At 47.6% G+C, this 56,210-nt stretch overlaps 2 protein-coding genes across 6 annotated transcripts; one reads left to right on the top strand and one right to left on the bottom strand.

Moving 5' to 3' along the window:
* Positions 1 to 10,009: 10,009 nt before the first annotated feature.
* LPO (lactoperoxidase) lies at positions 10,010 to 40,992 on the top strand. Of its 3 annotated transcripts, XM_010372928.2 has the most exons (13): positions 10,010 to 10,316; positions 14,581 to 14,658; positions 15,592 to 15,679; positions 19,636 to 19,796; positions 21,230 to 21,347; positions 21,736 to 21,865; positions 22,574 to 22,780; positions 24,328 to 24,652; positions 26,959 to 27,119; positions 37,172 to 37,424; positions 38,614 to 38,787; positions 39,825 to 40,062; positions 40,267 to 40,935. In XM_010372928.2, exons 2-13 carry the CDS (start codon positions 14,583 to 14,585, stop codon positions 40,472 to 40,474), a joined length of 2,139 nt encoding a protein of 712 aa, XP_010371230.2. In that variant the 5' UTR covers positions 10,010 to 10,316; positions 14,581 to 14,582; the 3' UTR covers positions 40,475 to 40,935. The 3 variants fall into 3 exon arrangements, with proteins under 3 accessions (XP_010371230.2, XP_010371232.2, XP_010371229.2); XM_010372927.2 differs by lacking the exon at positions 15,592 to 15,679 and having other exon boundaries at positions 10,168 to 10,316; positions 40,267 to 40,917; XM_010372930.2 differs by lacking the exons at positions 15,592 to 15,679; positions 19,636 to 19,796 and having other exon boundaries at positions 40,267 to 40,992.
* A 1,320-nt stretch (positions 40,993 to 42,312) lies between these two features.
* Positions 42,313 to 53,485, bottom strand: MPO (myeloperoxidase). 3 transcript variants are annotated; one of them, XM_030924049.1, is made up of 13 exons: positions 53,390 to 53,485; positions 53,071 to 53,195; positions 52,832 to 52,925; positions 52,307 to 52,482; positions 51,991 to 52,114; positions 51,764 to 51,893; positions 51,476 to 51,682; positions 50,292 to 50,610; positions 48,005 to 48,165; positions 45,895 to 46,150; positions 45,228 to 45,398; positions 44,133 to 44,370; positions 42,313 to 43,345 (listed from the first exon to the last, which is right to left on the bottom strand). In XM_030924049.1, exons 2-13 carry the CDS (start codon positions 53,144 to 53,146, stop codon positions 43,138 to 43,140), a joined length of 2,160 nt encoding a protein of 719 aa, XP_030779909.1. In that variant the 5' UTR covers positions 53,147 to 53,195; positions 53,390 to 53,485; the 3' UTR covers positions 42,313 to 43,137. The 3 variants fall into 3 exon arrangements, with proteins under 3 accessions (XP_030779909.1, XP_030779910.1, XP_010371233.2); XM_030924050.1 differs by lacking the exon at positions 53,390 to 53,485 and adding an exon at positions 53,261 to 53,357 and having other exon boundaries at positions 53,071 to 53,148; XM_010372931.2 differs by having other exon boundaries at positions 53,071 to 53,398.
* Between the last annotated feature and the right edge of the window lie 2,725 nt (positions 53,486 to 56,210).

Genomic DNA, 56,210 nt, shown 5'->3' with positions numbered 1-56,210 from the left:
GTAGAATGAATGCATGAATGAGTGAGTGAACTTAATATAAGAAAGAGCTAGATAATTAGAGCCTCCCAGCAGTGAAGCAGGTTGCCATGTAAATACTGAGCTCCCCTGAAGGGGTGGCCTGCCGCTCCACACTTGTGGGTGTTTCTCGTTAGGTGGAAACGAAAGACTTGAGAAAAGGAATAAAACACAGAGACAAAGTGTAGAGAAAGAAAAGCGGGGCCCAGGGGACCGGCGCTCAGCTTACAGAGGACCCACGCCGGCACCGGCCTCTGAGTTCCCTTAGTATTTATTGAGAATTATCTTAGTCATTAAAAGGATAAGGGAGTGGCTGGACAATAGGATTATTGTAGGGAGGAAATCAGCAGTAAGACGTATGAAAAAATCCTTGTAATATGAATAAGTTTAAAGGAAAATGCTGTGCCTTGAGATGTATATGCGACATCTCCATAAACCTTTTAGCAGTATTGCTCCAGCAAGTCCCACCTTATTCCTAAAGGCGGTTTCTCCTCACTCAGTAAACAAGGCACACAATGGGTATTACCCGGAGATGTTCCATTACCCAGGGAGGGGCAGGAGACAAATGTTTTTCTCTTTCTTGAGATTTAAGAGAATGGTGATGACCTTTAACCATAAGCAGCCTTTAGGCACTTGTTTAACAAAGCACATTCTGCACCGCCCAAAATCCTTTTAGCCTTAAGTTACCACAGCACATGTCTCTAGCAAGGACAAGGTTGAAGGTAAGGTCACAGATTAACAGCATCTCAAATACAGAGCTAAATGGAGTCTTTTATGTCTACTTCCTTCTATATAGACACAGTAACAGGCTGATCTCTCTTTCTTTTTCCCACACTCCCCAACCCCGGAAGTGTTCAAGCAGTGACTTGATGACCATCTGTCAGCTTTAATGTAAATAAATATGACCTGGGGATTTTGTGAAAATGCAGATTCTGATTTGGTACATCTGGGTGGGGCCTGAGATTCTGTATTTCTGAGTATGTCCCAGAATATTACAATGCTGTAAGACTTTGGACCATACCTTGAGGAACAAAGATGTAGTGGGGAATCCTACAGAGGGTAGAAAGTTCATCTAGATTAGTAGTTTCCAAATCTGCCTGTATGTCAGACTCACCCAGGAGATTTATTAGAAATAAAGGTTCTCCAACTCCAATGCCAGAGCTGGAATTCTGTAGACCAGGAGCAGAGTCTGGATGCCTGTATTTTTCCCAAGCTTTCCACTGCTTCAGATTAGCCTTTGGGAATCACTGAACCAGAGGCTTCTTAAATGTTGTTCAAACTCTAAGCTTACTTTTTAAAAGAATCAGACAAATATAAATCAGGATGAGGCATAAGCCAGGCTGACTAAAATCCCCTTGCTATATTTACTTGGCAAATATCACCAGGTTCAAAACACTGCCCTGTTATTTATGAGTCCTAGATCTATGCTTAACTCCATTTCTAGAGAATTAACATTTTCTGTATTTTTGCAGATTGGAATTACATTGCCCTCTTACAGTAGCCTAATTAATGATTTCTAGAACTCCATCAACTTGAAGTGAAACAACATAATTATATTTAAAAAAAAAAGGAACTTCCACATTAGATTTCTTGGAGAATGTTTCAAAAGATAAAAATAGCAAGGAAATCTAGGATTGTGTGACACATCGAAAACATCCCACAAACGGGAATCGTCCCAGTTGAGTCTGTTAGGTCATGGTTTCTTGCTCTCATTGCAGCTGTGAGCAGGGAATTGCAGATCCCTAATCTGAGGCTGTAAAGTTTTTATTGCTACAGATTTTATAAGTTCTAGGAGGTCAGAATCTCAGGCAGATTTGATCAGTTTCTGTTTTTCTTGCCCATTCATCATTTTCTCTTTTGACATAGCCACAAATGGGAGGGTTCGTGAAGGCAGGCCGGGGCCAGGTTTTAGAACTTGGGGCTGGAGGGAGAGGCTGGACTTTTACCCTACTGCAGGGGTTAGAAGGGCCAATTGAATTTGTAGGATGTGAAATCCAGTAAGGACCATGATTAAACTGCCAGGAGTGGCAGTGCCTCAGGCACTGGATCCAAATTCAGGGCAAATTTTCAGAGTTTAGACACAGAAAGCTAACAGTGGGGCCGTCACCTCATGTGGGGCCAGGTACTGAGGTCAAAATGGGCCTCCTAAAATCTGTAGCAAGAAGGGAAAAGAGAAAACATGAGTTACTATAAGCAATGCAGGCTGGTTTTCAGCTGTCAGGCTAGAAAATTCTGCTAGGCTTTATTTCAGCAGACAAACATCATCAGCTATGCAGTAGCCGGGTCCACAGGGACTTCAGAGAGGTGAGAGCAACTAGCCTAGGTTGCCGAGTTCAAGAGCAGAAACCCTGCCTGGGCCAGCTGCTGTCCTCAGGCTGAAGATGGACTATTTCAAATCCATGTGACCAAAAGAGGGCAAAACTAGAGCTGGCTCCTTGGGGGACAGGGTGGTGCCATGGCCCCCATCACCTCCTTTTTTCTTCCCATTAGATAGCAAGCAGCTCATTGGAGAGCCACACAGTCACCAGGACAGAGAGAATGTCCAGCAGCAGAAGCCAAAAAAAGAAAATTTCCCTCTCTCCCCTGTCTGTGGCATGCAACCCAGCCATGAGGACGTGGGGTTGAAGCCATTTCCTTTTTCAGTTTCAGCTTCTGACCCTCCTCAGGATTGGAAGTGGAGATTCAGAGGAGGCTGGCATGGTGAAAGCATGACGTCTCAAGAACCAGCTCGTGCTGAAGTCACTGCTCACCTTCCTGTCTCAGGGATGCTCCTGATGCTAATCACTTTGTGTGAATCATGCTCTACGTGTCTGCACGCCTGAGCCCAGCTTATCCTCATGGCACCCTGTGAGGTGGGCTGCTGCTCCTACTCCCACTTGCCAGAAGAGGAAGCTGAGGCTCAGAGACTGAGTGACCCTTGGAGTTACAGCCACCAAGCAGGGTCATCAGGGCCCTATGAGATTTCCTTCCGACTCCGCTCTGAACTCACTCTCGGTGGCCCAAGCTGGACGCCTCCCCCAGGGAACACCATAGTGGCCAAGAAAACACAGAGCACAGGTTACATTTGGCTCACGTTCCTGGAGTGTCCACTGTAGGTTGCTGTGAAGTAAATTTTAAATTTTTATATAAAAGCAAACAGGCTCATGCCTGTAATCCCAGCACTTTGGGAGGCCGAGGCGGGCAAATCACAAGGTCAGGAGATCGAGACCACGGTGAAACCCCGTCTCTACTAAAAATACAAAAAATTAGCCGGGCGCGGTGGCGGCCGCCTATAGTCCCAGCTACTTGGGAGGCTGAGGCTGGAGAATGGCAGGAACCCGGGAGGCGGAGCTTGCAGTGAGCTGAGATCGAGCCACTGCACTCCAGCCAGGGGGACAGAGCGAGACTCCGTCTCAAAAAAAAAAAAAAAAGCAAACAGATAAGTTATTGAGTGGGACATAAAAGCATGAATTTGAAAGTTAAAATGTAAGATATTGACCTTTTACTTAATAATAATGTAACAATATTGCTTTATTAATTGTGACAAACGTACCATTGTAAAATAAGATAATCATAATGGAAATTGGGTGTGGAGTGTACAGAAACTCTGTATTATCTTTGTAATAATATGATAAATCTAAAATTGTTCCAAAATAAAAATCTTTCTCTTAAAAAAGTAAGATATCAAAGAAACTTTAGAATCTCAGTTTCCTTCAGGGGTACCTGGTCACGATTATCTTTTGTTAGAGGCATATCAGAGGCCATGTTGCTCGCTGAGTGGAAGCACATTCCACAGTGCACTCTTATGGTCTCTTGGAAAGCCTGTATTCATTTAAAGAGAGTAGGACAGTGAAGATTCTTTCACTTCCTCTCCCCGGCCTCTGTCCCCTTCTTAGCATTGTGAGAAGAGTGAGAGGCAATAACCACTTCACCCTCCCCAGGTTCCCACCAGAGTGGAAGGAATTCCATCACAGACAGAGACCGTTTGAGCGTTTCACCCCATTCCAGCCTCCACCACAATCCTCCAGAGCATCTATTATCCTCATGTACCCCAAAATCATCAGGGCGGAGCCCCAGGAGGGAAGTAGTGAGAATTCAGCCATTTACAGTAAGTCCTAGGGAGCACACACCCTGCACCCTGCCCCAACCTGTGGGTTAGTCAGCAAGCAGGGCAGGACGCCTTCTCGGGGCACCTACTCAGGACCCCAGCCTCCCTCCAGCATAGACACCTAAGAAGGCAGCTTTGCAAGCCTGGGCGCGAAGCAAGCATGAGTTCTGTTGCTTCTAAAAGATTCTTTCAGCATCTGGGAAATAGGCATTGAATTTCCATCTTAGGTTTGGAAAAGGAGGCTTGAACTGTTATTTTCTTCCAACTGTAAATGAGACAAGATTCAGTCGTTCATTATGATCTCTTGGCTCTCTCTGTGCCTTTCCAGCTTGTGATGGGCAGTAGGGGCTCTAAATCAAGGAAAATAGAAGAGAAAAGAGAAAAATTCAGAAATTATTCCTTCTAGCTACATTTTTTAAAAAATTATTTTTAAGGTTTTTTAAGAGACAGGGTATTGCTCTGTCACCCAGGCTGGAGTACAGCGGCACTATCATGGCCCACTGTAACCTTGAACTCCTGGCCTCAAGGGATCCTCCTGCTTCAGTCTCGGAAAATACTGGGATTATAGGTGTGAGCCACCACACCCAGCCCTAGCTACACCTTAGTGCAGTATTTCATTCAGGCTAGAAAATGGTCTTCAGAGACAGCTTTAGAACTGACAGTCAAGAACTTGGGCTTGAATGACTGAATCAAGCCAAGGTAATTTTTACACCAGTGTCATCATCTTTATCATCAAAGCAAATCTTATTGATTGCACAATGTAATTTACAGCTCTTGAGAAGTTTCTGATTTAATTTGGGCAAGAGGAAAGATGCATAGAGACAATAAATAGGAAAAGCAAAGGGGAGAAAAGGAATTAGTGTGCAATGCTTTCTGGAGCTTGGCAGACAGGGATGGCTTCATGGAGAAGAGAAGGCTTGAGCTAGATATTGGACTTGGACAAGAAGGGAGCGAACGAGTCCAGTATGGAGAATGGCAGACGAACAGACAAAGGGTCAGGAATGTGCATGGCATGTCAGGGAATGAATAGTTTACTTGGCTGCAACAAAAAGCTTGGGTAAAGGTGCAATATGTGATAGGCTGGGATAGATACAGGCTTAGGCAGTATAGGGCCTTGGCTAATACCTAAGACCTGGGTAGTGGGGTGCTGTGTACAGAAAACTTTACCATAAATGGGCATGCGGTTTTGGGGCAGACTCAGGAAGACTAGTGAGAAGGCTATGACATTGGAGCAAAATAATTGTAAATTTTTTGCAATTACAGAAATTGGGGCCGGGCGCAATGGCTCACACCTATAATCCCAGCACTTCGGGAGGCCAAGGTGGGTGGGTCAGTTGAGGTCAGGAATTCAAGACCAGCCTGGCCAACACAGTAAAACGCTGTTTCTACTAAAAACAGAAAAAATTAGCCAGGCATGGTGGCGCAAGTCTGTAGTCTCAGCTACTTGGGAGGCTGAGGCAGAAGAATCACTTGAACTCAGGAGGCAGAGGCTGCAGTGAGCCAAGATATTTCCACTGCACTCCAGCCTGGGCAATAGAGTGACACTCTGTCTCAAAAAAAAAAAAAAATGGAGGTACTTCAGGGCAGGGCAGAACCAGAATGTGGGGAAGTCAAGGAAGCCACAGTTGCAAGAGATTTATGAAGGAAAAATGGACAGGATTCGGTGACCAAGAAGATGGGAGGAAGGAAGAGAAAAAAGGGAAAGAAAAAAAGAGAAGTACCCAGGGTGTCTCCCTGGTTTCCAACTTGAGTGACTGAGAGAATGATCACATTCCCAGCAGAATTTTTCTTCTTTCTCAACAAGATTTTTCCTGTTTTTTTTGTTCCTGGTTGTCCCTCAGAACTAAGGAGAAACAGCCTTTGGGATAGTTGTCCTCCTGCCCCATCCCAGCTGGTCCTAAGAGTAAGAACATAGGATTCTCATCCCCCTTTTATATAAAGAGAACCTGAAGGTGTGTAATGTGTACAAGACTGTACAATGAGGCAGAAGCTGACTGGCACTGGGACCTACAAGATCTACTGATTCACAATTGAATTTTAAACATCACAGCCCAAGGGAACCAACACAATTACTTAGTGGACCCATTTCTCTTTCCAGAGAAGGAAACTGAGGCCTCTGAATAAAGAGTAATTTCCCCAATGTCACATGCTGCTGACTAGCAAGCTAGGACTAGAGCCAGGCTTGCTGAGTTTTAATAATCCAGTGCTCCTTGCATTTTCGCTAGTTGCTTTGTCACATCTGTATGCACGTGCATGTGCAAACACATACACACACACATATACATGCTTGCTTGCTTGAGAAACAGGGCATTTATTGGCATGATATTTTCTTTATGGACTTATCACAAAGCATATCAGACTGCTCACAGAATAACAATAGCAATCAAGATTGTTTTTTGTTTAAAATACTGTGTTTCTTTATTTGTGGCTTAAGTGGGAGCTGGTTTATTGCCCCATCTCTACTCTGAGCAACTTAGGATTTATTCAGGGTCAGATTGTCTTGCTCCATTGAGGTCTGTCCCCTTTCCCAGCCCTATACCTACATTATCCTGCCAAGGCAGGGAACAGATCTGACAGCTTTTTTGGTTAAGCAAACTTATTAAAATTCATAATTTATCAACTAATTAGGAAGAGAGAGGATTAGGAGTAAGAAAAAAATCAGAAGCACATACTATTAGGTGCTCAGTGAATATTTAAGAGGAACAGGGAAAGAGGGAACACTGAGGGGAAATCGGTGAATGGCGTTAACTGAAAAAAAAAAAAAAAATTTCCATTAATGAAGAGAAGGAAGAGACAGCATTCTGCCCACCCACCAGGCTGGTTCCCAGGGAAGCCCTTCAGTCCCAACATGCTGTGGCTAATTGGAAAAATTCATTGATCATAGGTTTGCCAGTTGGAACCCTTATGTTATGCCAATCTCAGAAGCCACCAAGCATCAGATCAATTCTCCCACTAAAAAATACCAGGAGGCCGGGCTCAGTGGCTCATGCTTATAATCCTAGCACTTTGGGAGGCCCAGGCAGGAGGATCACTTGAGCTCAGGAGTTCTAGACTAGTCTGGGCAACATAGGGACTAGTAGAGAACATCTGTCTCTACAAAAAATTAAAAACTAGTAGGGAATGGTGGCACATACCTGTAGTCCCAGCTACTTGGGAGGCTGAGGTGGGAGGATGGCTTGAGCCCTTGCACTGATTGGTGATCACACTACTGCACTCCAGCCTGGGTGACAGAGTGAGACCTTGTCTCAAAAAAAAAAAAAGAAAGAAAGAAAGAAAGAAAAAACTGCTGGGAGAAGGTAACAGAGCCTCCTCCTGTCTGCTAGGGAGACATATAACCCATCCCAAATATTTCTTTTTCTCATCTACAAATCCCTCCTCTCTCCAAAGGGGGCTGCCTGGCAATGTCCCCATCCCTTCCAACAGCTCATGCTGCCCCGGGACACCATTCAGAGAAGCTCTGCCATCTGCACACCCCTCCAGAGGCCAGGGACAGCTTAAGCCAGAGTGCCTGGGTTCCTCCCTTCTCTGGGGTAGAACTAGTGGATGAATTCCAAAAGGGGTAAACATGGGCATATAAAGCCATCCTTGGGACAAGAAGTCTGTTTGTTTGGTGTTCTAGGAAAGCAACAAAAGGAAATGCATTTGAGTCAGGAAAAACAAAACAAAACAAAACAAAAACCCTGCCCAGCTATGAATGACAGCCAAGCCAGCAGACAAGGGTGAAAACAGACAGCTAAGGAAGGGACTAGCTGCGCGTCCATGGGAGACGGCACCTGACATGGGCCCAGTGTGAGAGCTACAATCACCTTACACAAATAGATTGGTCACTGTGTTACTGACCATGAGTATCCTTTGGATCAACCAAAGGTTGTGTATGCAGCATGCAGCATTCTAATTCTAGAAGGTGACAGAGGTGAGCCAGCTATGTCCAAAATCAGTCTCATTTATAAACTGTGTTTCTGGGAAGTGTGTATGCATGTTTGTGTATGTGTGTGGGTGTGTGTACTGCCATGTGCCAGCAATAGACCTTATCTTCATTGGGTACTCCCTGCTGCTGCTGCTATTGCTAAAATATCTTGGACTCTGCACTGTCATATGAGAAGCTATTGGCCTTTTTAGCTTTCTCCTGGACTTTCTGCCTTCCACTCTCCATTTCTCAGGCCAATTTGCCATTCCCACATGGGAAGACATCTACCTGTGCTACAGATTTGACTAGACTGAGATAAACCCATGACAACATGTCATCACATGTCAGCAAAGCTCTAAAATAAAAATTAGCTATAGGACAATAGGCATGTCACTGTCAGATTGACTGCCTCCAGGTGTGCTTCATGCCAATATCAAGGAAGGACCTTACTGGGCTGGAGTTGACACTGCCACATCCTATTTGACCCATTACAGAAAGACCAAATCTAGGACATATCATATCGTGTCATAATATGATAAAACCCAGGAATGATCAGACCTGTATTTTGCTGTTACCCTGACTCCATAACTCACTGTATTTTGTACATAGGAAGCAATGTTATCCCATAGGGTCTTCTAAAAGGAAGTTCCATCTTCAAATTATTCAGAACCAACTAGGTCAAGATCTGCCCAATGACACAACTTCCTGAACACATTAAGCATAAAACTCAGAGGCAAGAACCTTGAGAAGCATGTGCCAAAGTTCAAGGAATGGTCAAAGAAACAATGCTTGGCTAAGGAGATGAAGTGTGTTTCAAAGAAAACAAGAAGAGCCTGATGTCTCACTCACCTCTCCTGGACACCTGCCTTCTTCTGAGATGCCCAGCTCATTTGCCTGGAATCATCACAAGAGAAGCAGTTTTTAGATATATTCCATCATCTAGAGAAAGGAAATATCACTTTTTTGAAGGTGAACCAAGAAGTCTGGTTTAGGGTTGATACATTTTTGACAGTTGCTCCCAGAGTATTTTCAACTCAGAGTATGATTTCGTAAAGAGGCTTATTATATTTTAAATTGTCTGTCCGTAAAATACACTCTCACAAAATTTTGTTTTCTCAGAATCTTCCTATTTCCTTCTTATATGAATCTAATGAGCTTGAATTTCCAAAGTCATTGAGGTAGGAAAGGTATGTAGCATTATACTTGAGCTTTAGGTCAATAATTTATAGGACAGTGGTGGTTTTATTTTGTTTTGTTTTGTTTTGTTTTGTTGAGACAGAGTCTCGTCCTGTCACCCAGGCTGGAGTGCAATGGCATGATCTTGGCTCACTGCAACCCCTGCCTCCCAGGTTCAAGTGATTCTCCCACCTCAGCCTCCCAGGTAGCTATTGCTAAAATATTACAGGCATGCACCACCATGCCTAGCTAATTTTTGTGTTTTAATAGAGACGGGTTTTCACCATGTTGACCAGGCTGGTCTCGAACTCAAGTGATCCACCCACCTCAACCTCCCAGATACTGGAGTTTTTTAATGGGCCACCCAATAGAAGGCATGAAGTCATAGAATCTTAATAATCACCAAAACCAACCATTGATTTCACTACTAGAAAATTTGAGACACCAGAAGATGAAGTGACTTGCCTAGAGCCATACAATGGCAGAGGCAGGGACTGCAACCCACTATCCTAATGACAACCTTAGGGCTCTTCTCACCCTTCGGTGGCCAAAAGTGTTTTGAAATTTTGACCAAAAAAAAATAATGTTTATTATCATTTTAAATCCAAAAGATGAATCCATTGGATTCCACAGTAAACTGGGTGGAAAGTAAGGGAGGGATCAAAGGGCAGCGAATATATGAATGGGGAGGAGAACCATTTAGGTTGGTGCAAAAGTAATTGGGGTTTTTGCAATTACTTTTGCATCTACCTAATAATTGTTCATAATTCTAAGAGCTATTCGGATCCCATTAGGAGTTTAAGAGGGACAAATGTGCTCAGGGCGTGCAGCTTTGCCTTCCAGGACTAGATCAGGATCATGCATTTAAGGTGGAAGATGGAAAGAGGAGCTGCTGCACCCACAGTCAGTGGTATTGCATCAACCAATCCCTGCCATTCTGCAGTTTCCTGGTGCATGTGCCCAGAGTCACATGGTATTTCCTGCTAAGCCTCAGCGTCTCCTCCAAGCCACACCAAAATCTTTCCATCTGGGCCTTTCCCAGAAATACATTCTTGCTGGAAGGTATAAAAGACCACCTCCTCCAAGCAGAGCAACTCCCTGGTTGCTGCAAAAAGACAAGGCACTGGGCAGGTAAGACTCGTCAACTTTCATCTTTCCTGGTTTCTGCAAAGTTGATGATAAAATTTCCTAACGTCTTCTCAGAAAGCTTAGCACTGGATTTGGAGTTGTCTCTATCAGGCATTTTCTGATGCCAGCTTTAGCCACCCCATGGCACACTCCCCTTGTTTGGTATATGAGAGAATGTAATTAAGCCTCCCCCAACCACTGTAGGGGAAAAAGGCTTTTCTGTGTCTGAAAACTATGTCACAGAATCATAGACTCTTCGGGCTGGAAGGTACCATAGACCTCTCTTATCCACCCTGCTTAGGAACTGAGATCTAAGCAATTTAATGTGTCCAAAATCATATGGGAATTTAGGGAAAACCATTGACACAATGGTGCTCCCTGTGCTATTCTTGAGACAGTGTGATGAAATCTGGCCTCTCCACTATAGTGGAAATTTTGCAGTGTTTTAAGGCGTTCTCTAAGCCGGAGCTGTCAGGTCTTCATCTCATGTCCAGCATCTCATGCCTGCCATCTGCAGCAGATCCGACCATCTAGTTTGCCCAGTCCTAGCTGTCTGAAGTGCCCTGTGGACACCTGGCTCTCAAGCAGGTGTGTGACCTGTTTGCAGCAGTACTAGGCAGGCTTCATTTTGGGAGAATGGGATGGTTAAATAATATTTGTTTTTGATGCAATTGTGTGCCTCAAATCTTTTGGTTGAGGTAGATTATTTCAGCTCTAGAGGGCTTGATAAGAGCTATCGCTTCATTCTCATCCTGATCTTGGAGTCACTCAAAAGATCAAGAGAGTGTTCCTGTGGGTGATGGGGCAAGAATTATGGCTTTCCTATTGGCTCACTCCACCACCCTCCACAGGGCTCTTTCCAGTCATGGAAGAGAATTTCACTGACTTCATCCCTTCTCGGGCCTTCCCCCATCTCTTTGGTGACTGCTCAGCAACATTGAGAACCAAAGTCTGGAAGGTCTTGGTACTCAGAGTGTGGTCTGCAGACCAGCAACATCATCATCACCTGGAGCTTACGGGAAGTGCAGACTTTCAGGCCCCTTCTATGACTTTCTGAGTCAGAATCTGCATTTACCCCAATCTCTAGGTGATTAGTAGGCACACTACAGTGTGAGAGGCTTGCCGAGAGACCATCTCTGCCCTCTCCCTCTGCAACCTCCAGATGCCGAACTTCTCTGCTCTAGGAGTTTCATTCATTCAGCATGCACCCAACACCTATTATATTTTGACATACTTAGGTCCTGGAAAACAAATACATAAGATGGAGCCCTTCGGGATTTCATGGTCTGATAGGGGAAACAGATGTGAAGACAGTAATATGAGATATGGATGAAATATTGTGGGAGGACAGAAAAAAGAACGATCTAACTTTTCCTGCAGAAAACTGGTAAACTTCACAGAGAAGGTGGCATTTGGTCTGGGTTTTGAAGGATGAATAGGAGTTTATTAGGCAGAGAGGGTATTGTATAAGGAAGAGCATGAGTGGAGGCATGGGATTGTGGACCAGCCTGGCATTTGAGGGGCAAAGGCTGTGGCTCTGTCTCCAGATAGTGCTTCATGTCCCAGGGAAGGCTCCAGGCTTTGCTGCAAACCAAAGGGCTTGGGAAATGGTTTCTGCACTCACCATGTTGATAAGAATGCAGATAAATATCCACACATCACAGAAGTCTCTTGTTGGTCTTTTACACTCTAAAGCCCCATGCCCTCTTGCCCTGCGTGGTTCTGGCTGCAGACAGTGTTCCTCTAGAATCTTTTTGCGTACCCCCTTTTCAGTGACATGACTTGTATTTACCTGGCTCTGATTTTTGTTCACACCCTTCCTTCACACCCACCAAGAACATTGCCAAAGACATGGGAAAATAATTTATCTCTGGCCTTGAAGTCCCCCCTCCTCCACTTTCCAGTGAGGAGAGCATGAAGGGGGTCCCAAAGAAGAGGAGAGGAGAAATGAGTACTTAAGTATTATTTCCTGTTTAATTTTCTCAACTTTCATGTCTTCTTCTATGATCTTGTCTTCCTCAGGCTGTCTCAGGTGATGCCTTTTCTAAAAATGGACTAATTTTTTACCTTGTGTTTGTCATTTATTATGAAATGCATTAGTCATTCAACATAATGAATGAACAACATAATGAATGCTTGTGCCCACAGCCCTCTTAAAAAAATCAATGATGTGCTGGCTGCCAGGAGCTGGGGGGAAGAGGAAATAGGGAGTTGGTGTTCAATGGGTATAGGGTTTCAGTTTTTACAGGATGAAAATGTTCTAGAGATCCATTGTACAACATGTGAATATACCTGACATTATAGTATTACATAGTTTAAGTGACTAGGATGCTAGATTTTATGCTATGTGGTTTTTTTGGGTTTTTGGTTTTTTTCTTTTCTTTTTTTTTTTTTTTTTTTTTTTTTTTTTGGAGATGGAGTCTCACTCTGTCACCCAGCTGGGATGCAGTGGTTCAATCTTGGCTCACTAGAACCTCCACCTCCCAGGTTCAAGCATTTCTCCTGCCTCAGACTCCCCAGTAGCTGGAATTGCCAGTGTATGCCACTACCCCTGGCTAATTTTTGTATTTTTAGTAGAGACAGGGTTTTACCATGTTGGCCAGGCTGGTCTCCAACCCCGACCTCAAGTGATCTGCTACCTTGGCCTCCCAAAGTGCTGGGATTACAGGCGTGAGCCACCACACTTGGCCATGGTTTTTTTTGTTTTTTTGTTTGTTTGTTTGTTTTTTTACCACAATTTGTTTTTTAAAGTCAATGATACCTTTTCCTCCAAAACCATCATCTCTGTTTGTTTGAAGGGCAGATTTCTGCTAACTCAATGAACCCTGCAATGGGTCCCCTGAAGTTGCAAAATATGGTGACAGAGGGATAGGAGGTCACAGAATCTCTTCCTCCTTGGGGCCATACAACTCTAAGGACAAGAGCCCACTGAGAGGTTAAGCTGTTTGAGAACTCATCTTGGGGAAGGGGGAAGTAACAGAAAGAATCTTGGCCAGAGAGGTATTTATTCATGCCTTGCCTTTTCTCTAGAGTTAGCTTACAGAAAGTACATCCAACAAGATACAAATTATTAGAGGAAAAATTGGAGGCGGACAGGGGTGAAAGAGGCTGAAATGACCTGATCCAGATACAGCGTTCTCCTGGTCTGGCCTATTCCAAGTGGAGAAGATTCGGAGAGGGTCTGCAAGACAGGTGGGGAAATCTGTCAGGCAGAGCTCCAGAATTTCTCTCTGGGAGCTAAGCCTTGGGGAGACGTGGCTGGGGGACAACCTGAGGCTGCTCTCCCTGGTGTGCTTCTGGATTCCACCAGTGAACGCTATGCTGCAGGGAGAGCCCATGCGCTCTTGTGAAAACTGAGGAGCCTCTCAGGACCATGTTCTAAACACACAATCATTCCATCTGCACGCTGTGGCTGCCTCCCCGGGCTGGAGCCAGAATCTCCTCAGAAGATATATGGGGTCTGCTCCACTAAGCCCAATGAAGACCCTCATCAGAAAACAAAGCTGCACAAAATTTAGTCTAAAGACTTTCGTTCAGAGTTAAAGCTCATGGCGAAGGGGTTAATCCATGAGCTGGAATCTTTCCAGGCAGGCTGGGGCACACCTGTGGGCTCAGGGGAGCTCTGAGCTTTGTCATAACTTTCTTTCAGTATTGCCATCAAGTTGGCACTTTGAGGGATGGGGAAGCCCCTGCCAGGTTTCCGAAGGCAGGCGCTGAGTGTCTACCTCTCAGGCACTCTCCCCTGGGGCTGGGCCAGAGGAAACTGGCTTGCAGGGAGCAATGCATCCTGGAGGGAAGGAGGGAGGAGAACTCAAAGGCAGGCTCCAAGCTTGGTAACAGCGTTTCTCACACATGTGACAAGACAGGCACAGTGTCTCAGGACCACAGACTGTCAGGACAGAATTGGACATTCTGGATCACTTGGTCTCACCTCCTCCCATAGCAAGCCAGGACCCCAGAGATGTTAAGTAACCTGCCTAAGGTCACAGAGCTATTTGGAACAAACGCAGAATGATAAATCAGGGCCTTTGATCCTGAAGCCTGAGTTCTTTCCCTTCCACCACGGCTTCTCCTCTTTCCATCGCTCCCAGCACCTAGCACAGCCCTGTGCATAAAGTAGATGTTTCATTCGTTAATGTGGCTTCTCCTTCCCTGTTCCAGTGTTAGGGTGTCTGGTGTTCCTTGGGCTTTCTCTGCTTTCTGTGATTCAAACCCTGCCACTTGGGCTCTAGAGAGGTTCACAGAGTGATCCTGCATCTCGTTTCAGCGATGAGGATCCTTCTCCATCTCCCAGCCCTCCTGGCTTCTCTCATCTTGCTTCAGGCTGCAGCATCTGCCACAAGAGGTGAGTGTCTCCCTTTATGGGTTTCCTGGGGCTACTGTCACAAAGCACACCAACTGGGTGGCCTAAAACAACGGAAATGTATTCTTTCACAGTCCAGGAGATAGAAGTCCAAAATCAAGGTGTTGGCAGGCCTGTGCTCCCTCTGAAGACTCTAGGGAAGAATGCTTCCTTTCTTCTTCCAGCTTCTGGTGGTCCTGGTATCCTTGGTGTTCCCTGGCTTGTAGCTGCAACACTCCAATCTCCACCTCAGTCTTTGCATGGCCTTTTTCTTTGTGTGTCCTCTCCTCTTCTCAAAAAACCACCATTCATTGGATTTAGGGCCCATGCTAAGGCAGTATGACCTCATTTTAATTCATAACATCTACAAAGACCCTACTTCCAAATAAGGTCACATTCTGAGGTTCCATTCATATGTGAATTTTGGGAGGGCCATTATTTAACCCACTATGCTCTCCTTGTTGAGAAAACAGATCCTGTCCTCCATGCTCCAGACACCAATACAAGAGGGAACAGGGAATCCCATTACTATTATGCCATCCCCTTCTCTACGTCAGGGTCCTGGTGATCAGTGGGTCCTCTTTAATGAACTTGTGATAGTCCATAAGACCATCTCACCAGGAACCAGAAAAATCCCCACAGCCCAGCAGCCCAAGCACCCTGAGTGGCCACACTCCCTCTTCATCCCATCTCTGGGCATTCTAGTGAGATCTCGAAGAGCAATTTTGACATCTTATTGAAGATCCAAGAGTATTCTTCCCATTCTGTGCTTTTTCCCCTTAAGGACTCTTATGAAACTTTCGTAATCTTGATCTCCTGCCTGCCCAGATTTGCGGGGTGGGGGTAATGGCTGAGAAAGAGGGAGACAAAAGCAGAAGACATTGCAAAGGAGTCGTGTCTGACAACCTACTTCCTGCTCCCCACTCCAACCCCAAGCACAGACCACCAGAACCTCTGCCATCTCCGATGCTGTGAGTCAGGCCAAGGTCCAAGTCAACAAGGCCTTCCTGGACTCCCGAACCAGGTACGTGAGACACACACACACATACACATACACACACACACACACATACACACACACACACACACTTCCCTTCACAGGCTTCCTTTTCATGACAAGCACATCTAGGCCAGTGAGGCGAACAATGATAAAACTTGCCTTTCCATCCTCCCAGCCTTCCAAGTACATGACAAGTAGGAGCAATAGCCCACATTCCTAAAGTCCCCAGCCTGTACATCACCTGGAAGAGGACAGCTAGTCTAACCCTAGAAGGACCTTTTTTTTTTTTTTTGAGACAGAGTCTCGCTCTGTCGCCCAGGCTGGGGTACAGTGGTACGATCTCGGCTCACTGCAAGCTCCACCTCCCAGGTTCACGCCATTCTCCTGCCTCAGCCTCCCGAGTAGCTGGGACTACAGGTGCCCGCCACCATGCCCGGCTCATTTTTTTGTATTTTTAGTAGAGATGGGGTTTCACCATGTTAGCCAGGATGGTCTCGATCTCCTGACCTCGTGATCCGCCCGCCTCGACCTCCCAAAGTGCTGGCATTACAGGCGTGAGCCACCACACCCGGCCTAGAAGGACTTTCTTCCACGTGGCCCAATGTTTCTTTGGGCCGTGCATTCCAGAGTCCTAGAAAGCCTCTCAGTAAAAGTTCTTCATTCATCCAACTGATATTGACTAATTGAGGCCAGGTCCACCAGAAGCTAAATCCCAGCCCTGCATTCAGATGCAGGTGACATATTACACAAATGCTCACAGGGAAGCTGTGACAGGGTGAAGAAGCAGGAGAAGCAAAGGGGGAGGTTAGACAAATAAAGTGACTTCAGGTCTAGCCTCAGCCTGACCCTACAGGGAAACCTGGAGCCGAAGTTGCTCCTCAGAGCCTGTCCCATCTTGGAGCGAGGGAGCCCTCATCTGCCCACATCAGTCAGACGTGGCTGCAGGCTTGCAGGTGGCTGAGAGGTGTTGCGGCACACCTGTGGAATTCCCCGGCACCCCCAGCCAGGCCACTCCAGTGGCTCAGAAGCAGGCGCCCAACAAGATTACTGGAGTGAGCTTGCAGCAGATGCACCCGTGGCAGCAAGGGGAAGAGCCCAGGGCCCACAGGGCACCAATAGTCAACCACCCTCCAATCCTCTGCAGGAGCAACGTGGGCGCCTTCCCTCAGGAAACACACACTCTAGGGAAAGGGCAGACATTGAGAAAAAAAGTAACCTTATTCTTTCCTCTCGCTGTCCCTTTACACTGGACCTGGGCCACCACTCACTCCTCCTTGGCCCTTGAATGAACTCTCAAGCCGTCAGATAACTTTTTTGGTGACTTAGATGATAAAACATGCTCTGGATGCCTCTAGTCCCCAGACCAGGATTATCTCAGGAATTAAAGTGTCAGCATAAGAAGATAAAGCCCAGACCTGTTCTCTTCCTTCAGCTCAGAACTGCTTGAGGGCTCTGGCGGGAGAAGAGAGTGCAGTCTCCTTCTCCCTCTTTCTGGGGCTCCTCCTTCCCAGCCTGGGATTCTGCTCCTTGAGGGAGGGAGGAAGGAAAGCTGAGGGAGGGAGGAAAAAGGGGTGGTGAGTCTACATCCCCTGAACAGCTCAGTCCTCAAGGGGCCAGAAGCTCTCTCTCTGTCTCCTCTTGGGTACTTTCCTGGTTTCAGAGAGAGATTCTGCTGCCAACTCTGTGATAGGGAAAATTCTCTGGCCAGTGACTCCCAGCTCTAACCCTCTCTGCCTGGGAGCATCAGGCCCACTCCTTCATCCCTCCCCACCCTGTCTTGGGGCAGGTCCCTTCTAAGCAGCCTCCAGAATACTAGCAGCTTCGCCCTGCTGTTGAGGCCGTGCAGATTCTGGATTCTGCAACGGGGCTGCCCTGCCCCTCTCTCTGTGCTGTCAGGACACTGCTCTTCAGGCAGGTGTCAAACCCCAGCCAGGACTCCAGGACACACAGTCAAGCCCTCTTCCTAAGACCTTTCTTTCTAGAATTAAACTGGCAAAGGAGGAGCCTCATGGTGGTGGGAGGGAAGTGACCAGTATTTCTGCAAATGTCTCCAAAGGAAAATTCTCTCTCCCTCCTCAAATTCATTCCCTTTATAGCCGCACGATGGGGGACAGCATAAAAGCCACAAAACTGGTGTTCATACACCTCCTTTGCAAGTCCTGCACAGGCCAACCAGTGCCCTGCTTTGAAATGTGGAGGAGCCCTTCCCCGCTTGTTAGTCCTTGGACTCAGGGGCCTCACAGAGACAGAACAAGTCATATGGGAGGCCGAGACGGGCGGATCACGAGGTCAGGAGATCGAGATCATCCTGGCAAACACAGTGAAACCCCGTCACTACTAAAAAATACAAAAAACTAGCCGGGTGAGGTGGCGGGCGCCTGTAGTCCCAGCCACTCGGGAGGCTGAGGCAGGAGAATGGCGTGAACCTGGCAGGCGGAGCTTGCAGTGAGCTGAGATCTGGCCATGCACTCCAGCCTGGGTGACAGAGCGAGACTCCGTCTCAAAAAAAAAAAAAAAAAGAAAAGAAACATTCTGTTACCCAAGTACACACACAGTGCAGTGACTCACAATTTATAAGAAAAATGAAGGAAATAAACAGGACAAGGGATGCCACTCTAGGCACAGGGATCAGGGAAGCCTGTTGGAGAATGGTAAGGAGCCACCCAGGCAGAGGGCATGGGGGTGGCATTCCAGGCACTGCAACAGCATAGGGTCTGAGGCAGGAAAGCCCGTGGGGTGCTCAGGAAAAGGAAGGCCAGTGGAGGCAGGAGGCAAGGAAGATCACGCATAAGGTGAGAGCAGAGAGGTGTGTTGCCCCAGAGTAAGCCATTAGAACACTTGAATCAGCGTTTATGCTAAAAACATCACTCCAGCAGCCCTGTGGAGAACGAATGGTAAGAGGACAGGAGTGGAAGTAAGAGCTGTCTAGATGGGAGAGGATGACGGCTAGGACTGGGGTAGAGACTGTGGAGATGGCAAAGAGGTCCTTCCAAGACCTGCCTGCCCCCAACAGAGCCCAGCCCCAGGGCAGAGAAGGAGGTGAGTCCCTGGTGAATCTGTGTCCAGGCAGGGGAAGCATGCAGAGCCCGGGGTGGGGCGGGAAAAGAAGGAGCATCTGGAACCTTGGATTGCACCTTACAGGCTAAGCCCAGGGGGCCCAGCGGCCTGCCTGCCTTTGTTCATGGTGTGAGTCAGGGACTCTAAAATACCTTGCAGCAGCCCCTCTGGGACCCGGCTGATGGTGACAGTGATGCTCGCACATCCTCTGTGCAGATGCAGCTCTGGGGGCTCTACATTCATTCCTCCCCAAAATCCTAGGCAGTACTGAATCGAACTGTAGGAAACAGCTATTTTCAAGGTCAAAAATGATGAAACAGCATGGTTCAACCTAAGGTTACTATCATTATTTTCATTATACCAATAAGGAAACTGAGTACAAAGAGCTTAAGTAATTTGCCTCAAAGGCACACAACTGGAAAGTGGCAGTCAGGAGCCAGTCCCAGTCAGTTTATCCCAAAGTCCACACATAAGTCTCTGATGGGATAAAACTGTGATTCCCGGTTCATAAATGAGGGGAAGTCATCAGAGGTCATATAATTAAACCAATCCTGGTGGAACCCAGATACTACCCCTGTGTCTGTCCAGCTCTAAGCCCACTTTAGGCTAGCAGGGTCCAAGATAACTTTCTAGGATGATGAAATGTTCTCTACCTGCACTGTCCAACAGAGTCATCACTAACCACACCTGGCTATTGAGCACTTGAGGTGTATCTAGTGCTGCTGAGGACCTGAATTTTTAATTTTCATTCTAATAAGTTTCAATTTAAATAGCCACATGTGGTTAGTGGCTACTGTTTTGGAAGGTGCAGCAGCCTGGGTTATGAGGCCATGTGGTACACACATCCCCTCCCACCCCTCCAGCGGCCCCCAGCCCCCTTCCTACAGGGTCCAGGCCATGATCCCCATCTGCCTCCACTGTAGGCTGAAGACTGCCATGAGCTCTGAGAATCCCACAAGCCGACAGCTCTCAGAATACCTCAAGCATGCCAAAGGCCGGACACGTACAGCCATCCGCAACGGACAGGTGTGGGAGGAGTCTTTAAAGAGACTGGGGCAGAAGGCGTCCTGGACCAATGTCACAGGTACAGAAAACCCACCAGCCCACTGTGGCAGGAAGGGGTCATCTCCCCACAGGAGAGAGCAGAGGCCACCCAAAGCTGCACTTCCTGTTGAGAGCTATCTACTCAGAGGAACACTCCCGTCTCTCCCTTCTTAGACCAGTAGACGAGACTGGCAGAGCAAGAAGGGGCTTAGAGGACAGCTAGGGCAATGCTCTTTTTGCAGAGGAAGGAACTGAGACCTAGTAAGCTCACATTGCCAACTCCAAGTGAGGGGACATTGGTGCTCTTTGTATAACACTATCTGTAAGGCCTCTGCCCAAAGGAAGTGCTAAAGTCAATAAACATGGGTTCCTTGTCCTAAACCACAGTGTCACCACTTCCTCTAGTAGAAGGGATATTTAGGCCACTTGTGTCAGGGGGATTTACTGGGATAATGTCACAGGAGCTAAGATTTCCATCTTGTTCTGGGTAAGATGGAGCTATCAGTAAATGCACTTAACTGATGGCTTGGTCATGGCCTCCTCCATCCCCTCCATTCTCACCCCCAACCAAATGCCACAGCCCACAGAGGGTCATGAGGAAGGGGTTTGGTCCTGACAGGAGGAAGAGGCTGCAGGTTCTCCCTAGGAAAACATCAAGCGAGGGGGGATACCTTGCCTAGGAGTTGGGCAAATTCCAAAGCTCCAAAAAAAGGAAACTGGGACAGGCTAAGAAGTAGGAAGCACTTTGACCTCTGAAATCCAAAAGATTCTGAGAGCTGAAATCCTGCCACCTTTCAGAGATGGCCCCCCAAAGAAGCCCCCATGACCCAGATTCCCTCACCTCCCTGTTCTTGCAGACGCCAGGGTGGATGAGGTATGCATATGAGGGTATGCGTTCAGAAGTGGGCATCTCTCTCCACTCTGTGCCCCCACTGAACCCTCTGATTCCTAAAGCCCCTCTACTCTGTCACTCCTCCCACAACCCCTGCCCCTCCCTGAAAAATTACCTGTCCCTTCCCAACATCTGTCCTCGCTGTGTCCCTGCTTGCTTGGTACTTTAGATGTAAATGAAGCTTTAGAAGAAAGCGGTCTTATCACACTAACTCATACTAACATATGCTTAACCTCCCAGGGGTATTTCCATTCTAAAAGAAAGACCTGTCAATTCAAATGAATCTGGACCTGGTATATCAGGAATTACTAGCAATTCTGGGGACATTACCAGTTACTCTGTGTGGCTTTGGGCAAGTCTCTTGAACACTGTAGTCTCATTTTCTTCCCTGTAAAATGGGAATAAAATTCATTACCTTAATGTGCTGTCAGATTAATTGAGAAACCACTTGAGAAACACTTACTTACAATGGAATGCATTCCAAAACATGCAGGTTCACCTCTGGTCTCCATTTTCTGCCTCCCACGGGTGCCTGTGAATGGAAAAAGAACTCAGTCCCTTTGGGGTCCTTTCTGTTTCAGACCCCAGGCTAGACTTGACTTCGCTGTCTCTGGAGGTGGGCTGTGGTGCCCCTGCTCCCTTGGTGAGATGCGACCCGTGCAGCCCTTACCGCACCATCAGCGGAGACTGCAACAACAGGTGGCGGGGCTTGGGGTATGGGGGCCGACCCTTCCAGCCAGCCCGCCCCGCCCCGCCAAGGCTTTTGCTCCTTGAGCACTCCAGGCAGATCTGCCACTGCCTTGCCCACCTGGGCTGGCGTTCCCACCTTCCCCACCTTCTCAAGACCGCGCGTCTCCAGCCCTCTCCCGCTAGCCCACTGTGTGTCTCTGGAAGCGGCACCTTTCCCGGGGGCGGGGGAGCCCCGCGCCTTCAGGGGGTGGGCGCAGTTCAGAGACCACACATTTGAGAGGCTCCCTTCTCTGCGTCCCCTCCGCCTCGAGCAGAGGCTCCTTCCCCCATGAGGTACTGGGCTTTGAAGCCCAGGAGCCGGCCTGCCGAAGCTCAGCGAAGATCGTGCTGGTTTCAGGAGGAAGCCTGCGCTGGGCGCCGCCAACAGGGCTCTGGCGCGCTGGCTGCCCGCGGAGTACGAGGACGGGCTCTCCCTGCCCTTCGGCTGGACGCCGGGGAAGACGCGCAACGGCTTCCCTCCCCCGCTGGTGAGGGCAGGCCGGGCGGGGGTGAAGGATGGGAGTCAGAGAGGACGGGATGCTCGCAGGGAAAGGAGGAGGAGAAATCGGTGCCGGCAGCACGGGGGCGCGATGGAGATCTGCACAGGCCCCCATCTGCCGCTAGAGGGCAGCAGAGCTCGGAGCCCGGAGCTCAGCCACGTGGTGGTCACGTCCCGGTCGCCGCAGGCCAGATACCCTGGGGTCTCCCGGGCAGATGGCCTCCCTGCCCCATCCCGCTCGCGCTTACCCCAACCCTCGCCCCTGGAGTGCATCAGCTGTTGTTTGCCTGGAGGTCCTATTTGTTGGCCTTATGGGAGCTGGCAGCCCCTACCGAAAACCCCTCTCTATTGCCGGACACCCGGCACCTCCGTAGCTCGTATTTCAGAGGCAGCCTGTCTTTGTTTTCCCTCTCTTAGTGGAAAGGGCACTGGCCTGGCAAGTCATCAAGTCATACGGATCTGGGTTCAACCCCATCCCTGTCCCTTTGTAGCAGCAGGACCTTGGAGAACTGACTTTACCTGTCCAGGATTCAATCTCCCCCTCTACAGAATAGGCTAATGCCACCCACCTCACAAACTCCTTGTAGGGATTAAGTGTACTTGTAACATGGCAGGTAATTAATAAGCTGTAGTTGCATCTGAATCCTCAAAGCACTTTTTCCTCTAATCTGCCCTCCCCTTCTGTTTCCATCTGTAGGCCCGGGAGGTATCAAACAAGATTGTTGGCTATCTGAATGAGGAGGGTGTTCTGGACCAAAACAGGTCCCTGTTCTTCATGCAGTGGGGTCAGATTGTAGATCACGACCTGGACTTTGCCCCTGATACCGAGCTGGGGAGTAGTGAGTACTCTAAAGCCCAGTGTGATGAGTACTGTATCCAGGGAGACAACTGCTTCCCCATCATGGTAAGGCCCTGCAGCTGGGTGTCTCTGACTAGCTAGCCCCTTGCCCACCCTGATGTAGCAGACATTCCCAGCTCATCAGCTAGGATTTCTGGATAGATCATGGATACTGATTTGGTAGTTTTCCATGGCTCACTCATTTATTTATTCAGTAAACAGACATTGACCACCCCATACCAGGCAATGCACTAAATGCTGAGGATTCCAAAGGGAAAAGGACACTGCTCTGGCTCTCAAGAACAAAGGGCCAGTGTGGGAATTGGACAAATAACTACTGATAGCAGAATAGGAACACTGGCGAAGGTTGTCTACATCCCCGACCTAGCAGCATTGGTAACACCTGGGAGCTTATTAGAAATGTAAAATCTCAGTTGGGAGAGGTGGCTCACGCCTGTAATCCCAGCACTTTGGGAGGCTGAGGTGGACAGATCACCTGAGGTCAAGAGTTTGAGACCAGCCTGGCCAACATGGTGAAACCCCGTCTCTACTAAAAATACAAAAGTTAGCCTGGCGTGGTGGTACATGCCTGTAATCCCAGCTACTCATAAGGTTGAGGCAGGAGAACCACTTGAAACTGGGAGGCAGAGATTGCAGTGAGTCGAGATCCTGCCACTGCACTCCAGCCTGGGCAACAGAGAGAGATTCCATCTCAAAAAATAAAAAAGAAAAAAAAAAAGAGATGCAAAATCTCAAGTCTCACCCAAGATGTTAGGAAATAGATTCTACATTTTTACCAAGATCCCCAGAGATTCATTTTATGCATGTTAAAGTTTATGCTGCTGTACATCATTTTAGAGGATGACTTCAGCTCCACTCAGAAGGACCTGAAACCTTGATCAATCCGAGTGAGCAGGGATTTGTAGGAATTTCCATCTGGAAGGGAGAGGAGCTTGCAGCAATGCATCTTTTCCTATTATTCGTGGGTGTTACAGTTGGAGAGTCGTTTATTCACTCACAGAATAAATCAAGGCTATGTGCTGTGGTATAAAGAGCATAAACTGTGGAATGAAGCCAATGATCTGAATCCTACATCTTTCCCTTCCAGTGTGTAAGTTCTTAGGTAACTTACTTAACTTTTCTGAGCCCCAGTTTTCTCATCTATAAAATGGAACTGAATTGTCCACCTTACAGGGTTTTTTCGAGGACTGAGGTGAGTTAAAGTATGCATAATTCCTGGCACATAGTAAGCCCAAAATAAATACATGGCAGCTGTCGTTAGTAGTAATTATTAACAAATCTGTTCCCACCTCATGTCCTGCTTTCCTGTCCAGGAAGCTGAGGACTCCCTCCCCACCAAAAATTTGGAGTCCTCACTGTGAGGACTGAATGATTACCCTCAGCTCTTCCACACAACAGGATGTAATGAACTTCAGGATATTATGAGCCCAGGGTGTGTAACGTCAGCAAGAAGTGTCTGGGGTCAGTGTCTGGTACCAGGGTCCCAGGAGGGCGCCATCAGCATCTTTGCATCCAGACTTGCCCTGGGGAGAGGTTGCCAGGGCCCAGCTGTTCCACCCCTGCCCAGTCACCTATGCCCAATCTCTCTGCAGTTCCCACCCAATGACCCCAAGGTGAGGACTCAAGGGAAATGCATGCCTTTCTTCCGAGCTGGATTTGTCTGCCCCACTCCACCCTACAAGTCCCTGGCCCGAGAGCAGATCAACGCTCTGACTTCCTTCCTGGATGCCAGCTTTGTGTACAGCTCCGAGCCAAGCCTGGCCAGCCGCCTCCGCAACCTCAGCAGCCCCCTGGGCCTCATGGCTGTCAACCAGGAGGTCTCAGACCATGGGCTACCCTACCTGCCCTATGACAGCAACAAGCCAAGCCCCTGTGAGTTCATCAACACCACAGCCCGTGTGCCCTGCTTCCTGGCAGGTGAGTCTAGCCTGGGAACAGAAGGGCCCAAGGACAAGGGGATTATCCAGGGAAGCTTTAGCACTGCCCCCTTCTTGTCATCTTTCTGGAAAAATGCACACTGAGCCATCGCTGTCCCTAGCCAGGTCCTGGTCCAGGACTAGCAGAAAGGCCCAGATGAATAAAGAATTCAAGAATATATATTCACTGTAAAACAACATCAGGAAGTCCAGAAAAGTAACAAAGAAAATAAATAGAAAGTACCAGGCCTGGTGGCTCATGCCTGTAATTCTAGCACTTTGGGAGGCCGAGGTGGGCAGATCATGAGGTCAGGAGATCGAGACCATCCTGGTTAACATGGTGAAACCCCGTCTCTTCTAAAAATACAAAAACTTAGCCGGGCGTGGTGGCGGGCGCCTGTAGTCCCAGCTATTTGGAAGGCTGAGGTAGAAGAATCACTTGAGCCCAGGAGGCGGAGCTTGCAGTGAGCCGAGATCACGCCACTGCACTCCAGCCTGGGCGACAGAGCGAGACTCCGTCTCAAAAAAAAAAAAAGAAAAGAAAAGAAAAAATTCACACAATCCCACTACCCACCAATAATCATCATTAACATTTTAATGCTTATTTTCCAGTGTTTTTCCTGTCACAGATACAGTTCTACATTGTTTTACATAATCGGGTCCTACTATAAATAATGCTCTAAAACCTGACATCTTCACTTAATCTACTTCATGCCATTAACTGTTCTTCTATGACATGATTTTTAATGGCTGCCTAGTATTGCATGACACATATTACCATCATTCATTTCCTCAACCCTACTTGGGGGAATTTAGTTATTTCCAGTTTTTCTGTGTTTTGTTGCTGTTGTTTAGGTAAGGAATATCTTCACTGATAAATCTTTGTTCTCATTTTTGATACATTTATTAAGATAATTTCCCAGAAGAGGAAGTTCTAGATGAAGAGGAATGTGTATTTTTAAAGCTTTTTATAACCTGGGCACAAAACCCCCACTCCATACAGCCTGTGCATGACCAAAGGCCTGCCAATTCTGTTCATTCCAGGTACCCTCCTGGTCCTCTCTGTTTCCGGCTTCTAGAGGGCATCTCACCCTCAAACATCCTCTCTCTTAGGACAACCCCCTGGCCACCGTGACAATGCAGAAGGCCAGCTCATAGGCCAAGCTACCTTTATAGATGTTTTGGATTTTGCGTTCACATGTACCCCACATCAATCTAGACACAAAACTGAGTTCTTTTTTGTTTTTCATAAAAATATGCACTCACACCAAGAATTTGCAATTTTAAATAGATTTTCCTGGCCTGCTACAGTGACTCACACCTGTAATCCCAACAATTTGGGAGGCTTAGGTGGGAGGATTGCTTGAGGCTACAAGTTCAAGACCAGCCTGGGCAATATAGCAAGACCCCTGTCTCTACAATAAATTTAAAAACTAGCAACACATCGTGGCACATGCCTGTAGTCCCAGCTATTCTGGAGGCTGAAGCAGGAGGATCACTTGAGCCCAGGAGGTTGAGGCTGCAGTTAGCCAAGATGATGCCATTGCACTCCAGCCTGGACAACAGAGCAAGACTGTCTAGGATAGATAGATAGATAGATAGATAGATAGATAGATAGATAGATAATAGATGATAGGTAGACAGACAGATAGATAGATAGATAGATAGATAGATAGATAGATAGATAGATAGATAGATAGATAGACTCCCCTAAAGATTAGAGGGCACAGGGAGAAGTTCCTTATCCCCTTATGAGACACCTGGTCTTTGGCCATTTAACTGCTCCCCCATCCTTACTCCTCTCTCCCTCCCACTATAGGCCCCCATCTCCAGATTATTCTCCCTTTATTACCCAGAGGAACTCAGCCTTACCCAAGCTCCTCACCTCAAACCTGCATTCCTAAAACCTTCAAAGTTGCTCTGTGAAGCAAAAAGCTCCTCATTCATTCGAAGCCCCCCTTCCTAAAAGGCGATTGGGTTATAATTAGCAAAATGTTACTGTGTAGTGTGTCACCACTAGCCTTCGTCACAGTCCTATGATAGGCTTTATTCTCATTTTCATAGGTAAGAAGACTGAGGCTCAGAAGTGTTAAGTAACTTGTCCAAGGTCACACAGCTAAAAAGTGTGTATATAGAACTGAGAGTAAAACCTATGATTCAGCACCCCCTCCCCATCCCTCTCCACCTGACAGGAAGGAGGGCTTGTTGATGGGGGGGGTCCTGTGGGGCACCATCATTTCTTTGTGCAGGTTACTGGGTCCTGGGGCTGTTAGGGAGAATCTACCTTCCTGTATTCTGGGCTTTCAGGAGATTCTCGAGCTTCAGAGCATATTCTGCTGGCCACATCCCACACCCTCTTTCTCCGCGAGCATAACCGGCTGGCCAGAGAACTAAAGAGACTCAACCCTCAGTGGGACGGAGAGAAGCTCTACCAGGAAGCCCGGAAAATCCTGGGAGCCTTCGTGCAGGTAGGGAGGCCCAGGAGCACTGTCATCCAGACCCACCTGGCTCCCACTCCTGACTCTGCCCTCTGCTCACTGCTGCGCCTCCGGCTCCCTCTTCTGTTCCCACACCATTTCCCCGGCCTCTCTGTTGCTTCTCTCCTGTTGTCTCATCCTTTGAAATGCCCCTCCTTTCATTTCTTCAGCTTCTCTGTCTCAAAATAAATCTCTGGATTCAGAGTGTTGGAAAGTCACTTGTGCGTTGGTCCCTTCAGTGTGCCTGCCCAGTGCCATCACTGGGACTGTAGGCTCCTTCACTTCCGGGACTGCTACACCGCAGTAATTTAGGTTATTTTGATTTGATTGTCTTCCTTTTTAATTGTCTACATCTAAGCCCGTCTCATGGGCATACTCAACAGATATTGTTGATTGGCTGATCAACTAACTAGAAGAGACTTACAAAGGTTGATGTGTTGATATTAACCATGCACATATTGTTTAAACATTTTATTTTGAAATAATTATAGATTCTAATATATTGCAATAGGAGGGGGGTTTCAAAGGATGAGACAATAGGAGAGAAGCAGCAGAGAGGCTGGGGGAAACAGAGGTTTGGGAACAGAAAAGGTAGCTGGAGGCCCAGCAGCGAGCAGAGGGCAGAGCCAGGAGTGGGAGTCAGGTGGGCCCCGGTGGCAGGGCTTTTGGGCCTCCCTCCCTGCAGATGATTAGATTCTAAGAATTATACAGGAATCTTAAAAAAATGTACAAGGAGGTCCCATGCACCCCTCACCCAGTCTCCTCCAGTGCTAATGTCTTACATAACCAAGATACAATGGCAAAACCAGGAGGTTAACATTGATATAAACCATAGAGCTTACTCAGATCTCACCAGTTATAAATGCAATCATCTGTATGTGTATGTGTGTCTGCACAGCTCTATGCAGTTTTATCATCTATGTAGCCTCAAGTAACCACCACAATAAAGACTCTTAACTGTACTGTCCCCCCAAAACTCCCTCATGCTATCTCTTCATAGCCACATCCACCCTCACCCCTATATCCATAACCCCTGGCAACCACTGATCTGTTCTTCATCTCTATAATTATGTTATTTCACAGATGTTATATATATGGAATTATGTGACATGTATCCATCTGAGATGGGCTTTTTTCATTAAGCATAGTATCTTTGAGGTTCATCCATGCTGTTGTGTATATCAGTAGTTCATTCCTTTTTGTTGCTGAGTAGTATTCCATGGTATGAATGAACTACAGTTTGTTTAACCATTCAACTTTTGAAGGGCATTTGGATAGTTTCCGGTTTGAGATTGTTATGAATAAATCTACTATAAACATTCAAACATAAGTTTCTGCATGAAAATAAATGTTAATTTCTTTGAGATACATGCCTAAAAGTGCAATTGTTAGGTCACATGTTAAGTCCATTTTTAGGGTTTTAAAAAATTTTTTTAATGTTTTTAATTTTGTGGGTACATAGTAGGCGTCTATATATATGGGGTACATCAGATGGTTTGATAAGGGCATACAATGTGAAATAAGCACTTCATGAAGAATGGGGTATCCTGCCGGGTGCGGTGGCTCATGCCTGTAATCCCAGCACTTTGGGAGGCCGAGGTGGGCAGATCATGAGGTCAAGAGATCGAGACCATCCTGGCCAACATGGTGAAACCTCATCTCTACTAAAATACAAAAATTAGCTGGGTGTGGTGGCACGTGGCTGTAGTCCCAGCTACTCAGGAAGCTGAGGCAGAAGAATCGCTTGAACCCAGGAGGTGGAGGTTGCAGTGAGCCAGGATCGCACCACTGCACTCCAGCCTGGGCAACAGAGTGAGACTCCATTTCAAAAAAAAAAAAAGAGTTATCCATCCTTCCAGGTATTTATACATTGAGTTGCAAACAATCCAGTTACACTCTTATTTTAAAATGTACAATTAAGTTATTATTAACTATAGTCACACTGTTGTGCTATCAACTAGTAGGTCTTACTCTTTTACTTATTTATTTATTTCTTTTTAATTTTTCTTTTTTTGAGACGTCTTGCTCTGTCGCCCAGGCTTCCTTAGCCTCCTGAGTAGCTGGGATTACAGGCGCCCGCCACAATGTCCTGCTGATTTTTGTATTTTTAGTAAAGATGAGGTTTCACCGTGTTGGCAAGGCTGGTCTCGAACTCCTGACCTCAAGTGATCCACCCACCTCGGCCTCCCAAAGTGCTGGGATTACAGGCATGAGCCACAGTGCCCAGCCATCATTCTATTTTTTGGTACCCACTAATCATCTCCACCTCCGCCCTCCACAGCCCCTCACTACTCTTGCCGGCCTCTGTTAACCATCTTTCTACTTTCTATGTCCATGAATTTAATTGTTTTGATATTTAAATCCCACAAATAAGTGAGAACATGCCATGTTTGTCTTTCTGTGCCCGGCATATTTCACGTAACATAATGATTTCCACTTCCATCCATGTTGTTGCAATTGACTAGATTTCATTCTTTTTTATGGCTGAATAGTACACCATTGTGTATATGTATCATATTTTATTTATCCATTCATCTGTTGATGGACACAAGTTGCTTTCAAATCTTAGCTATTATAAACAGTGCTGTAACAAACATAAGAGTGCGGGTATCTCTTTGATATGCTGATTTTATTTCTTTTGGGTATACACCCAGTAGTGAGATTGCTGGATCATATGGCAGCTCAATTTTTAGTTTTCTGACGAATCTCCAAACTGTTCTCCATAGTGGTTGTACTAATTTACATTCCTGCCAACAGTGTACAAGGATTCCCTGTTCTCCACATTCTTGCCAGCATTTGTTATTGCCTGTCTTCTTTACATAAGTTATTTTAACTGGGGTGACATAATATCTCATTGTAGTTTTGATTTGCATTTCTCTGATGATCAGTGATATTGAGCACCTTTTCATATGCCTGTTTGACATTTGTATGTCTTCTTTTGAGAAATGTCTATTCAAATCTTTTGTCTATCTTTTGATTGGATTATTAGATTTTTTTCCTATAGAGTTGTTTGAGCTTCTTATGTATTCTGGTTATTAATCCCTTGTCAGAAGGGTAGTTTGCAAATATCAATATTTTCTCCCAGTCCATGGGTTGTCTCTTCACTTTGTTGATTGTATCCTTTGTTGTGCAGAAACTTTTTAACTTGATGTGATCCCATTTGTCCATTTTTGCTTTGGTGGCCTATGCTTGTAGAATAGTGCTCAAGAAATTTTTGCCTAGACCAATGTCCTGGAGATTTTCCCCAATGTTTTCTTGTAGTAGTTTTACAGTTTGAGGTCTTAGATTTGTCTTTAATCCATTTTGATTTGATTTTTATATATGGGTAAAAGATAGGGATCTAGTTTTATTCTCCCACATGTGGATATCCAGTTTTCCCAGGACCATTTATTGAAAAGACTGTCTTTTCCCCAGTATATGTTCTTGGCATCTTTGTTGAAAGTGAGTTCACCATAGGTGTGTGGATTTGTTTCTGGGTTCTGTATTCTGTTACACTGGTCTTTGTGTCTGTTTCTATGCCAGTACCATGCTGTTTTGGTTACTATAGCTCTGTAGTATAACTTGAAGTCAGGTAATGTGATTCCTCCAGTTTTGTTCTTTTTGCTTAGCATAGCTTTGGCTACTCTGAGTCTTCTACTTTTAATTTTAAAAGGAACTGCCAAACTATTTTTTAGGGTGGCTGTACCATTTTACATTCCTATCAGCAATGTATGCATGATCCAATTTCTTAGCATCCTGATGGTGTCATCACCATTTTTTGTTTTATCCTTTCTGATAGGTGTGTAGTAATAGCTCATTGTTTTAATTTGCATTTCTCTAATGGCTAGTAATGTTGAACATCTTTTCCTGTGCTCATTTGCCACTTCTGTATCCTCTTCAATAAAATACTTGTTCATATATTTTGCCTATTTTCAAATTGGACTATTTGACTTGTAATGTTGAGTTTTGAGAGTTCTTTATGTATTCTAGACACAAGTCCTTTGTCAGATATATGATTTGCAGAGATTTTCTCCCAGTCTATAATTTGGTGGGCTTTTTGTTTCATCCTCTTAAGAAGGTCTTTTGTAGAGTAAAAGCTTTTAATTTTAATGAAGTCCTTTTAATCAAATTTTCCTTTCCTGGATTGTGCATGTGGTGTCAAGTCTCAGAACTTTTCTCCTAGTCCTAGGTCCCAAAGACTTTCTCCTGCTTTTTCCTTCTAGAAGTTTTATAGTTTTATGTTTTACATTTAAGTCTATGATCCATTTTGGGTAAATTTTTTGCATAAAGTGTGAGGTTTAGGTCAAGATGCTTTTTTTATTTTTTCTGACCTATGGATGTCAAATTGCTCCAGCACCACCTATCGAAAGGCTATTGTTTCTCCATTGAATTGCTTTTGTTTCTTTGGCAAAAATTATTTGGGCATATTTACATGGATCTATTTCTGGGTTGTCTATTCTCTTCCATTGGTTTGCACGTATGTCTATTCCTCTACCAATACCACAGTGCTCAATTACTGTAGCTATACAGTAAGCCTTAAAACACTTTATTCTTCTTTTTCAAAATTGTTTTGGATATTCTAGGATCTTTCCCTTTCCATACATATTATTATTAAGTAAGTTTGTGTATGTCTACCAAAAAACCTTACTGAAATTTTGATAGGAATTGCATTAAAACTATATATAAATTTAGGGAGAGTTGACATCTTTACAATGTTGAGTTTTCCAATCCATAAACTCAGTATGTCTCCCCAATCTTTAGAATTTTTTATTTCTTTAATCAACATTTTGTAGTTTTATCACACAGATTCTGTACATGTTTTGTTAGATTTATACCTCAGCATTTCATTTTTGTTTTGTTTTGTTTTGAGATGGAATCTCGCTCTGTCACCAGGCTGGAGCGCAGTGACGCAATCTCGGCTCACTGCAACCTCCCAGGGTCAAGTGATTCTCCTGCTTCAGTCTCCTGAGTAGCTGGAATTACAGGCGCCTGTCACCACGCCCAGCTAATTTCTGTATTTTTAGTAGAGATGGGGTTTCACCATCTCTGAGGCCAGGATGGTCTCAATCTCGACCTCGTGATCCGCCCACCTTAGCCTCCCGAAGTGCTGGGATTACAGGCGTGAGCCACCACACCCGGTCCAGTATTTCATTTTCTTTGGAGGAATTATAAATGGTATTACAGCTTTATTGCAGTTTCTACTTATTTTATCAGTGTATGAAAATATAATTTATTTTTTTTAATGTGTTGATTTTGTATCCTGTGACCTTGCTAAACTCAATTAGTTCTAGGCTGGAGATTGCTTGCATTTTCTACACAGGTAATCACGTAATATGCCAATAAAGACAGTTGTATTTCTTATTTTCTAATCTATATGATTTTTCTTCCTTTTTCTTGCCTTATTACGTGTCAATTCCTAGAACTTCCTAGTGGCTCAAACTTCCAATAATATATTAAATGCACATAGTAAGAAAGCAGGCATCCTTGTCTTCCCAATCGAGAAAGTATTCAATCTTTCACTATTAAGTATAATATTAGTTATAAATGTTTTGTAGTTGCCCTTTATGAGATTGAGGAAGTTCTGCTCCATTCCTAGTGTACTGAGAGTTTTTATCATGAATAGATGTTGAACTTTATCAAATGGTTTTTCTGCATCAATTGATAGGATCATATGATTTTTATCCTTTAGACTATTCTGCTTGCTTTGGATTTATTTTGCCCTTCTTTTTTGAGTTTCTTAAAGTAGAAACTTAGATGACTGATTTGCAATCTTTTCTATTTTCTAATGTATTTAGTGCTATAACGTTCCCTCTTAGCACTGAGTTGACTGCCTCCCACAAATTTTGATATATTGTGTTTTCATTTTCATTCAGTGTATATTTTTTAAATTTCCTTTCAGACTTCATCTTTAACCTATGTATAATTTAGAAGTGTGTTATTTAATTTCCAAGTGCTTGTAGATTTTCCTGTTGCCTTCCTGTTATTGATTTCTAGTTTGATTCCATCATGATCAGAAACTATACTCTGTATGACTTCAATTATTTTAAATTTGTTAAGATTTGTTTTATAAAACCCTGCTGCGGACTATCTTGTTGACTATTCTATGAGTTCTTAAAAATAATGTGTATCTTGCTGTTGTTGAATGCAATGCTCTGTAAATGTCGATTGGATCTGTTGGTTGATGGTGCTATTCAGTTCTGTACTCCAGCTAATTTTCTGTCTAGTAATTCTCCCATTTACTAACAGTCAGGTGTTGAAATCCCTCGCTATAAAGGAGAATTTGCCTATTTCTTCTTCCAGTCCTGTCAGGTTTTGCTTCATGTATTTTAAAGCTTTAAATGCTGTTGTTTGATCCGTATCATTTAGGACTGCTTCATCTTCTTGATGGATAGATCCTTTTCTCATTATGTAATTTCCACTTTTGTCCTCTGAAGTCAATTTTATCTGATATTAATATAGTCACCCCTGCTTTTAAAAATTGATGTCTCCATGATCTTTCTTATTCCATCAATTTCAACCTACCTATGTCATTATGTTTGAAGTGAGTTTCTTTTAGACAGCATATGGTTGGGTCACTTAAAAAAAAAAGGAAGAGAAATATACTCCGCCAATCTCTGACCTTTAGTAATCATTACTTTTAAATTATCTTTAAAGTAATTATTAACATGTTAGGTATTAAATTTCCAGTAGCTCTCATTTTATTATTTGTTTTCTGTTTGTTCCTTCTGTTTCTTGTTCCTCTAATATTGCTTTTCTTGCTTTCCTGTGGGTTAATTGAACATTTTTTAAAGGTCCAGTTGATCACGTATTGCTTTTTATAATTTTCTTAGTGGTTGTTCTCAGGATAGATAGGTAGACAGATATAGAAATAAAGATAGAGGCCGGGCGCGGTGGCTCAAGCTTGTAATCCCAGCACTTTGGGAGGCCGAGACGGGTGGATCACGAGGTCAGGAGATCGAGACCATCCTGGCTAACACGGTGAAACCTCGCCTCTACTAAAAATACAAAAACTAGCCGGGCGAGGTGGAGGCGCCTGTAGTCCCAGCTACTCGGGAGGCTGAGGCAGGAGAATGGTGTAAATCCGGGAGGCGGAGCTTGCAGTGAGCTGAGATCCGGCCACTGCACTGCAGCCCGGGCGACAGAGCGAGACTCTGCCTCAAAAAAAAAAAAGAAATAAAGATAGAGATAGAGATATGGATTTACGATGTATCAACCTATTGGTGTCGTGCTTTATCATTTCAAGTGACATGTAGAAAACTTACTTCCATTTGGTCCCTTCACCTTCCTCACTTTTGAAATATAATTGTCTGAAGCATTTCTTCTAAGTACATTTTATACCACATCAGATGGTGCGTCAACCATAAAATATAATGAAAAAAAATCATGAAGTGGAAAAGAATTGATGTTTACTTCTATTTTTACCCATAACATTGTTCTTCTTTCCTTTCTGAGGGTCCTGTCCTTCTTCTGTTCCCGTTCTTCGTGTTTAGAGAGTTTCCTTTAGCCATGGTTTAAGGATAGGTCTGTGTGCAGCAAATTCTCTGAGTCTTCCTTTGTGTGAGAACGTCTTTATTTCCTCTTTATTCCTGAAGAATCATTTCACCAGCTATTGGATTCAGGGTTGACAGTTTTTGTCTTTCAGCACATGAAAAATGTGGCACCACTTCCTCTGGCTTCCATGGTTTCAGATGAGAGCTTCACCGATATTTGTTTTTTTTGTTTTGTTTTGTTTTGTTTTTGTTTCTTTGAGACAGAGTCTCTCTCTGTCACCCAGGCTGGAGTGCAGTGGTGACATCTCAGCTCACTGCAACCTCCGCCTCCCGGGCTCAAGCGATTCTCTTGCCTCAGCCTCCCGCGTAGCTGAGATTACAGATGCGTACCACCACACCTGGATAATTCTTTTTGTATTTTTAGTAGAGACAGGATTTTGCCATGTTGGCAAGGCTGGTCTCAAACTCCTGACCTCAGGTGATCCACCCAACTCGGCCTCCCAAAGTGCTGGGATTGCAGGCGTGAGCCACTGCGCCCAGCCGTTTACCATTATTTGAATTGGTGTTTCTTTATAGGTACTGTGTCATTTCTCTTTGACTATTTTAATACTTTATGTTTAGTTTTCAGAAATTTAATTATATGCCTTGGAGTGAATTTCACTATGTTTATCCTGTTTGGGATTCATTCATCTTCTTGAATCTGTAAATGTGTGCCTCTCACCAATTTTGAGAAATTTTCAGGCACTATTCAAATGCTTTTTCAGTTTCACCCCCTTTCTCCTCTATTTCTGGGACTCCATTGATAAGAATGCCAGATCTTTTGTTATGGTCTCACAGAACCCGGAGGCTCTGGTTTGTTTGAGCAATTTTTAAAGTCTATTTTCTTTCTGTTGTTCAGATTGAGTAAATTCTGTTGATCTGTCTCCAATTCTCTCCTCTGTCATTCCTACTCTGTTACTGAGTCTATTCAAGCTTTTTAAAAATTTCAGTTAGTGTATTTTCAATTCTGTAATTTTGATTTGTTTCTTTTTTATAATTTCTACTTCTTTGCTGTGATATTGTATTTGTTTCAGGAGAATCTGTAATTGATTATTGAAGCATTTTTATAATGGCTGCCTTTAAAATTTTTATCAGATAATTATAGCATGTGATTCATGTCAGCCTTGGCATCAGTTGATTGTCCTTTTTACTAAAAACGTGGCATTTCTGGTTCTTGGTATTATGAATGATTTTCATTTGTATCTTAGACATTTTGGTTACTATATTAGGAGACCTTTGATCCTATTTAAATTTTCTATTTTAGGCCAGGCACAGTGGCTCACATCTGTCATTCCAGCACTTTGGGAGGCCCAGGCGGGTGGATCACCTGAGGTTGGGAGTTCAAGACCAGCTTGGCTAACATGGTGAAATCCCGTCTCTACTAAAAATACAAAAATTAACCGGGCTTGGTGGCATGCAGCTGTGGTCTCAGCTAGCTGGGGGTGCTGAGGCAAGATCACTTAAACCAGGGAGGTCAAGGCCACAGTGAGCTGAGACGGCACCACTGCATTCCAGCCTGGGTGACAAAGTGAGACCCTGTCAAAAAAAAAAAGAAAGAAAAAAGCACTTCTATGTTAGCACATAGTTACCCTGTTTAGATTTAGCATGTAGGTTCTGGACTGCTTTTGTGGGCTTTAGGTCCACCAAACCTTAGTTTCCTGAGCCTTGCAATGCTATTCTGGTCTACTTCACTCTTCTGGTGTTTGGGGGCTTCCCACTCAATCCCTGCTGGTGCTGTCTGCAAGGCAGGAAAGTACTTCCCTGACTGGCTGCTGTTGCTGAGCAACCTTCTAGGGGAACAGGAACTGCTGCACCTGAGCTCCTAATGGCACTGGGTTAAGAGCAAAGAGACACAGGGCTTCACTGTGAAAGCTAGATAGAAATGTGGAAAACGTGAAGTGAAAAAGCAGAATGCACAGGTATGCATTCTATAGGATTGTAACTATGTAAAAGTGGGTAACATATAGGCAAAGACTACAAGAATAAAAATTAATATAATTATTAGGTTATGTGGAGGCATTTTTCTTTTCTGAAGATTTTTTATTTGTGGCAGTTCATTGTGTTTTTATGTAAAAGAAAACCAGAAACCAGTCTTTCCATTCTGCTGTATTTCTTTCAGAATTGGAGATTGGATGAACTTTCCTCAGTTGCCCCTGAATCATTCCTGTGGTTTATCATTCCTCTTGCCCTGACACTGTTACATTAAAGTGACACACAAAGACTGTCACTTTAGCATCAAGGTCATAAACTTAGCGCAAAGATGACAAAGAGAGTATGTTTCATATGCCAAATTCAAATGACTGATTAGTAAAGCCTATGTTGAGACAAATCATAAGAGATCAACAGAAAAAATGTCATGATTGATTAGCAATGTCTGCTATGATCATAGGAATGGGACTGGGCACATATGCTATCCATTTGCCATCCTTGATTTTCAACAGCTCATCACTCTTGGCTGCAGCTCTTTCACAGCCTCCCTCTGCAGAGGTTTCAGCCTTCTTACACCCTTTCCTCTTGATTTTATTCTCCCTCCAGATTATCACCTTTAGGGACTACCTACCCATTTTGCTAGGTGACTACATGCAGAAGTGGATACCCCCATATCAAGGCTACAATGAATCTGTGGATCCCAGAATTTCCAATGTCTTCACCTTCGCCTTCCGCTTTGGCCACTTGGAGGTCCCCTCTTCTGTGTCCCGCCTGGATGAGAATTATCAGCCATGGGGGCCAGAACCAGAACTCCCCCTCCACACCCTCTTCTTCAACACTTGGAGGATGGTCAAAGATGGTATGCCCTTTCAGGGAAGTACTGTCACCTGGGTCTCCCACTCTGCAGCCTATTGTAGGGAAACTTGTCTTGGAAGTCAGATTCCAAGCACTTTTACATGACCTTGGGTGAGTGAATTCACCTCACTGAGCCTCAGTTTCCTCATTTATAAAATGGAGACGATAATAGTACCCATCGCACGAGGCTATCCAAAACATTAAATGAGATATACATGTGGAGCACCCTACAATGGTTCCTGACACACAGGAGGTGATCAATAAGTATTAGTTATTCTTTCTTTCCTCTTGGCTTCTAAGGTGACTGGGATTTCCCTACCTCCTTCCCCTGCCCTAGGCTCTGACTCCTACAGAAAGAGTTCATGGGTTTGGTAAATACATTGCTCTTTTATCTCCTCTAGAGTTTTTCACTTCATAGAGGTGCCAGAGGTTGGACCCAACTTTCCTTTATCCCTAGGCTATGTTGTGTTGAAATTAACTTTACTTAAAGCCTAACAAGTCAAGGCCATTTCCTTGAGATTTATGTAACCTTTTCCCATTATGCAATGTTCCTCAGCTGAACATATGGAAGAAAAAGCTGACTCGATGAACTAGGGCTTTAAAAATATCTTTTTTTTTTTTTTTTTTTTTTTTTTTTTTTGAGACAGGGTCTCATTCTGTCATCCAGGCTGGAGTGCAATGGCACAATCTTGGCTCACTGCAGCCTTGACCTCCTGAGCTCACTTGATCCTCCTCCCTCAGCCTCCCTTGTAGCTGGAACTACAAGTCACACACCCTCATACCCGGCCAATTTTTTTGCCTTCTTTTTAGAGACGGGGTTTTGCCATGTCGTCCAGGCTGATCCCACACTCCTGGGTTCAAGCAGTCTTCCCACCGTGGCTTCCCAAAGTGTTAGGACTGCAGGCATGAGCCACCATGCATGGCCAAAAACTATCTCAATGTTTATATTCATGCAATCATCCCATGAATGCCCCTTTCTGCCCACTCCCACAGCAGACAATCTGGATGCCCCAGTCTCCCTGAGCGTACCCTTCAGGCTGCACTGTGCTCTTCTCTCCCTCCTTCCAGCCTGGGATGTCCAGCTGACCCACATTCAACCAAGAGAAAATGTCTGGTGGAGGCAGAGGCAAGCCATGGATGATGTTCCCACCTTGCCCTCATCCTAAGCGTGGCTTCTGGGTCTCCCTTGACAGGTGGAATTGATCCTCTGGTGCGGGGCCTGCTGGCCAAGAAATCCAAGCTGATGAAACAGAATAAAATGATGACTGGAGAGCTGCGCAACAAGCTTTTCCAGCCAACTCACAGGATCCATGGCTTTGACCTGGCTGCCATCAACACACAGCGTTGCCGGGACCATGGGCAACCTGGTGAGTGGGTCTGAAGTCTGGCCTGCACCGGGGAAATTTTAGCTGACTTTCTAGGGCTCCTGGAGACTCTCTTCTATAACCCTGAGGATCTGATCATCAGATCAATCCTGAAACAAAAGTCAGGCCAGTTTTTTTCGTTTGGGTTTTTTTTTTTTTTTTTTTTGAGACAGGGTCTTGCTCTGTTGCCTAGGCTAGAGTACAGTGGTGCAACCATAGCTCACAGCAGCCTCAAACTCCTAGCTTCAAGTAATCCTCCTGCTTAAGACTACCAAGTAGGTGGGACTACAGGTGTGCCACATGCCCAGCCTTTTTTTTTTTTTTTTTTTTTTTAAATATAGACATAGTCTTGCTATGTTGCATAGTCTTGCTGGTCTCAAACTCCTGGCCTCAAGCACCTTGGCCTCCCAAAGCACTGGAATTACAGGTGCAAGCCACCATGTCCAGCCCCAGGCCATTTCTAAAACCCACTTTGTTCCTTTATGAAGCAGAATCTTCCATTTCCCCTAATGCAGAGAAAAGAACATATATCTGGTACTATCTTGGCATTCCTTAAATGAAAAAGAGATCACCAACTAACTTTAAAAACAGTTTAAAAGCCCTGAAAACATTAAGAAAACTAGAGAGAAACCAGTGACTGTTAGACCTTTCTTTTGTCCCCATGAAAGGCAGTTTAATTAAGAACCAGACTGCCTGAGTTCAGATCCCACCTATGCCATTTACTAGTTACAGGACTTTGGGCAAATTAGTTAACATTTCTGTTCTTCAGTTACATATTTGCACAGTGCTTAGAATAGTGCCTGAACTCATAGTAAGTACCACATAGCTTTCATGATTACTTAGTGGTTACAAAGGACTTAACCAACTAGCCCCCTCAAGATTGAAGTGCAAATAAAAAACAATGGATTGCCTCTTTCCCCATCTCAAAGGCTGTAAGACCAGACTTTCCAGGGCTGATAGAGCTGGAGTGGACATGGCTCCAAAGGGGGCTGTGAACAGGAAGTCCCTGGGATGAGACAGCCTCAGCCTCTCCACCCTAGGGTACAATTCCTGGAGAGCCTTCTGCGACCTCTCACAGCCGCAGACACTAGAGGAGTTGAACACAGTGCTGAAAAACAAGATACTGGCCAAGAAGTTACTGGGTCTCTACGGGACCCCTGACAACATCGACATCTGGATAGGGGCCATTGCTGAGCCACTGGTGGAAAGGGGTCGGGTGGGACCTCTCCTGGCCTGCCTCTTGGGCAGGCAGTTCCAGCAGATCCGCGATGGAGACAGGCAAGTGCGTCCTCAGCCAGGGAGGGAAGGGCAGGGCAGGCCCTTCTCCAAGAGGGGTGTCCCAACGTCCTGCATAAGCACTGACTCCAGATCTCAGTGTGAGTAGGGCTTTTCATGGTTCCTGTGACCCTTTCCTTCCCCTGTGACACAGTGGGGAGGGGCCAGCGGCCAGACTGTGGAGTGACTCTATTTCTGTCTCTGTAGGTTCTGGTGGGAAAACCCTGGGGTCTTCACGAAGGAGCAGAAGGACTCTCTACGGAAACTGTCCTTCTCACGCCTTGTCTGTGACAACACCCACATCACCAAGGTCCCACGGGACCCATTCCAGGCCAACAGCTACCCCTATGACTTCGTGGATTGCTCAGCCATCGACAAGCTGGACCTGTTACCCTGGGCCTCAGTGAAGAATTAGGGGCCTGGGCTCCAATACCGCCTGCGCTGCACAGAAAAGTTTCCTTTGGTCCACAGGGCCATTTCAAGCAAGTTCAATGACCTGGTCCCTTAGAGCTCCACACCCAAGTCCCAGCCCTTCTTTGCAGCTGGGCTTCTCTACATCCCTGGGTGAACAGCTTGCTCAGGCCCCAGGGTGACTGCCTCAGCCCTCCCAGCTCTTACACTCGGCTCCTGTGGCTTCTCCTTTCTGTCAAGACTTAGCCCCTCTGAGGTGCGCTTCTGCTCCAGCTTGCTGAATGTTACCTGTCCTCTTCCCTCCACAAGTCTTGGTCCTTGACCTTTATCTTTCCTCCTGTCCTCTCACCTAGATCGTAAGCTCCCTAGTCCAGGACGTCAGCCTGCCTCCGAGGGTTCCCCGTGGCACCTAGCATGGTGCACAGCACATTAGAAGTGCTCAAAAACATCTGATGACTGACTAAAGATGCAAAGCGGACTTTGGAATCACTGCCAAATAAGTAACTAGATGTTTATAGGCCATACACGTCTTACCACTGAGATGGCGTGTACATGGGTCTTGGGGTGAGAGGGGATGGTTTGGTGGGATTTCTAAGAGCTCTCAAAGAAAGGGGAGGGGCAGGGGCTCCTGGGGAAAAGAAGCACTGGCTGTGGAGTAGCAAGAGAGAGGGCGTGGGGGGGATGGTAGGTGGTGGTGCCAAGGGATAAAACAGGAAGGAAAACCAAGCCTGGGTCCCCCACAGCTGAAGCTAATATCATTTCCAGTGGCCCTTCTGAGAAATACTGTCTTCTAGAGTGGTCCTGGGATCCTGTGATGTCTCTGAAGGGGCACTTCCAGAACATTCCTTGAGCTTCTGCCCAATACATATTCATATGTTCTTCTTTTAAAATGACCCTCTGGGAAAGATTAGCCCAGCCAGGGCCTCTAGATCCCCCGACTGGTGGGGTGGGAGTGGGAGACACCCAGTCATCCTGTGGGAAGAGCCCAGGAGCCAGATGACCTCAGCTGCAGCCTGGCACTGCCAGGCCTTGGACAAGTTGCTTCACTCCTCTGAGCAGCCCTCTCCTCATCATGGAAATGAGGACAAGCAGTATTTATGCTGCTGCTTACCACAGTGAGGTCCTAACGTTACCAAGGGCCCCATGAGTACATTAGACTCCACCATCCTACACCACTTCCGGCCCCTCCCCACATTTGAGAAGGAAGGGGAGAGGGAGGGAGTCCTCCAGTCAGATGCAGGGTTCAAGCTCCAGGCAAGACTACTAGGGAAATATACTCCTTCACCTCCCTCAGTGCTGGCCCTGTTCTCTGGGCCCAGCCATCTGCTCTCACTGCTCCAGGGGCCATGTGCACCATAAGTGAGAAGGAGTCTACTGTCTTGAGGGCCTCTGAACCCCTGTGCCAGGCTGCCGGGATGCAGGATGCAGAGGCCCCTCTCATCGGGAAAGGGCCTGCCTCCTCACCAGGTCCCTGCACTTTCTCTCCTACCACACAGCATTTTGTCCCCTCCACTTCCGAGCCCCTGGCACAGGCCTGACACAGAATGAACACATAGCAAACATTTGCTAGAGCAATTAACAAACATGAGGGCTTGGTGACCACAGTTCCCTGCAGGGTGGCAGGGGTGGAGGTGAGGGAGGAGGGTCTGCACCGCGTGCCCTGCCCTCCATGTTTCCAAGAGATGACTGCCCTGCACGTACAGATCTCAAGGGAAAACTCCCCGACACCCTCACCCTCAGTTCAGAAACACAGGGCCCTGAGCACAGACCACACTGGTTCAAGTGCAGAGCCCAGAGTAAATCTCTGCAAAAGCGCCAGTTCCTCCTCAGACACGGACAGAGTGGAGGTCCCCATTGGTGGTGCCTTTATTATCATAAACATTGGGAGCAAATAAATGGTACAGAAAGTACAACAGGCCCAGTTCCTCTTCAGGAGGACTCCAGTGAATAAGCAAGAAATCAGGGTGAGGAAGAAAAAGGGGAGCCATGGCCTGAGCCTGGCTGGCTGGGCCTATAAGTCAACCACAGAGCCCAGCTGCGGCTGGCTCATCCCTCCAGGGCACCACTGGTCCAGCTCTGCTAACCGAGACACAGATGGCATTTTGGTATCTCTTTCTTGTCTCTATATGTTTCTCATGCCCAGTACAGTGCCTTGCATGTAGTAGGTGCTCAATAAATGAAGAACAAGAGGATACAAGTGGGCCCTCCAAGAAACCATGGCAGATGTAATTTACAAGGAAGAAAACTCTTGTTTAATGAGGGTAATTTGCTCAAGTTCACAAAGCTAGCAAGCCACAGAGCCAGGATGGGAACCCAAGCAGTCTAATTCCTGAGCTGTGCGCCTCACCAGTCCGTTCTGCTGCCTTCCACATACTCAGTATTCTCATCGGCACAAACACACACTCACATAAATGGCACATACACATAACCCATGAAACACTCCCCATGTTCAGACAACACACACACATGAAATGCCAATTTATATACTTTGCAGATACATGAGCACACAAATGAATGTCTAGTCATTCATTTTCTCAGCTGCACCCAGAACAGGGCTGGGCTCACCTAGGGCAAGGAGATTGGCCAGCCCAGATTGTTCCAATTGGCCGTGGTTCCAATTGGCCAGCCCAGATATACCCCTCACTGCTGCACCCCCTTACTTAGCCTCTAGGAGGCTTCCCTCCAGGAAGCCAGGTTCAATGCAGGAAGTGTACTGCAGTTGACAAAGTCCCGGGGATACGAGTTGGACATGAAGATGTTGTTCTTAGACACAGTGGTGATGCCCGTGTTGTCACAGATGATCCGGGGCAAGGAGATCTGGGCCAGGGCCTGTCGCTGCTGCATGCTGAACACACCCTCGTTCTCCCACCAAAACCTGCATGGGGAACACCCATGGACACTGTGCCTGAGGATATTCTGGGCTGGCAGGGCATCGGTGGGCTTGTGCTGCTCCCTGGATATAACAAGGCCACAGCAAATGCCACCTGGCAGCACAGGAGGGCCCCAGGCCCTTGGGCAGTCCAGGGGCCTTCACATAAGTGATGTTCCACTCGTTGTGCAGAGTAAAGCACAGCTGCCCAGTGGCCTTTCCCTTATCCCTAGCCCGGCAGCCTCCAGAGCGCCACGCTGGAGGGGGACCCGGGCCCACACACACTCCTGAAGCCCTGTGCCCAGGCCAGGGGCTGCATCCACAGGAGTGGGAGAGAATCTTGGGGGTGGTTTATAATTCATCCACCCAGAGAGGGCCACCTTTTTCTAATTTTCCCAAAGGTGCAGTACAGGCTAAGCAAGAACTAGACATGAAGACGTCAGGACCACGATGAAATGACACTAAGGGGAGCTGTGGGAAAGCTGGGAGGGGACTGCCCACTGGTGGCTGACACCCTCGTGGTTGCACAGTGAAACCCACGGGAATAAGTAGCTAAGGGTGGCATTTTTCTATCTTCCTCCCTTTACAACCAGGGGTCCAGGTCTCTCCTTGCTGCACCCCCAACAGGTTCAGGGCACATTAGAGGCACTCCAGGGCATCTGGAGGATTCCTGGAACACACTGGAAAATCACTGATTCCCTCCAGTCCTTCACCTGACGGGAGGAAATTTGGGCTCTGAGTCAGGGATAGGCCCACAGCCACCCAGCGGCCCACGCCGCCTGCCCCTCCTCACCGATCACCATCCCGGAGCTTCCTGAACTGGATGCCGATGATGCAGGCGAGGAGTGGGCCCACGCGGCCATTGCGCTCCAGGGGCTCAGACACGCCGCCCATCCAGATGTCGATGTTGTTGGGCGTGCCATACTGCATCATCAGTTTCCTCGCCAATTCCAGGTTCCTCAGCACCGTGCCCAGCTCGCCCACCGTGTTGGGCTGCGGGAGCCCACAGAAGCGCCTCCAGGCATTGTACCCTGCGTAGGGGAGGGGACAGGTGGCTGTGGGCAGGTCCCTCTGCCTCAAGGTGGGGAGGTCGTTGGAGACAGCCGGGAAGATTCACATATCTGCCAGCAGCCCAGAAAACCCACCTTCCCAACACAACCCAGGTCATAGAGGGAGGGAAGGACCTCACATCAGGGAACCCTGAACCTTTGGCTCCGACCAAGGAGCACAACTGGGCCTCTCTGGGACCATCTCTGTCTTTCTCTTGCCCTCCTACCGTAAGGCAAACCCTAAATTGCCACAGTTCCTGCTGGGTCCAAGAATAGGGACATCTCCTTGTCCCCCTCCAGAACAGCACAATGTGTCTGTCTCTGACCCATGAGAGGTGAAATGTGTCTAGGAGCCTCAGCCACATGGGCTACCCCATAACATAGGCACGGGCTTTGGGGTTAGGCTAATCTGACTTCAAATTTCAGCTTTGCCACTGACTTGACTAAAGAACCTGTCCAGCTTCTGAATCTCGTCAAGCCTCAGTTGCCTCATCAGTAAAATGAAGGCAACAATAATCTCCTCCCCCAGAGTTAACGTACAATGAAGCAAAATGAATTGATGACAGAGACAGATTTTCAGACTGTGGGTTATCATTATGATGATGATGCCCCTAAGATGAGAATGACAGCATGCAAAAGGAGGCTGAGAGGAGCTGGAAATTGATCAGATGGGTCCAGGGAAAGGCAGGGGCCAGGTCTCAGACTACTTCCTGAGAGCAAAGTGCCTCTAATATGCTCTGGAGAGGGCAGGGGCCATAGAGTGGGAAGAGGAGCGATGGGCTACCTAGGAGGCAGCTCAGGGGAGGAGAGTGTCAGGGGAGACTCTTGCAGCCCCTCACCTGGAAGGCCGTGATCCCTGCTGCGCTGCATGTTCAAAGCAGGCAGGTCCAGCCCAATCCTCATGACCTGTTCAAACAATCGTTCCCGGATCTCATCCACTACAATTTGGTTCTGACGATTCAGCTTGGCAGGGGTGGCCATGAGGCCCCGGAGGATGGGGTCAATGCCACCTGGGGACCAGAGGAGCCAGCTCAGGGGAAGGAAGTATCTGGATGAGTATCAGAGCTCAGATTGGAGTCAGGGAAAAGTCCAGGTAAGGTCAGGAGTATTCGAGAAGAGGGCTGGGCACATGCAGTGCCTGGTACCAAGGTGGCTCCAGTGAGCAGGTCCTCACCGGTCACTACATGATCCAGGGACATATAGATCTCAGGAGATTATGCCATTTAGACTTGCAAGATTGCGATGCTCCCAGGCCCTGGCATCCTGGGTCACAGCAAGCCACAACACATAGGAAGCAGCCAGTTACCTCTGACAGCCATCCCCACTCCCACTCTTTATTATCAGATATGGAAGCAGAGTCAGGGGAACTGAGGCTGGAGAGTCAGACCAGATCTCCAAGATGGGAGGAAAGCAGATTGCTCCCCACCCTAGCTCCCTAGAGCCAAGGTGACCCCCACCCCACCTTTAGCTGCCAGCCCACTCGCTCCTGGCCTAGGTCCCGCTTACCTTCCAGCACTACTCTCCAGGAGGCAAAAAAGACCCTGCTGAGGGGGACACGGGAGTTGGGTTCCATGGGCTGGTACTGATTGTCCAGGCGGAACATGAAGGGTTGGATGAGGGTGTGGCCGTAGCGGAAGGCATTGGTGAAGACGTTGGCGATGCGTGGGTCCACTGAGTCATTGTAGGAACGGTACCTGGGCAGGTACTTCCTCATGGCTGCTGGCCCCAACACCAGGGGCAGGTAGTCCCGGTAAGTGATGATCTAAAGACAAGTCATTTGGAATGGCCTCTCTACCCACTCCTCCACTGCAAATGCCGCCTGGCAGCACAGGAGGGCCAGAGTCTCTGCCTGCTTTTGGCTTGGGGAATCCTTCCCATCCCTCTATGGTCAGGGAATAACCTCCCACAATACCGGAACTGGGCCTAACAGAGTGGCACTGAGAGGCATAAATAGAGTTCTACTGCTTGCTAGCTGGGTGACCTTGGACCAGTCATTAACCTCTCTGAGTCTGAGTTCCTCAAATGTACATTAAGGATAATTATATTGCCCTCTGCCTTAGAGGACTAAATAGCAAATCACTTTTTTAGTCATTGTGATAACTTCCTTGTCCTCACGTTATTAATCTGTCATTTCTGAAACTATCTTATAAAGTCCTTGAGAACAAGGGAAATTGAAGTTGTTGAAATACTTCACAGTGCCCACCAAGTGCCTGCCCACAGTAGGGCTCAGTTTAGGTTTGTGGAAAGCAGGGAGGCAGGAAGGAATGAAGGACCATCTGGCATGATTTTCCCTGTGAAAAGTGAAGACATGGAACAGTCTCACTCTACATTCTAGATTCTAGAAGTTCTTTTGGAGTGTAAATGAATTTCACTTGCGTTCTTAGTGCAAATCAAAACTCACCCTTAGCACCGGAAACTCTCTCCTCCAGAATCTAGGAGTGTGTGTGTGTGTGTGTGTCTGCATCTGCCTCTGAAGGAGAGGGTGGGGGCAATGAAGCACCAGATGTTGAGAGACAGAACCGGGAACATTGTCCCAGGAGTAAATGAGGCTAAGGATGTTGGGTGGATTATGACAGAGCCAAAAAGAAGAGGTGAGTGGGCCGGACACAGTGACTCATGCCTGTAATCCCAGCACTTTGGGAGGTTGAAGAGGGCGGATCAATTGAGCCTAGGAGTTTGAGACCACCTTGGGTAACATGTTGAAATCCCATCTCTACAAAAAATACAAAAATTAGCCGGGCATGGTGGCGCGTGCCTGAAATCCCAGCTACTCAGGAAGCTGAGATGGGAGAATGGCTTGAGCCTGACAGGTGGAGATTGCAGTGAGCCAAGATCGCACCACTGCACTCCAACCTGGGCAACAGGGTAAGACCCTGTATCAAAAAATAAAAATAAAATAATAATAATAATTTTTAAATTTTATTTATTTATTTATTTATTTACTTATTTATTTATTTTTGAGACAGAGTCTCTCTCTGTTGCCCAGGCTGGAGTGCAGTGGCACCATCTCAGCTCACTGCAAGCTCTGCCTCCCGGGTTCATGCCATTCTCCTGCCTCAGCCTCCTAAGTAGCCGGAACTACAGGCACCTACCACCACGCCCGGCTAATTTTTTGTATTTTTAGTAGAGACCGGGTTTCACCGTGTTAGCCAGGATGGTCTCGATCTCCTGACCTCGTGATCCACCCGCCTTGGCCTCCCAAAGTGCTGGGATTGCAGGCATGAGCCACCGCGCCTGGCCCTATAATATTTTTAATTTTAAAAAGAAGATGTGAGTGGGTAAAGGAGCTAAGAGCGACAGTGAGACGGAAGGAAGAAGAATTTACTGAACAGCTACTCAGGCACTAAGTCAAACATTCAACCCTCTCAACACCAACAACAGACCCACAGGAAAGAAGACTGCAGGGAGCAAACCTGCGAAGGAGAGGGAAGGGAATGAGCCTTTGTCAAGCACTTACTATCTGAAAGGTGTTTTCATATATGTATTATAATCCTTATAGCCTCATGGATGAAGAAGGCAAGGCTCAGGAGGGTTAGGAACTTGCCCAAGGTCACACAGCTAGGATGTTGCAGGGGCACATCTGGATCCCGTGTGCCCGGTGCTCAAGACAGCCTACCTGGACCATGGCCCCCACAATCTTCCGGGCCTCCTGGTAGAGCCTCTCCCCATCCCACCTAGGGTTCAGGCGCTTGAGTTCTGTGGCCAGCCGGTTGTGCTCCCGAAGTAAGAGGGTGTGCATGGAGGTGAGCTCAGGCATCTCACTGGAACGGGTGTCCCCTTAGGGAGGCAAAAGCCACTGTCATTCCTGAGTCCTCCATCCCAGAAAAGATTTGCTCCACTGAAACCCCCTCCCCAGCCAAGGCCTGAAATGCCTCCTACTCAACCCTCCTCCCCATCCATCTTTTCACACCATCCCCAATTTACACTCCTCTAGGAGGCCTACCCTGATGCCCCAGTCCACAATAATAGCTTCTGCCTCAGCTCAGGGGCACTGCTGGTTGGGGATGCTCATTCAGTAGGCATCACTTCCAACACATGATGTGCCACTTTCCTGCACCTGGAACGGGGAGCTCCTTGAGCACAGGACCAAGGCTTGTGCCTTTTTATATTTTACCCTCCCTCCTAGCACACATATGGATACATGTGTCTTCACACAGTGCCTGCTACAAAGTATGAGACTTATGAACACTGCTTGGTTCATTGATTCTCTTGATTCCAAGGAGTGTCTGGGAAGAAGCATGCCTGTCAGCACAGCCTACGTCCACGCCCATGTCTGATGCAGCTAATGATCACAGCACTCTTTCCTGCTAAAATTGGATGCTACCTCAGAATCCTTCTCAACACAGGACTCCAGAAAGCCACTACCGTTTCAACAGAGTTGTCAGCCCTGCCCTTTACTACATGCCAATGGTGCAGCCTGCTCCAGGGGAGGGGGCTAGGACATGAGATGTGTGGCGTCCACACCTGAGACTGTTCAAGAAAACTAAGCAGATCCCCCTTGGTTCCCCCAGTCTTCCCATAACTCTTCTCTGCAGGGCCCAGAGGGCTAGGGTCAGGACACTAGGGTCAGTCCTTGCCAACTCTAGAAGCTGGTGGAAAGGAAATTCTCTGAGAGCAGCATCTCCATCCATGGGCAGCGAGAGGTCATAATGACCCAGGCTTGGGATATGAGGCTCATCAAAGCCAGGCTGGGGGCAGCTGAGTCTGGCTAAGGAGGGCTGCCCTTGCCTAACTAGCCCAGAAGAGGTCGGGCCTCTCTTATAGAAGTCCAACCTGGAGCCTCCTCCCAGGGTCCCAGCCAGGGAGAAACCAGCAGGAACCATTAGGAGGAGGCAGAGGGAGGCCAGAGGAAAGGGCCTGAGGTCCACTATTGGGCTTACATTTTAAAACACTGGAAAATGGCCAGGCACAATGGCTCACACCTATAATCCCAGCACTTTGGGAGGCCAAGGCGGGTGGATCACGAGGTCAGGAGTTTGAGACCAGCCTGGCCAACATGGTAAAATCCCGTCTCTACTAAAAATACAAAAAATTAGCCAAGCATGGTGGCAGGCGCCTGTAGTCCCAGCTACTTAGGAGGCTGAGGCAGAAGAATCGCTTGAACCCAGGAGGCAGAGGTTGCAATGAGCCAAGATTGTGCCACTGTACTCCAGCCTGGGTGGCAGAGTGAGACTCCGTCTTAGGGGGAAAAAAAAAAGCGCTGGAAAATGTCTGGTCATGGCTGCTATCACTGCCCCAATCATGTCTCTAAAACTGCCAACTGTTTACATTTAAAATTCCATCATCTCTTATTATGGGCAATTAAGATGCGCAGGAGGGGATATTTTGGAGCAGTGTGGTCCAACTCAACCTTCTGAGATGATGAAAATATTTTACATCTGTACCACACATTAGGGGGAGCCACTAGACTGTAAGGCAATTGAGCATTTGAAATGTGGCTAGCACCGCTGAGAAACGGGGTTTATTTAACTTAAAATAACTAAAATTAAAATAGCCACATGCAGCTAGTGGCTACCACATTGGATAGTGTCGCTCTAGAGGGCAAGGACACCACAGCCCTCTCTGTCTTTTAGTTCCCCGCTCCTGAGGGACTCAACTCTCCTCTCTTCCAGAGTCCAGAAGGGAAAAGAGGGACGGAGAAAGCAATGGACTGATGGACAGAGGCTCCTCGTCCATCCCTGGGTCTCCATCTTAGGGTTGGAGAGGTTGTTTGCTTTTCTGCTTTTCTGGCTCCATCTGACTTGTTACCAAGGCAACTGGATTAATATCACGAAGTTGATAGTAATGGCTGGTGAGGACAGTCTCTCTAAGAACAAACCCACTAGCTGCTCACAAACAGACTCACTGTGGCTCCAACAGGGAACACATCCTATGCCACCCCTGGTCCCCACCCCAACGCTGACCTGCCAGGAAGCAGGGGATGCCCGCCGAGCGGTTGGTAAGGAGACAGGGGTCATCGTGCAGGTTGTCAAAGGGCAGCAGGGCCCGGCCGTTGTCTTGGAAGCGCTGGTTGACCGCCAGCAGCCCCAGCTGGTTGGACATGTTGCGCAGGTTCCTGGCCAGGGGCTCCTCGCTGCCGTACACCATGCTGGCGTCCACGAAGGAGGTGAGCGCGTTGATCTGGTTGCGGATGGTGATGTTGCTCTGGGGGCAGGCCGGGCAGGAGCGGAAGAACGGGATGCAGTCGGCTTGGTTCTTGATGCGGGGGTCGTTGGGCGGGATCTGAGGCACAGAGAGAGGCTAGACTGGCTCACCGAGGGCAGGGAAGGTGCCCAGGCAGAAGTGGCTCTCCCCCTGCCCTCAGGACCTCTGGTACCCTCAAGCTGTAGAGGCCTCTGGAGGCCCGAACAGGATCGCTGCCTAGGGCGCCACCAGCAGCAGCCTCTGAGCTTCAGGGTTAATGAGCAGAACACTGAACTGGGAACCTGGGCAGCCCCTGGGTCTGGGCACCGCCAGGCCTCCAACCCTTCCTCTCTAAAGCCTCCCCTGTCTCTCTCCCCTTCTCTCTGCTGTGCCTGCTCTCCCTCTGGCCCTGACATTCTCCTGTCCGTCTCTCTCCCTCTCTCAGGCACTCTCTCCTTTCTCTCCTCCTCCTTGCGTACTCAGCAAGGTACGTGACAACCTTGCCCACTCCCAGCCCTATCCCACGGCACCGACCAGACCCCCAGACTCTCTCCTTCTTTGTGATGGGGGTTGGGGCTGCCCCCTCAGTGGGGAGGAAACAAGACTGAGCATGGAGGCTTGGGGGGCACTGGGAAGGTCCTCCTCCCAGAACCCTCTCCCAACCTAATAAAAAGCCAGTGATTCCACCAACAGGACTCCTGTCAGCCAGGGGGGAACAACTGTCTCTCCCTTGGCCTGCGAGAGGCAGTGAGCAAATGGACGGCCCTGGCTGCCAGCTGGCTGAACCCAGGCACAGGAAGGAGACAGGTCACAGCCGAGCAGCCAGTGCTTCTGGACAGAGGGGAGGCAGGGCCAGCCTTCCTCAGCGGCTGGGAAAGGAAATCTGGGCACAGAAAGGAGATGGCCCCTTCCAGAAACAATCTCCCCTCTCCCCACCCAGGCAGTGGGCGGGAAGCAGGGCCACCTTGAGTGGGAAGCAGGGCGGCTGCTGCACGCAGCTGGTCTCGCAGTTGACGCCAGTGAGGAAGGAGGCCCGGGCAGCCGGCTCAGGGGTGAAGTCGAGGTCGTGGTCCAACAGCTGGCCCCACTGCATGAACATGAGTGAGCGCTCCTGGTCCGGGGTCAGCTGATCCGTGGGGAAGCGCACGATCGCGTTGGAGACAGCGCGAGCCTACGGGACACGGAGTCAGCTGGCGCCTGGGTCCGCGCACCACGTGGCTGGGCCTCGGCCCCTCTGCCCCCCTGCGCTCACCAGAGGCACCGGGAAGCCGTTGCGCTTGACCCCAGGCGTCCAGCCGTAGGGAAGCGAGAAGCCATCCTCATACTCCGCCGGCAGCCAGCGCACAAACTCACGGTTGGAGGCCCCCAGCATGAGGCTGCGTCTGCAAGGGGATGACAGGGCGCTGACACCAGGAGGCCTGAGGCATCCGGGACGCCTCTCTGAGCCCGGGTCCTGCAGCCACCCCCTGCCAGCCGCACCTGTTGTTGCACATCCCGGTGATGGTGCGGTATTTGTCCTGCTCCGGGCAAGTCACCCCCACGTTCTGGTAGGCGCAGCCGCTTGACTTGGACAACAAATTCAGCTGGGCGGGCGTCAGCACGTCTGCCGAAGGAAAGAGCAGTGGGGAAGCTGAGCCGCCTCACTTCCTATCCCAGGCAACCTGAGGCTGAGGAGCCCTGGAGACCCCTGAGACTCCCTGGAGGAAGAAGTTGAGGGGATCACTGGGAGATGGCTGTGGTCCCTAGGAGGAGTCACTAGTGGAGCAGGGGCCTGGGGTGGGATGGGCAACAGTACCAGTGACGTTGAATGACCCTCGCCACAGGGACCTCAGTTTCCTCTCCAGCAGGTCTAGAGCCACGTGCAAGTAGTCAGCAGCCCTCACCGCTGTCCTGGTGGCTGCCACGGGCTGCTTGAAGTAGGATAGGAGTTCCATGGGGCTGGCTGAGCCACTGCGAAGCCGCTGCTTGATGCTGCTTGGAGAAAGGAGGAGTGAGGGCCAGAGAAGGGGTGCAGACCCACCCAGCAGAGCCCCAGCCCAGGGGCAGACATGCAGGACCATGCAGATGGGCCCACGGGTGGGAGGAAGGCGTCCTTTTAGAAAAAGGTTATGGACCTGGGTGTCCAGACAGGCAAGGCTTTGGGAAGGATGGCTTTTAAACTTTTCTCCCATCCAGAGACACAGGGACAGACATACAGAAAGCGAGTCCACATGGATCCCCATAATGCCCCTCTCCCACCTTCAAGCTCCCTGCTGTCTGCTCCTTCTCTGCAAGGCCTGGGACAGCCTTGCCCAGAGCTGGGCAGTGCTTCGTGCCCCACCTTTCCCGCCGCTCCTTGTAGGCCTTGTCCACCAGCTGCTTGGCCTCCTCCATGCAGCTCAGCACCAACGAGGTATCCACCTCCCCCAGGACAGCTGCCCAGAGCAGGGATCACAAAGTCAGGAATGGGCCCCGACCCCCTATCAGGCCCCAGAGCTAAGAAGGCCTGCTCTGAGAAAAGGGGCCTCTGGAACACAACCACCCCAACACACCATCTTCTCCCACCTTGGGAACTGTTACCTGAAGAAGCACTTTCAGAGGGTTGGGGCATGGCCAGAATGACCAGGAGCCCTGCTAAGGCCAGAAGCAGCTTCATCTCTGCAGTGATACCCCCAGCCCAGCAAGGTCCTGAGTCCACCGTGCATCTGAGAGAAGGGAAGAAGGGAACCCCCATCTCTCTTCTCCTGGGCTGCTCAATCCCCCTTTTTACCTCAGCCCCACCTCAGAGGGCCCTGTCTCTGGATAAAGCCAGACTTCCTTGAGGGAGGGGCTCACTGCACCCTTATCCCCTTCCAGCTGCTGTCATCCAATCTCCAAGGACCCCACCTCCACAGCTTACCTGATATTGGCAGCTCCTCTTAGCTCAATCTGCGCTTTTATGTCCTGTAAGCTGGGGGCGGGGTGAGGCAGAGGAAGGTCTGATCCTGGAGACTGAACTCTCTCTCTTCCCCCACTGGGGTTGGAAGGTACACACAGAGGGGCCCCTGAAACGGGGGGAAGGGGCAGGAAAGGAGGGACCAGCATTGTCCCGTCTTTTTTTTTTTTTTTTTTTTTTTTTTTTTTTTTTTTTTTTTTTTTTTGAGACCTTATCTTGGTCTATTGCTCAGGCTGTTGTGCAATCGTTCAAGCGATTCTCCTGCCTCAGCCTCCCGAGTAGCTGGGATTACAGGTGCCCACTACCATGCCCAGCTAATTTTTGTATTTTTAGTAAGGTACAGGGTTTCACCATGTTGGCCAGGCTGGTCTTGAACTCCTGACCTCAAGCAATCCACCCGCCTTAGCCTCCCAAAGTGCTGGGATTACAGATGTGAGCCACTGGGCCCAGCCTGTCCCCAGCCTTTGAATTTAGCACTTCCAACCCAAGTTTATCAGCTCACCCATTGTGTGCCTATACCAGTGCTGTCCCCAGGGGATACACACAACTAACCCCTCTGAAATTCTGGTTACATTGATTATCCAGGGTTCCTCTGAAAGGAACAAAAGTCAGGAACTGGTAGCCCAGGAACTGCGGGGAATAGAGTGCCCCCAGGGAAGACAGGAGGATGAAAGGGAGACCTGGAGTAAAAATGACCAAATTGGCCTCAGTTGGCCATCCCCCACTCCAACAGTAACCTGCGTTCTACAGCCAACCCTGGTGGGCAGCCTCTGGTTCTTGGTGGGGCTAAGGGAACAGGAAATTTGGTTGGAGACCGTTGGACTTCACAGGAAAGAGGACCCTCGGGGCTGTGGGCGCAGGACCAAGATAACTTCCTCTATTCCTCCTCACTCCCCTTTTTTCTTGGCTTCTGGTAGAGGGTTGTCTCCAGACTCCTCCTCCCCACCACCATCTGCTCCTGAATTTCAGGAACCAGGAGAGAGCAGAGCTGGTTGTGGTTAGTGATCAGTTGGGTAATGCAGCCCAGGGCCTCTCTGGGACAAGATCAGTGCAGTTGGGAGGACTTGGGTTAATGATTCAGAATCATTCTGAAATAGAAGAGGATATTTCTTGCTTGAGAAGCCCAGCAAAAGGGCCACCAATCTCAGGCAGGAAAAGTACTATGACTCTCGACCAAATCAATGTACCTCTCTGAGTCCTGGTCAGACTGAGCTCGTGCCAACCATGCTTCCCATGTCCCATTTAGGTTCCCCCTCCTACCTTCAGCCACCTTCCTGCCACTATTGGGGAAAACCCCATGCCCAATATTTATCATGGGTTCTTTTCTATTTCCTAAGCATCTCAGCTTGTTTGAGAAATAAAGGGAAAGAGTACAAGAGAGAGAAATTTAAAGCTGGGCGTCCGGAGGAGACATCACTTGTCAGCAGGTTCCGTGATGCTCCCCGAGCCATAAAACCAGCAAGTTTTTATTAGCGATTTTCAAAAGGGGAGGGAGTGAATGAATAGGGTGTGGGTCACAGAGCTCACATACTCCACAAGGTAAAAATGTCACCAAGCAAATGGAGGCAGGGTGAGGTGACAGGACCACTGGATGGGGCAAAATTAAAATTGCTAATGAAGTTTCGGTGCATTGTCATTGATAACATCTTATCAGGAGACAGGGTTTGAGAGCCGACAACCTGTCTGACCAAAATTTATTATGCGGGAATTTCCTCATCCTAATAAGCCTGGGAGCGCTACAGGAGACCCGGGCTTATTTCATCCCTTCAGCTTCGACCGTAAAAGGTGGTCACCTTAAGGGGCCGTCTATAGACCTACCCTCAGGGTGCATTCTCTTTCTCAGGGATGTTCCTTGCGGAGAAAAAGAATTCAGAGATATTTCTCCTACTTGCTTTTGAAAAAAGAGAAATATGGCTCTGTTCCACCTGGCTCACCGGCAGTCAGGCTCTAAGTCTTATCTCCCTTGTTCCCTGAAGATTGCTCTTATCCTGTTCTTTTTGCAAGATGCCCAGATTTCATATTGTTCAAACACACCTGCCCTATAAACAATTCGTGCAGTTAACACAATCATCACAGAGTCCTGAGGCAACATATATCCTCCTCAGCTTACAAAGAAGATGACAGGATTAAGAGATTACAGTAAAAACAGGCATAGGAAATCACAAGGGTATTGATTGGGGAAGTGATAAGTGTCCATGAAATCTTCACAATTTATGTTCAGAGATTGCAGTAAAGACAGGTGTAAGAAATTATAAAAGTATTAATTTGGGTGACTAATAAATGTCCATGAAATCTTCACAATTTATGTTCTTCTGCCATGGCATCAGCCAGTCCCTCTGTTTGGGGTCCCTGGCTTCCTGCAACATGCCACCCACTCTTCTTCTTTTTTTTGAGACGGAGTCTCGTACTGTCAGCTGAGCTGGAGTACAGTGATGTGATCTCGGCTCACTGCAACCTCTGCCTCCCGGGTTCAAGCAATTCTCCTGTCTCAGCCTCCCAAGTAGCTGGGATTACAGGTGCCTGCCACCACACCCAGCTAATATTTTGTGTTTTTAGTAGAGATGGGGTTTCACCATGTTGGCCAGGCTGGTCTCAAACTCCTGACCTTGTGATCTGCCCACCTCGGCCTCCCAAAGTGCTGGGATTACAGGCATGAGCCACCGCAACCAGCCCACTCTTGTCTTCTATGCCCAGACCACCTCTGGGCCAAGGGACAAGGGACAGCAACATCCAGAACATCTTCCCAGTGTGTCCAGGGATTCTGTCCCCTGCTGGGAAGGGGAAC

The sequence above is a fragment of the Rhinopithecus roxellana genome, chromosome 19 (genome assembly GCF_007565055.1).
Source record: "Rhinopithecus roxellana isolate Shanxi Qingling chromosome 19, ASM756505v1, whole genome shotgun sequence".
NCBI classification, from domain to species: Eukaryota; Metazoa; Chordata; class Mammalia; order Primates; family Cercopithecidae; genus Rhinopithecus; species Rhinopithecus roxellana.
Note: the sequence above shows the minus strand (reverse complement) of the source record. Positions and strands in the feature narration are given on the sequence as shown.

Excerpts from the sequence above, each read along its gene's own strand:
- LPO (XM_010372928.2), top strand. The coding sequence starts at position 14,583 with ATGAGGATCCTTCTCCATCTCCCAGCCCTCCTGGCTTCTCTCATCTTG. Across the intron at positions 24,653-26,958 it reads TGTGCCCTGCTTCCTGGCAG|GAGATTCTCGAGCTTCAGAG; the intron begins GTGAGTCTAGCC and ends CTGGGCTTTCAG. Across the intron at positions 27,120-37,171 it reads TCCTGGGAGCCTTCGTGCAG|ATTATCACCTTTAGGGACTA; the intron begins GTAGGGAGGCCC and ends TTCTCCCTCCAG.
- MPO (XM_010372931.2), bottom strand. The coding sequence starts at position 53,224 with ATGGGGGTTCCCTTCTTCCCTTCTCTCAGATGCACGGTGGACTCAGGA. Across the intron at positions 52,926-53,070 it reads CTCTGAAAGTGCTTCTTCAG|CTGTCCTGGGGGAGGTGGAT; the intron begins GTAACAGTTCCC and ends TGCTCTGGGCAG. Across the intron at positions 52,115-52,306 it reads AGGGTCATTCAACGTCACTG|ACGTGCTGACGCCCGCCCAG; the intron begins GTACTGTTGCCC and ends TTCCTTCGGCAG.